The 72,089-nt window shown below is 37.7% G+C and overlaps 2 protein-coding genes, 1 long non-coding RNA gene and 2 pseudogenes across 3 annotated transcripts; 4 read left to right on the forward strand and 1 right to left on the reverse strand.

Moving 5' to 3' along the window:
- The first annotated feature begins 4,767 nt into the window (after window positions 1–4,767).
- Window positions 4,768–9,506, forward strand: LOC131789783 (uncharacterized; annotated as a pseudogene).
- A 1,637-nt stretch (window positions 9,507–11,143) lies between these two features.
- LOC131789782 (uncharacterized) lies at window positions 11,144–27,062 on the forward strand. Its single transcript, XM_066158876.1, has 15 exons — window positions 11,144–11,187; window positions 12,632–13,001; window positions 13,703–13,865; window positions 15,448–15,767; window positions 15,905–15,983; window positions 16,507–16,613; window positions 17,427–17,565; window positions 17,706–17,756; window positions 18,647–18,978; window positions 19,321–19,459; window positions 19,899–20,230; window positions 21,069–21,207; window positions 25,007–25,204; window positions 25,597–25,739; window positions 26,838–27,062. The coding sequence occupies exons 1-15, from the start codon at window positions 11,144–11,146 to the stop codon at window positions 27,060–27,062; spliced, it is 2,781 nt and encodes a 926-aa protein (XP_066014973.1).
- Window positions 27,063–29,008: 1,946 nt separating this feature from the next.
- LOC131789784 (uncharacterized) lies at window positions 29,009–44,423 on the forward strand (annotated as a pseudogene).
- Window positions 44,424–47,639: 3,216 nt separating this feature from the next.
- LOC131789582 (uncharacterized) lies at window positions 47,640–49,777 on the reverse strand. The gene is made up of 4 exons (XM_066158877.1): window positions 49,768–49,777; window positions 49,302–49,376; window positions 48,648–48,905; window positions 47,640–47,771 (listed from the first exon to the last, which is right to left on the reverse strand). The coding sequence occupies exons 1-4, from the start codon at window positions 49,775–49,777 to the stop codon at window positions 47,731–47,733; spliced, it is 384 nt and encodes a 127-aa protein (XP_066014974.1). The 3' UTR covers window positions 47,640–47,730.
- A 3,841-nt stretch (window positions 49,778–53,618) lies between these two features.
- LOC131768729 (uncharacterized) lies at window positions 53,619–56,838 on the forward strand. The gene is made up of 3 exons (XR_010715792.1): window positions 53,619–53,730; window positions 55,536–55,580; window positions 56,776–56,838. It is a non-coding gene; the product is annotated as an uncharacterized lncRNA (long non-coding RNA).
- Window positions 56,839–72,089: the final 15,251 nt, after the last annotated feature.

Below are 72,089 nucleotides of genomic sequence, written 5' to 3' on the forward strand. Positions count from 1 at the left end.
ACAGACAGTGACGTTCAAACTTTGCTAGGAGAGGAAGAAAACCAAAATACGAAAAGAAAAGCCGAAACCTACATATTCAGTGCCTTTGGTAATGAAATTTTTCACGGCTGAGAACGAAAATCGAGCACTAGAAGATTTACCCTAGGCCGATTTTGGCATGTACCTGAAATATTTCTTCCGTCGGTAAGGACCAATTCAATAGCTGAAAATTTTATATATTGAAAATTAGGCCCATTGTTTGCCTTTGCAGTAATTTCATCTTGATTGCGCCAACACACTTTACGATTTTTATTCGGGGATAGTCGATCCTTTTATTGTCATTTATTAATGAAGTCAACTTTTCTTGTCAGTGAAGGACTATTGTCTTTATATGACAAACAAAATAATACATGGTTGCTTGTAGATATGAAATTTTTCTTCTCGTTTTTAAACAGACATCTCATTCGTTCTCTGCGCTTACTCGTGAGCTATCGAGTTAAATACTCGAAGAGAAATTCCATATCTAGCGCGCCCAGATATTATTTCACCATTTATTGTGTAGCTGGAGTTTTTTTAGGTAGTAATGTAAACATGAACTTTCTCACCACAAGGATTCCTTTTTTTTGATATGATTAATTTATGACTTTGTCACCGTTTTGAAGACTGGTAATTTTCCAAGGGGCGAAATGTCAACACTGTCTTGCTGTGTGTGTTTTTAACCGAGAGGTGGTAGTAGAATGGCCTCCTGTGCTCCTACAATCAATTCTAGACTGGGGAATTTCGTTCTAGCCTAAAGTAAAATGCCTAGATTATGATAACGGGGAGTAGGACCCTGTATTTACTTCATCCGTGATAGATAATTTCGTAGTCGACTCATTAATATCGTTTGCTATTCCTTCGGTTCACTGCGCTCGGTGAAAAAATCCATAATAAAGTTAATCAATTTTTTCATTATTTTTTTTAACAGTTTTTTTTTTAACATTTTTTTAACAGTTTTTTTAAATAAAAATTAATTTTTTAAATTATTTTTTTTCTAAATTTCTTCACACAATTTTTTTAAAACCGAACTAGTGAGCAGCACTTTGCGAACAGTAGTTGTAAAACTTCTTTATTCTCTGACGCATTTTTTCTAGTGTCGTAGACTTCGTCAGGGAGTTTTACAAGTTAAAACTAAATGCCTGTATTTATAAGTCACAGCTAGCGGCTATACGGGGGCCAGTGACCATAAAGGCTTTGCCGGACATACGAACAGGAACAGGCGAAGTTGTGAAAAATTTGAAAATTTTGTGGGCCAGGTGAGAAAAATATTTTGGGAGCCACGGTTTTAGCTAAAACCGTGGCCCCCAAAATATTTTTCTCACCTTGCCCAGATAATAAGTGAAATGCTTATGATTATGAGAAAGGGGAGTATGACCCTGTATTTACTTCATCCATGATAGATAACTTCATAGTCGACTTGTCAATATCGTTTGATATTTCTTCGCCTCGCTGAACTCAGTGAAAAAACCAATAATAAAGTTAATCAGGTTGTTCGTTGCAAAAGATTAAAAATTAACGAGACACTCTACCTTCTCTCGAAAAAATATCCTGTCAGGCAAACGGTTGTACTTAGGTATTATTTCTTTATCTCCTGTGGAGAAAGTTAATTAGTGGTAATGACCTGCAATTCATTAAAATGGCAAAACAGACTGAAAAAGGGCTTCTGTGGATACTCCTTTGAGACAGTGAAATACCCAGAGTGCGTTTGATTGTTGTTCGACCGGCTGATTTTGATTTGGACTTATGAATTTTCATTAAGCCATCATCTTTGGGGCCTTTTTTGACGAGGAAGCTGGTGGCTGTTGGAGTAGTTCATCCGGCTACATTTTAAAATAAATTGCAAGCAGAATTTAAAGAGCCAGTGTGAAAAAGGTATCAATATTGTCCATTGTACCTCAATGTTTTGTCTATATGTTTCAATGTATTGATCCAAGTGAAATTTCGATTTTAAAATGGATCACGTAACGACACTTCGTCAAGTTAAAGTGAACCAAAATGTGGATTTAAAAATGGTTTTAGGGAAAAATATTGAAATAGAAAAGGTGAACAAAGAGGGAATAAGATGGCTGAAAATGAAAAGATAGACAAATGTATAAAGTGGCGGTCCTTGAACTGATGAAACGTACATTCCACTAAAATTTACGTTTTTCCTTTTTTTCTTTCTTTCTAAAATGAATCGAAATCAATGTCAAAGGCTTACTGAATTGTAGCGATGGTGGGACGGAAATCACGGCTGCTGGACGATTACGGGATGATACAAGATAGATCTTAATCCGCTTGGATGTTTTTTTTTTTCTTTTTTTTTTTTTTTTTTTTTTTTTTCATTATAAAGCTTTAAATATATTCATTGAAGGTGAACATTTTGTTTCCAACAATTTGTTAATAAGACACACTTTTTAAAGTCGTTTCTAGGATAAATAGTATTCATCGATTGTAATACGGGTCTGTAGTAATTAAGTTTAATTGCTAATTGGATTGAACCTGTAGCATTCCTTTATCACGCCCATTGATGTCACAAATAAATTATATATTCTTTGAAAACGTTTATCCTTCGTTTAGGAAAGGCGTTCATCCGGAGACCTTGCAGTAAAGATATCAAAGCGGGATTCTTACGACTTTGAAATGTAAGTAAGCTACTGGGTGTCTGTCTACAATTCCAGCGGGTAAAATAGCAAATCCCCATGCGTCAGACAGAATCAAATGCTTGATTCTCGAAGGATACTTCAACGTAAACCATTTACCTATTTACATCTATTACATCTCTATTTCCTTCAGTCTATCGCTCTATCGTTAGTAATTCTGAATACTGTAAAAATTAAGTTAGCTTAAGTTTGACTAAACTGCGATATAAGTTAGTACTTGAAAGTGTTGGTTAATTAGAAATTGGTGTCTTTTATGGCAATTATCAACTATTTAGAGAGATTTTCATTCAGCTACATTGAAATCCAGTTTTCGAATCAACAAAATTTACAAAAGTAAAGAGCACTGTTTTGAAGTTGAAAGATAAAATCTTAACTGGAGGCGGAAATCAGACAGGTAGAACGAACGTAAACAACTCACCAAACGCCTTGGTTATCAAATATTAATTATCCCATGCCATACTGACAAACCATATTAATAATGTTGGGAAGGCTTTTTTAAGTAAGCTATGACTTTGGCTAGCTTTGGGTTGGTTTAGCCATAATACTTTTTTTTTTCTCAATTTCTTTGTGTATCGTTTTATCCTAAGTAATTCTAAATACTATAACAATCGAGTTTGACTAACTACGATCTAAATTAGTAAAATTTTGGTTGATTAAGAATTGGTTATTTTAGGCCAACTATCGACTACTAAGAAATATTTTCATTCGGCTACGCTGAAATCCAGTACACGAATTAACAAAATTCTCAAAAGGTAGTTGAGTAACAAAATCTGCACTGGAGGCGGAAATCAGACAGGTAAAACGAATGTAAACATTTCACCAAACACCTTAGGTATCAAACATTAATTATCTCATGCCCTGATAATGAAAAAACCATATGAATAATATTGGGAAAATTTTTCTGATATGGTTTCTGATACGTGTAGATACTGCTATCTTTTTCAAGGATTCCTTACAACTTTTCCACTTAAAAGTGTGTAGACAATTTTATGGCGAGGATATACCGTGATTACTCCGCAGGTGAAAGGTTAATTAAGGGGAGGAAAATTTCCTGTTGTGCTATCCGTTTGAAATGATACTCCTGAGGTGTGACCAACGGCAGAACAAATTAGCTTCGCAGTTTCGTAGCAAATCATGAAAAGAGTCGGCCGATAACTCAGGGTTAAGCAAACGGGCTCGTGCAATTTGTTTTCTTTGAAAAATTTACTCGTGCTTATTTACTCCAAATTGCACTCGAAGCCATGTTATGACCTATAGTTATGGCAGATACGATCAGGTAAATTTGTCGAGACATAATCAAAGTCCTCCAAACTTCTCCCCGGCCATAAATAATGACTGGACCGTGGCAATAAAAAAACAATCTGTTTAACAACAGATTCACGATAGGAGAATGTGTTCTCTGATCAAATTCGTTGTCAACCTACTAAAAGTATTTGTAAACTTGCAGCACACTATTTTTTCAGTAAGACAAGGTATCGACTGATCTAAGTTGTGACAGAGAGTCGTGAACAAAAAAATATGTTGATCAACTAGCTTTCATATAAGACACGCCCAATAGTTTAATAATAGGAGCCCTATTCTCCAGGTCGAGACCAACCGGTTCATTGTGCTTGGGTAAAACACTTTACCTTTAGCAGTGCCTCCCTCCACGTAGGAGTATAAATGGGTCGCGACCAATTGTCAGGGATGCCGAATTAAATGCGGGAAGGTAATCTTGCGATGAATTTGCATCCCGTTCAGGGAAGCGTGGATAGACTCTTAGTCGCTTCATGCTACGTGGAAACCGGGATACGCTCGGGCTGGATAGGCCACTTGGCTTGGGTACAGACTTATTCTTTTACCAACTAGCTTCTGTACTTTGGCTGAACGCTTCTAAACTTAGTATATTCTTTATTTCAAAATTCAGATTACCACCGAATAACGAAATAATTAAAATGTTACACCATAAACTTTACCCATCAACTACAAGCTTATTCGCAAAGTTGAAAGAAAGGAAGAAGCTAAAGTCTTGTCACCAGCGGGGAAAAGAAAATAATATCCTGAGGCTTTTCTCCACAGGTTTCTATTTGTTTTTTTCTCAACTGTTGGAATATCTAAAAACGTCGCCATGGGTTCTTGCAGTATTGGTCAGTGTTCCACTAGCTTTTCCTTTATCATTGGGAAGAACATGGTGGATGGAAATGCCCTGATTGGTTACGTATTTGCAAATGTTTCCGTGGCAGGAGTGATGGATTGTTACAAAGCATGCCGACCAAACTGTCGGTGCATCTCGTTCAACTTCTTGACAAATACCAACCAGGACAACTGTCAACTGAATGAAGAAAACAGACATCTGAAGCCTGATGCGTTGAAACCAATGGATGGTTGGATGTACTACGACATGGTTATTGAATATAGGGTTGGTTAAAAACGATTCAACAATATTTTCCCTTGCTGTGTAAAGAGGTATTTAACGCCATTCATACTTAGACCCCGATATATTTTTAACAAGAAACAAGGATTTTTATGTGTAGAAAACCGATTAAAATAACCTTCAAAATTGCGGAAGAAAAAGAAGCAGAAACATAGTGAGAGCAAAAATGGCAAAGCAAGGGGCGTAGTGGGGGAGGTGGTGGTTGTGAGATGAATTTGGTTTTGTCAAACTGAAATTAACCTCATTTCTCTTGCGTTGTCTGTAGTATTCTAATGACCCAGTCCCCCTCCATAGGTTCTCAATATACCATAGTCCCCCCCTTCAAACTCAGTTTGAGACGGTTCATCCCCCTTCTATGTCCTACCTGAACACAATCTAGTTTCCCCCCCCCCCAAAAATCCTCTGAGCCCCTTCCCCCAGGCGACGAATAATTACAAGTCCCTAGATTTCCATTTCAGAGGGATATTAGAAACTTTTCTGTCATTGTTGTATAGGCTTGTGCCTCGTGTTATAACAAATGCTGCAAAGATCAGCCGTGTCTGAATGGAGGAACGTGTCGGGAAAACTGTCAGGAGACTGGAAAACGATTCATCTGTGATTGTCCTGTCAAATATACTGGCCAGTTGTGTGAAAGTGGTATGAATGCACTTATTTATAGTTTTAGAGATCTTCTAAGGAGTGGCTATTGAACTTCAACTAGGCAGTCCTTGGGGAGCCATAATGATTTATTACTCTCACCTGATTAACAAAGAAATTCTTTTGAGCCAATGAAAACATTTTGTAGTTAGAGGGTGCCAAGTAAGTGTTCTCTCAATTAGGTCAAGTTAAAAGAAAATTTCTGGCTTCTGTAAGAGAGAATTCTTAAAAGTCTCAGTTCTAATGAACCCTTTTCGAATGAGCCTATTTTTTTTATTTATAAGATAATTTTCTAACTGGTTATGGACCCTAAAGACCCTGACCGAAGTATAGGTTTCAGTGTGTGATAAATACTCCCCTTATTGACTTTTATACATTTCTTTGTGCAAATGTTTTATCATAGATAACCTTCTATCGCCAAAAGCCTTTTTGTCATTATTACCCGTTGGCTGGACAGTACATTTATATATATAATTACCGATCCCAGTAAAATCCTATTGTGCGCCCTTATCAGGGGTACTTCTAAACGGGCTAGAAATAATAAAAGCAATAATAATAATAATAATGGTACATCCAATATCCAGCAGTGTAGAAACCAATCCCCCTACTAGCCCCAGTCCGCGCGGCTATCCATATAAGTTTGACTTTCGCGCGAATCATGCAAATATAACGGTGTTAGCTAGAGTAGAAGGTCACCGCAAGTACTTTCTTATGCAGCCGTATTTCAAAATCGTCAAGTAAATTGCTCTATTATCGAGTATCCCGTGTTCCTTATGTTATTAGTATTGCCTATGTTATACGTATTTCTTGTTATTTCCAATCTTGTAATTAGTCGTTCCGTTCTTGATTTACTATGTTCGTAATACTCTATTTAGGAACCACTGGCAATGGCGTGTAACTAGAAAAGTTCGACCATGTCATCAAGAATTAAATTCCTCTCAAATTTATTGCTGGTGCGTTGGTCACAAGCAGTATTTTTAATATTGCAGCCGCGAACGCTTTCGATTTTATTGTTTTATTGCTTTATTTATTACAATTACACATCTTACAGCAGCAAAATTTCTTTCTTATATGAAATAACAATTTTAGTAATATTGGTTCTAACTTCGACTGACTGATTCTAGTGCTCTACATTGTTCTTTTCCTCAAAAGCTTACGCGTTTACTCTCATTTTTTTCTCTTCATTGTGTTTAACATGATTCTCAAACAACTCTTTGTCTTTTCCCTCGACATCCTTTTCAACAATTGACCAGTGACCTGTGGTTTCTACATTAACTTGTTCTGGTACACCGCTTTGGTACAACCGCGTGGCGGAACTTCGCCTGTGAGAATGGTTTGTGAAATTCCCCTCAAATCCTGCCTTCGTCGTGATTTCCTTACTACATTTCCTAACCTTTCTCTTCGCATTGGGTTATTGCCACACTTCTCCTCTCGGTTTGGGCAAAGCAAGCGAATAAAATGCGTAATCATTAATTTCTTTAGGCACGTGAGACAAATATCTCTTATACAGCTCGACTGGGCAATGTTCTGCATAATTTATATTTTTTATATGCATATATATAAATATATAAATATTTCGAGCCAAGTGCCCCCAACCACTCGGCCACATAACCTCCACTAATAGAAAGGGATACACTCTTCATATTATAACCAATTCATCGACCATTTAGATTGCAATCGTGCTCTTGGTATGGAGAATGGTGAAATAACTGACGCACAGATCAGTGCCTCTTCGGAATACGATATTGATCATGCCTCCGTACAAGGCAGATTGAACTTCATGGGAAATCACATCAAGCAAGGGGCTTGGGTCGCTTTCCCTAGCGATGTCTATCCTTGGCTACAGATTGATCTGTTGAAGCACAACACCCGAATAACACGGGTGGCAACTCAAGGAAGACATAACCACAATCAATGGGTAACAAAATATTCGCTGCTGTACGCCAATAATGACACTGGTATCTTCCAATACTACAAAGGACAAGAGCAACAAAATGCAACTAAGGTGGGTTCGTGTTCTCGCGTAAAGATTAGCTGTAACTAAGAACAGGATGGGGCAAACCCGCTGGGTGAATTTGATTTAGACCCAGCTTTTGATCAAGTTCCCGACCTTGAAGCCGAGAGAATACATTAAAAGATTAAAAAAAAAACAAATTCTATCAAACGGCATGGTTGTAGGAGCCAACCATGCGGTGATAACCGAAATAGACATAGGAAAAAGAACATGTTATATTTTGCTTACTTAGGAATTTGCTGGAAACACTGATAGTCACACTGTTGTATCACATGACCTCATTCCATCAATTACGACGCGATATATCCGTTTTCAAATCATCACCTGGTACGCACATGCATCAATGAGAGTGGAAGTGTACGGTTGTCATGGTAATATAATTTTTATTTTATTGTCATTTTTTTTTAAGCAAGAGAGATAGACAGCTTATAATCTCTTGTCTCAAGTCATTTCATATCCGTCAAAATTGGTGTTCAGTTTCATAGTCTGCTTTTAATTCACCAGAGGCTCTATTCCGCTGAGTTGAGAAGTCCTATCAATTAATTCAAATCAGTTAAGAACATATAATGTTGGACAAATAAAAACACTAGATAAACGTAAAGGCTTCACAGTCATACCACTATATCAGTCTAAAGGCTCGACAGTCATACCACTATATCAGTCTAAAGGCTCGACAGTCATACCACTATATCAGTCTAAAGGCTCGACAGTCATACCACTATATCAGTCTAAAGGTTCGTCAGTCATACCGCTAGATCTGTCTAAAGGCTTGACAGTCATACTACTTTATCAGTCTAAAGGCTTGACAGTCATACTACTATATCAGTCTAAAGGCTTGACAGTCATACCACTATATCAGTCTAAAGGCTTGACAGTCATACCACTATATCAGTCTAAAGGCTTGACAGTAATAAAATTGAGGTTGGGCCTTTGAACTTTTCTAAGAACAAATAATAAGAAGTATGTAGCTCGTGAGCAAGTTCTCATTATTAGCGCTGCAAGCGAAGATAAGCGTTTTTCCACCTCCGAGAAGATTGGGGACAAGTCGGGGAGACGTTTGCCGGGGCCCTGGCAGAAATAATCATCACCAGGATTGGACCCCCTGCGAACGTCTAAACGACTAGCGTTGCCTAAGGCTCTTGCCGATCGGTAATAATCAGGCTAAGGAATATCTTGACTGTCTTTCGTTTTAACATGACTTTAAAAAGTCGTAATTTCCTCAGCAGGACACAAAAAGAACTTTAAATCTAGGAGGCAGTACATGGCGAAAAATTCGACGAGAAAACGAATCGTTTGCAAGTCGGCTTGTTGCGACAAAATATAAAATTTCATATGAAAAAATGATAGAAAAGGATTGAAATTGAGTTGCAAATTACCTTTGCCCAGCAACGAATGTAATGGAATTGTTTACTTTATAGGGAATCTTAAGAAGATGCTCCATTTTAGTTCAAAACTAACAAGAAAACTTTGACTGCTCTGAATCTGACGTTCGCACTACGCTTTGCCCGCACAAGTGCACGTGGTTTTGGAAATTCGGGAAAGTACCCAAGTGTCTCTTGTGGCTTACCGTTAGCTGCATAAGAATTAAGAGAGTGATTACCCCTTGAAGCAATTTTAAAGTGGTTGACTTGAGAACTCCTAAATCATGTCTTTTTTTTTTTTTTCTAAACAGAGAACTAAAGATGAGGTGCACTTTAAGAAGATTGAACTGCTCACAGCGTGTGATTTTCTGAAGTTTAGACAAAGGCGAGGTCCTGCAACCTGTAACCCCCTCACCATTTGAGAGATTTTTTTTTCAGTCAACAACAAACCTTGTAATTAAGGTGATAAAACCGAGTAATCTTAAAACAAATAAGAATACCGTTACGGAGATTTGTATGGGTAAGTGTATATGCTACATCACAAGTTATCGAAAACTGAACATTTAAATACACATAAAGTATATCTTGTAATGAATTTGAATAGTGGTACAGAACTTTTTATGGGAAGGGCATGTGCTATATTACAAGTCAATGGAGATATTTAATTATCAACAATTCACATGTAAACTAGGTTATGTTTGGGATCATGTACGCTCTTGTCACCGGGCTATTTTTTCTGTAAGAATAAAACTTATTACTTTTGGTGGCAACTTTTGAGATCAACAATTTCCTGTAAAATTTTCCGACGCTGAAGTTTTCGAAAGGTTAGATTGGGGGCCATGAGACTTATTTTTTCTAATAATGAATTTTTTACGTTTAGGGCCATTTTGGCAATTGTGAATCATCTTCGTAAACGATCTTACACTACCATTTTTATTGCATGATTACTGCGCGGCTGAAGTTTCCTTTAGATAGTAATGTACACATTCACTTTCTCACCACAAGGATTGCTTTTTCTTAAAAATATGATTAATTTATGACTTTGCTCCCGTTTTGAAGATTAGAAATTTTCCTAGTGGCGAAATGGCAACTCTGCCTTGTTCTGTGGTTTTTTACCCAATAGCTAGCAGTGAAATGGTTTCCCTGTGCTTTTAACATGAATTCTAGATTGATAGAAAAGGGGAGAGAGAAATAAGAGTAGGAACCTGTTTTTACTTCATCCGTAATAGATAATTTCTTAGTCGACTCGTCAATATTGTCTGTCATTCCTTAGTCTCGTTGCACTCCGTAAAAACATCCCATAACAAAGTTAATTAGGTTGTTCGTTCCAAAAAGAGTAATAATTTATTAGAAATTCCACCCTATCTCAGGAAATTGTCTTGTTAAACAAACGATTGTATTTTCATTGTTAATATTAATATTTTTGATCTCTTGTGGAGAAAGTTGATCAGTGGTTATAACTTGCAACACACTTAATGGCAAAACAGGTTGAACAAGGGATTCCATGGGAACTAATTTGAGACAATTAAATACCCGGAGTTTGTTAAACTGTTGTTCAACCAGCTGATGACAATTTGGAATTATGAACTGTTATTAAGCTATCCTATTTGGAGGCTTTTTCCACGAGGAAGCTTTTGGCTGTTAGAGTCCTTCGTCCGTCTAAGTTTTTAAGTAAATTACATGCAGAATTTGAAGAGCCCGTGTGAAAAAGGTATGAATAGTATCTATGTTACTTCGATGCTTTGTCTGTATTTTTAAACCATTGTTTCAGTGGTATTGATCTAAGTGAAATTACGATTTTAAAATAGATAAATTGTCAAGTTGAATTGAACCAAAAAACCAAAGTGGGTTTAAAAGAGAGGTTTACAGAAAATATTGAAATAGAAAAGGTGAACAAAGAGGAAAAGATGGAGCAAATAAACAATGTTATTGGTTGCGTCCTTGAACTGAGGAAACGTACATTCCACTAACGTTTACGTTTTCTTTTAAAATGAATCGAAATCAGTGTCAAAGGTTTACTGAATTGAAACAATGGGGGGATGGAAATCACGGGTGCCGGATGATTACGGGATTATGCACCATAGATCTTTATCAGCTTGTATGGTAAGGTTTTTTAAAATGATGAAGCTTTAAATAGATTCAAAGAAGATAAAAAATTTCCTTCTAACAATTTGTAAATAAGACAGATTGTTTTATCTTCGTTACTAGGTTAAATAGAATTTTCGTTGATTGTAATACGAGTCTGTAGTGATGAGGTTTAAGAACAGTGTACGGGTGTGTTTTCCTAACTGTTGGTGCTAATTGGATTGCACCTGTCGCACTCCTTTTATCAAGCACATTAATGTCACAAATAAATTAAATATGCTTTGAAAACATTTATCCTTCGTCTAAGAAAGGTGTTCACCGGAGACCTAGCAATAAAGATATCAAAGCAGGATTCTTACGACTTTGCAATGTAAGTAAACTATGACTTTGGTTAGCTTTGGGCTCGTTAAGCTATTATCCTCTTTTTTGTCTCAATACCTTTGTCTATCGTTTCATCCTGAATAATTCTAAATATTGTAACAATCGAGTTTGACTTAACTGCGATATAAGTTAGTAAAATTTTGGTTGATTAAGAATTGGTGTCTTTTATGCCAACTATCGACAACTTAGAAATAATTTTCATTCAGCTACGCTGAAATCCAGTACACGAATTAACAAAATTCTCAAAAAGTAGTTGAGTAAAAAAATCTGCACTAGATGTGGAAATCAGACAGAAAAAACCAACGTAAACAACTCACCAAACGCCTTAGGCATCAAATATTATTTATCTCGTGCCATTATAATGAAAAACCATATAAATAAAGTTGGGAAGGTTTTTCTGATATGGTTTCTGATACGTGTAGACATGGTTTCTGATACGTGTAGATAGTGCTATCTTTTTAAGGATTCTTTACAACTTTACCACTTGAAAGTGTGTTAAAATTTTAAGGCGAAGATATAACGTGATTACTCCGTAGAGTCAATGGTTAACAAAGGGGAGGAAAATTTCCTGTTGTGCTAAGCGTTTGAAATGATACTCCTGAAAAGAAGAGTAATGCTAATGTGCATTTCAGTTGAATGTGGTGCAACTAAAACCAAAGTCATCAAAAGCAAAAACAAAAAAAAAAAAGGACTTGAAATGTCAAAAGCAATTGGGGAGCTAATGAAAACTAGCTACCTGAAGTGTGGGAAGAGTGAGGGATCAAGTCGTGATGTTAATTTAGTTTTTCAATCTGATTGGTTGAGTGGCGCGACCTGTTTGAACCAATCACACAGCGAAGTAATTTATCACACCCAAACTGTTCCCGGGTTACACCTATTTCTGATTTCGTACACGGATGCTCCATGACTAAACCTAAACTACAGCTCTTTTTCTTCTTTTGATTCCCTAACATTATTTTTCCCTATCCACTCCAAAATTTTTATGCTTTTTCTCGGTAATGGATCAAAAAATCCCAATTTATACGTAAAAATCAGCAAAGTCGTCCTCATATTATTAGCTATTAAATTTCCATCTCAACAGGGAATCCTTTGAAGCCTGTTTTCATAAATCCGTCAGGCCGCTGCTGATAGTGTCTGCGTTTATGATTGTCTTCACCGCTGGTCTGTGTCGTATTGGGGGTTTTATCGGATGTTCCTTCATCATGGAAAGGAACATGGTAGACGACTACTGCCTGGTTGGACACGTCTTCGCTAATTTTTCAGCGGCAGGAGTGACGGAATGCTATAAAACGTGCCAATCAAACTGTCGGTGTATTTCGTTCAACTTCCTAAAAAGTATCAACCAGAGCAATTGCCAACTGAATGAAGAAAACAGACATACAAAGCCCGGTGCATTAAAGCCAATGAATGGATCTCAGTATTACGATCTTGTCACTGACTACAAAATTACGGTGAGACATTGTCTATGATTTTTTAAGCAACCAGTAATTATTTATCATGGGGGGGGGAGGGGTAGGGTAGAGGGAGAGGGTGTGTCACGATAAACTTTACCTGATCCCCGTTTTATACGCTATTTGCAACGACTGATCACACCTCCATTCCTCCTGAAACCATGTGATCTCCACAAAATCTTCCGTCTCCACTTCCCCCCCCCCCCCCCACGCCTTTTCTTTTTTTGCCAGGATTACATGGATCTCTGGATCCCTGGATGATTCATTGATTCATTATTCAGTCCAGGCCTTAGACAGTTTTGTGTACACCATTTCCTGTGATATGATTGGTGTGGACAAAACCAGAACAAACTAATGTCGAAGCCAAGCTTTTTCTGTGCTTTATCAAGTGAACTGGATCCCAAGGGCCATAACTATCAGATACAAAAATACGGAACTAAAACGTGGGCCATTTGGACCGTAACACCAAGTTTTATGACGTCATGGTACAGAAAAAACTGTATATGACCCGGAATGACAGAATTACTGGATGGTTCTTGCTTTTAACACGTGTAGATACTCTTTTAAAAGCTTAGATGTCATGTATTTTGTAAAGTTTTGGACATCAAATCGCAAGTATAATGTTCTTACTTTGTACACGGAATCATGAAGGCATCAAATAAATGCAAGAAAAGCACAATTATATATACCCTCTCCTCTAGACGGCAGGTTCATCGTGTCCTTGTACCCAGTGCTCTAATAATTGTTGCAGAGATCAGCCATGTCTTAATGGGGCAATATGCCTGGAAAACTGTGAGGCGACCGGGAAAAGATTTGTCTGCAACTGTGATCCAGAGTTCACAGGCCAGTTGTGTCAAACCGTTGGTTAGTTATCTCAGATTTTATAAATAGACTGTAAATTATCTCACAGAAGTGAATTTAATCTTATAATTAAGCTTTCACTTTGTAATTTTCACACCTTTATTACTGTGAATGGGTGACTGAGACCTTGGGGTCTATTCACAGAGGGTTTAAACTTTATATAAGAGGATACTACTATAAAGCTTTGAATGGCAGTTTAGACTCCACTCTGCAGTAGTGGCTTGAGATCTCAGCTAAAAATCGACAAAAACGGCCTGGTATCGCTACCAGAGAACAGAAATATCATAAACAACATTTCAAAAAAGGTTAAAGCTTATTTGCAAAACACAAACTAGTGATGCGGCATATGTAACGCTACACCATATCACGGGAAGCCAAGCTAAAAAAGTAAATGCTATTCGATGCCTTATTCCAAACGTAGTTTTTGTCAAAGATTGGTGATCTCTAGACTTGTGAGATCATCAAAATCAGAACCAAAATAAACATTACTTATTGTCCATGCTTTTCCTTATAAACACAGCCAAGTATTGAGAACTCGCTCTCTTAGCTTTATCGTCTCTCGGTAATAAAATTAACAACGCGCTAAATAATTTGGTTGAGTGATTTAAAAATTCCCTTTCTCTCGAAAATGTTCACAATAAGTGTAGTCAGTTTAGAAATATGTTCACCACAGTAGTTATTGGAAAGATATAGAGCATACAAATGATTGTTGTCAAGTGACAATAGCGAAATGATCGTTGTCAAGTGCACGCGTCTCTATAACCATTTATCATTAGCATGACAACAAGAAAACAATGGTGTCAACTCAGTTCAGCTACGCTCAAAACATGTTATAGGCCGGTAACTTAACTTTTGACGATTAATAGACAAAGACGAGAAAATAATTCACAACTTACCACGAAAGCGTTGCAAGTTATGAATACTCTAGTGGAACTAATGCACTGAAAGTGTTTCGTAACTAAATTCCCTAAGAACCCTGATACAATTTCTTAGATTGACTAATTATAATCTGCAACATGTTTGCGAAGAGTTAAAATCGATTAGTTTGAATTGGGGGAGTAACAGTAGTAATAGCGCAACAATTGTGTTTTTAAATAACACGAAAGACGCTTTTGTTTTCTTATACTTTTAAGACATTCAATAATTTTATCATGACAATTTAACCCTACCAACAGTTTACTGATATTTCGAACATAATTGATAGTAGCGGCAGTTCTTCGCTGCAGGTAAGCTACTTTCCCCGCAGCGGTATGTGTATTGACCAGAGTGCTTTATTCATTGTCGCTTTATTATGACAAAAAGAGGACTTCCCCTAGACGAAGTCTTCTTCCATGGGAATGACAAATACACAGAAACAATTTAGCGGTGCCGTTGGATTGTTGTACATGGTTTTTGATAAATGCTATTGAGACCTGCAAGGAAAAAACAATATCAGTCGCAGAAAAAGGGAGAATTGGGTTTAGGAACATGACATTATAAAAAGAAGTTGGTCACCATCCCTTGATTTATACATGTGGGTGACTTAAAGCGATAATAATGGGTTAGTTTGGTTGTGTCTTGAGTAAATGTGTGTATTCTTTTCCAGTTGAACGTTGCCTCGTTGCCCTTGGTATGGAAACTAAACGAATCAGAGAAGGGCAAATCAGTGCCTCTTCAGAATACAGTGCTTCAAATATTGCTTCTTCCGGGAGACTACGGTTGCCAAGAACTTGGATATCTCAGGTCAATGACATCAATCAATGGCTTCAGATCGATCTGATAACTAATCTGTACGTTAGCGTGACACGTGTAGCAACACAGGGAAGATATGACTGGGACGAGTGGGTGATTAAATATCATCTGCTGTACAGCAGCGATACAGTTAACTTTCAGTACTACAGAGACCAAGGACAAAGTGAAGACAAGGTACTAGAACCATATTGATGTTGATCTTTTCCATAACTCGTAATTGAAATTGACGTTCAAATCAGTTGATAGGTTCGTAAGGTGGATAAATCTATATATCCACTAAGTAAATCCCTCTCCGGTGGGTCTCACTGAAGGCTTTGCTAACTCTTATCAGCTGGATAGAGATTTATCCGTTGGATAGCGTTATCCGTCCTTTAAACAACTGGGCTCTGTGTAATTATGTGAAGATTAGGAAAGAATGAACGGAAAACAAAAGGCCTTTCTAAGATTTCCAAAAAGTTCAATTTTTTTCTTTTTGCCGGGGGGCAAAAGCGAATTCGAACCATGTACAAGGGAGAGAAGGTAACTCACCCATATCATAGTAGTCCAACCACACAGTGCGCGTCCAAGAGCTAAAGACCACCTGGTCCATTAGCTGAAAAACAATGTATTCTTAGAATGCGCACGCGCTTACCCGCCTGATTAGGCGATTCTTACGCGCAATAGAAAATGCGCCGTGCAATACTGAGGAATCACTTTAAGCTAAGCATTTTTTTCTCCACACTTGCAAGATTTTTCCTCAATAGCGAATAGTGTCTCTTGTGCTTCTTTCACCCGTGGCGTGCTTACGTGGAAAATGAATAGAACACGTGCCAGCAAAATTTTCTTTTTCTAGATCAAGGTCCTTCTAAGATTACGGCAACGGATTTGAAATAAAAATATCTGAAAACGAAATAACCTTGGAATAACGGTATAGCAACTCAAGGAAGGCATGACGTATCCCATTGGGTGACAAAGTATTCTTTGCTTTACAGTAATGATTCACTTACCTGGCTCTACTACAAAGAACAAGGAGTGAAAAAGGTCGGGCCAGATTCGTCTGCTTATACGAACCTTTTGTAAGAAAGTTAATTGACAGCTATTCGTGGATGGCGAAGTAAATATTGTTAAATTTTCCCTGTGCCGAAGTTGAGGGAATTATTAAGCAATATCTACTGCATGAGCATGAGGCAAAAAGTTGTTTTAAGAGAATCTAAATTCATTTTATTTTTTCGCTTCCACTTGCCATGTATCAAAGAACAGATACATGGAGTCAGCGGTTAGATCACATAATCAATCTATAAATTACACATGACATAAGCGAAAAACTGATTGTGTTAACGTGCTTTTACGAAAAAAGGGAAGGTTAAGCAGGCCAATTGCAGCCAATCAGATACAGAACGTTAAATACCTCTGCTATGATCGTCTCACATCATCTCACATGACCAATCAGAGTGCACCATCTACATTATCACCAAAGCAAATAAATGCAATGCGCGATTCGAGGATGTATGATAACATGTCGTGCGTCATTACATTTGAAACCACACTTCAGGCTATGGAAAGCTATCTACAAAATATTACTAAAAGATGATAAATAATATAAAAGAAGTACTTGTACAACAAGAAGGAAAAACTATTTCTACGGACGAGGAAAGTTATAGTGAAAAGCAAATGCTACACTTTAAAATTTTATGGTGAAACAAAATGCGACAGACATCCTTAAAAGAAAAAATTGAGGACAACTCAGCCAGAATCGAAGGCATTTAGGGAAGAATTAATTTCCGTGATTTTAGAGAGGATTCCATCAGCAATTAAATTCACCATTTTACTTTTTTTTCCATTTTGCTCGCTCAGGATTTTACAGGGAACACTGACCGACTTACTGTGGTACCACATGACTTGAACCCTCCAATCACCACGCGAGTGATTCGTTTTCAAGTTCTAACTTGGTACAGCTGGTATGCGATGAGGGTGGAACTGTATGGTTGCCATGGTAATGAGTTTCTTATTTACATTCATCTTGTACTTCTCCAGAATTCTTAGTTTATATCTTTGTTTCAGCTGAGAGTTACTTTTAAAGTTATGTAATTGACAATAATGCTTTTACCATAACATTTTCTTTTCTTCGACCAGTGACTTGGGCAGGTTGTAAAGCAAAGGTAGAGAACCTGTACGGCTGTCAAAGTAAGTGTAAAACGATGATCATTTTTAAGAAGCCGATAGCCATTTTGTGCTGAAATTTTCCATTAGTGTACCAGCCGATCTATCTATATATACGACCGGGTAGAGATTTGAGTTTCAGCAAAAGAAACGAGGCAGGAAAAAATACTCACAAAAATTACCAAATACTAGTGTCAAGAATTAAATTAAGACTTTATTTAATAATTTCCTTTTCTGAGAAAATATCCATCTAACTTGCTTAAAAATAAGTTTTATTACAAAGGCTTAACGCACCTAGCAATAAAGGGCTGATGTAGATTTACGTGGTTCTCTAAATTTGTTCTGTACAACATAATATAAAATGCAAATAATCGGTTCAACAGTAACTTCAAATGCAATTTAATTCATCGTGTGTGGGATAAGACAGCGAAATAGCTTTGAGAAGATAATGGCAATTTGACACGCCATCTCGCATACTATGGCAATGGTGCAAGTGGGAAAAACTTAGGAAATTGTTACTTTTTTTCCAGAATTTTATTTGAAAACACTCTGTTTTAATGGTCAGTACGCACTGTTTTGGAAGTACTTTTAAAATAAAGGAGGATTTTTTTTCTTATTATTATTACCCCACTTACACCAGCAAAACATACTTAGTTAACTGAATGAAAGTAAAGTCTCAATTAATCACTAATTTGCATTTTCAATGTGTCAAATTTGAAGTCGACAAACATCGATTTAAGAAGCTCCTATGGTGAAAAAAAAGTTATAAACCGCATCTAACAAAACAGCTTTAAAACATGTTTTAAGCTTTGGTGTTAATGAGGTATATGATTGATTTTAATTGCCAGTTTGGAGAAGGGTTATTGAAAGTATGTATGTTCACCGAGAGGTAATAATCATTTCGCATCATATAGATTGCATGGAAGCCCTTGGCATGGAGAGCTATGCAATTACTGATTCGCAAATCGGTGCTTCTTCAGAGTACAATGGCATTTACCCTGCAGTTCGAGGCAGACTTCATCTCAAGACCGTGCCAGGGTGGAGAGGTGACGCTTGGGCGGCTCATCCGGGAGATAGCACCCCATGGCTACAGATCGATCTGATTAAGCAGCGTATTAAAACTGTCAGGGTAGCGACACAAGGAAGACACGACTCACCCCAATGGGTGACAAAGTATTCCTTGTCGTACAGTAACGATACAAGTCATTTTTTGTTCTATAAAGAACAAGGGCAAAGTGCAAACAAGGTGAGTGTCACCTAAATTGACCGTTTTTACGACATAAGCTGCAGTCTCTCGGGGCCTAATTCTCTCAGTTTCTCATACCAATACCGATTTATCCTGGTTTTGTTTGATTAATTTTTACCACATCCTTATGCTTTGATGACCCAAACTTAAAAGAATACTCAAAATAGTTCCCTTTGCAATTTTCTTCCCTCAAAAACTTTAACTCCTCTGTCGAAGTATTGTATAGCATCAGATCAGTTTGCCTAGCTTTATAGCATGACATGATTCCTTTATTTTATGATCGCATGTCAGTTCGAGTCATCGGGAACATAAAAACATATTTGATTATCTATTACTAATTAGGAATTCAGTGGAAACACAGACCAGCGCACTGTTGTTTCACATGACTTGAGCCCAACAATCACTGCACGTTACATCCGATTTCTGGTTCTCACTTGGAATGCCTGGCCATCAATGAGGGTGGAGCTGTACGGTTGCCATGGTAATGGAAACAATTTCATTGCGATATTTTGTTTTAACACTTAATCATTTCAAAATCATTTGCAAAATTATTCTCTGAAACTGATTACCTTGCGTTGAACAAATCGAATTTGAGTCTTCCTCCACAAAACAGAGGATTAGGGCATGTTTTCCCAACCTGACATCTGTTGAGTTTGTTTTCAACAAACATAAGACGTAGGATAGTCAAAAGCATGTAATCTGGGGCTAGTGTTGATGGTTGTTCAAATATGACAGAAATCGGATCATGACCAAGCAAAAATATGGTCGACCAATCAACATCGCCGACGCTTACTTAATAATTATTTCGAGCCCTGTATCAGGAGAAGCTTCACGTTAATCACTTCTAGGAGTTGAAAGGTTTGTAGAATAGCAACAGTAACCCTCTATTTTTGGCTTTGATTAATTATGCACTCGATTAGATTGTCGTCGCGCTCTTGGAATGAAAAGTGGTGAAATTGCTAACGTACAAATTAGTGCCTCTTCGGAACTCAATCGTATTCACGCCTCCATTCTGGGAAGACTAGAGTCCAGGGTAGTTGGAGACAAGAGGGGTTCTTGGGTAGCCCTCCCGGAAGACCGTAACCCTTGGCTACAGATTGATCTGCTAAGGCAGGACACCAGGATAACACTGATAGCTACACAAGGAAGATATGACGCCGCTCAATGGATCACAAAGTACTCGCTGCTGTACAGCAACGACACAAGTGATTTTATATACTACAAGGAACAGGGGCAACAAAATGCAAATAAGGTGGGTTGGTCCGACAGAGAAACAACTGAGAATGTTGTAAAATATATAGTGACGAATGCGTCCGAATACGCTGGGGCGTCTCCTTTACTCAATCTTTTCATGTGACCTGCACTGACAGCCCCGCGCATACTATTTCTGAACAGCATCATTAAACAATCCCCGTATTTGAGCCGTACAGCTGGTGTAAGTAGACCGGAAATAGTTGTTCAGCCCGATAGATACGAGTTAAAGTATAGGTAAAGAAGAGAGACAAGTAAGGCATGTCATATGATGATCAAATGATAATCGCCTGTCGCACAGGGCCGGACGTCGTTAAATCAAACCACACATTTCTATTTCTCTGGCCCTCAGGCTCCCCTACTCAGTCAATGAATACAATGCTCTTCAAAGTGTACCAGTTTTCCGTCCTGGGACCAAAAAATTGTTTCTGTTGCATTTTAGCAAGTACTAAATTAATGAAATAAACGTATTTTGAACGATTTCTTTATCTGTAATGTGTCGATAGTAATTGCACTTTACTAGTTATTTTCTGCAAGAACTAAAATCAGTATGTAACGAAATGTAAGAACGTTTATATATGTTGCAAGTAACGTATTGCTTTGTCAATAATTACGAAGTGAATATAAAATTTTCTTTATCTGATAATACAATTTATTTTCTGCAAGAACTAAAATTAGTATCCAACGAAATGTAAGAATGTTTATATGATGCAAATAACATATTGCGTTGTCAATAATTACGAAATGAATATAAAATTGCCTTTATCTGATGAATATAAGTATCGGTTAGGATCAGGATAAACATGACAACAATCTCTTTTTTTATTTCAACCCTGAAGCAATTTGCAGGAAACACCGACAGTCACACGGTTGTATCACATTTCCTTGACCCACCTATCACGGCGCGTTATGTTCGTTTTCAAGCTCTCGCGTGGTACCAATGGGCAGCGATGAGGGTGGAAGTGTATGGTTGTCATGGTAATCTCATAAATTCCTAGCACGTATATCATATATTCTTGCTTTTTTTCCCGCCAAACTCTACTAAATTTCAATCAAAAGAGAAGAAATAGTCCAACTGCGGACGTAAGTCAATTGGAAATCCATTTAGAAATTAGAATACGAGCTCGACATTTCTACCGCACAATAGAAATCAAGAACAGATAATATACCTTTAATTGTTTATCATAAATCTACTAGTCGTTAAGAACTGAAAAACAGGGGCTCTAGTTTTTTTATTTCAGTATATATATATATATATTTATATATATTTATATATATTTATTTATATATATATAGCTACAGACTCTTAGGGTACTTGCTCTACTCGCTATCAAGAGAAAATAATAGGATATTTTTTTCTCTTGATCATATGGATCACGAGATTTGCAGTCAATCAAATTGTAACATTTGTGGTAGAACTTTATAACTATTCATAGCATCTGCATCTGTTTGAAATACAAAATCAATTCATTTTTATCATTACCTTTAATTTCTTTGCAACATTTATGTGATACAAAGCTGTGTAAGGTTTCTTTTTCACGCGCGTGTCATGTTACAGGAAAGGAAGGAGTAGAATTCGAAGTTCAGCTAGCACAGGGAGTTTCAAATTTAAACAATTTGGTTATTTTGATACGCAGCATCACTAAGTAACTAATTCAATTTATTTAACCAACGGACTCCCTGAAAGACCAATACCACCTCTGATCTAACCCAATGACGCCGTCTTTTTCCTTTTCAGATAATTGACGAAGGAGAGGATTTCAAAAGAATATGTACCTCACTAGACTATTTAAATGATTTTGTGATAGTCTAGTATATCAAGCTTAGTCATTAATGATGTGTAAACCGTGACGAAACCACCTCAACGACTCGCGGCTATTGCGATATATAGTAACCACAGGGTCACCACACCAACATTCAACTCAACTAGTCAAACATAAGTTCTTAGCCACGAAAATTGTACAGCCAGTAGTAATGAATAATTATTGGTATATTAGTCAATGAAAGACATCGTAATTGTACCACGAGACCTGATTTGGTCTAAAGACAGTTGGCCATGTCGAATTTCGATGTTGCGTCGACTTGTCCAGCATTCAGGTCAGTGAATACAAATCAATTCACATGGTGCAATATCGGAGTTTTCTCATTGGCCTTTTTCAAGTTCTTAGTGTGTATTGAATGAGATTTCTAAAGCTGTTTCTAGTGCGTCGCCCTTTCCGACATACTTTTTGAATAATAAGAGTTTCAAAAGACGAAAGAGCTGTCTGCTGACTTTTCAGAATTTGCAGAAGACACAATTAACATCTTTATTGGAATAAAACTATCAGGCAAAAAAAGGACTAAAGGAAAGAAAAATTTCAAACACTCGGAAGCGTAGAAAGAGATTACAAAGAACTGGCTTAAAGGACTTCTGTCAGAAGGAAAAGTTGACTAAATAGGCCAGTATTCTTTCGCATTGATTATCGAAAGGATGAAAAGGTTTCCTCTATACATACATCAACAATTTTTTTTTAATATTCTTATCTTCACATAATATCTCCATGAACAATTCCTGCTTAGCTGCCTATACTTTCTGTACGTTTTGCATTGCTAGTAGTGTAAGTTTGTATTATTAGTTTCACTCTTCCATTACCCTGCTGATAGGTGTTCCATTGTGTGGCTTAAAATTTTGTAAAAGCGACCATTTGTCAAGTGCGTTTTCCTGCTGTGAAATATATTCTACTAAGTTATTCACAGACCTTGAATTTTCTCAAAGATAATCATCCGAAACGCCGCGGAGGACTAAGCAAATGCGAACGCAAGGGGTTAAGGGATGGGAGTGAAAAAGTCGCTCTCACGCGCCCGTCTCATGACTTGTCGATTTCTCAAGATTCCTCGCTTCCGTGACTCGTCAAAAAATCGATCAATAAAAATTTAAATAATGGCTCCTCGCTGATTTTAATATATACTTTGGTGGAAGAGGTTCATTCACCGACCATGGCAACATTGTTTTATTTTGCTATGTTTTTAGCAATACAATCCTTGCAGATGTATTTGAGGGCAAAAAGAACACGTAGATTTATCTTTTAAGAGAAATAAGTTCCTGCCCGTACACATCACCGATTATCAAGTGCATTGTTGTGGTGTGTGATATCGCTGAGTATTTTTACGAGTTGTGCAGTATTTTGTAAACAATCCTACGCTATCAGTTATATTGCATGATTATCATGTAAACTGTGGTGTTATAGAAGGATTTCCAGCCCTAAGAAAAGCCGTAACAACACGCTGGAAAAAATATGAATCTTTTTCACGTGTGTTTGATAATGCTGAAACGTCATTCCTCTTTCGCACCACTTCGTCTGGTTGATGAATAAACAGCAAAGCCTTCACAATTCCCAATCCAAGGTCTTTTGTCGAATTTTTTCGGTTTATGGCTGCTGACGTTCAAACTTTGCAAGGAGGGGAAGAAAACCAAAATACGAAAAAAAAAACCGAAACCTACATATTCAGTGTCGTTGATAATGAAATTTCTTGCGGCTGAGAACGGAAATCGAGCGCTAAAAGATTTGCCATAGGCCGATTTTGGCCGTGAACCTGAGGCAGTGTTCACACTTGGTGCCCGGGCACCGTTCCCGGGTTCTATTCTACGCCGGGCACCAATGTGAACACACCTTTTTTCCTGGTACCCACGCCAGAATCCGGGCACGGTGCCGGTGCCCGAGTACAAGGTCTCGACCTTGTACTCGGGCACTAAACTGGGCACTGAGTCCTTGTGTGAACACATTTTTCGTTGGTGCCCTGGCACTTTACCCACAAACCACTTGTTTTCGTACCCACAATTCCTTGTCCCACTCGAGATTTCAATAGTGAGCGTGTGCTCTGTTTATTGAATGTGAACATATCTTCAGACTGGGTACCGTGTGTCTGAACACAGCACCATTTTGTGCCGGTGCCCGGGTACTGGTGCCCGGGCACCAAGTGTGAACACTGCCTGAAAGATTTCTTCCGTCGGTAAGGACCAATTTAATTACTGACAATTTTCTATATTGAAAGTTAGGCCCATTATTTGTCTTGGTAGTAATTCAACATATGTTTTCATCTTGAGAGCGCAAAAAATTGTCAATCCCTTTATTTCATTCCTTAATGAAGTCGACTTTTCTTGTCAGTGAGGGGCTATTGTGTTTATATGATAAACAAAATGATACATGGCTGCTTGCAGATATGAAATTTCTCTTCTCGTTTTTTTCCTTTGATAGCATGCTGACTTGACTGTCAGAAATCTGATAGTTTGAGAGATATTTTAGGAATGTTTCATTTGCCTCCCTTTCTTTGAGTGAAAGCCTATATTTTAAAATGTGTCTGCGCTCTTTGCGTCTTATGCTTTTTGTTCTGTTCCGCTGTAGTTAAAGCCAGCTTTTTTAGAGTCAGAGAACATGTCATGTTACCGTTTCATTACTCACGCATAATTACATCGCATTCTAAAGTTCCTGTATCAACGTGTGCTCGTGGGTGTGAACAAATTATAGTTCCTCATGGCCGCACGTGTTTATTCTTCGTCAAGAAATAGAAAAGTATACTGCTTAACGTGGTGTCAGGACCGGTTTTTACAGCGAGCTAGTCTCTCGTAGACAGAACTGCATCATTGAATAGCTTCTTCGGCAACATCTCAAACCTTCATCAACATTTCACAATTGCACCATGTACGAAAAGTCTATCCTCGATGTACAAGCCGTGCGAACAAACTGTTACCATAACCGTTACTGGGAGACCAGATTTCATGATTAATGTTTACTCGAAGGCTACAGAAACCCCGCTAAAAGCAGACTCACCGAGACTGGGGACCATTACATCGTCGCTAGGAGACGCTTCGAGTTAGCAATTCCTGCAACTGAATGGGACACCTTACACAGCGAAATAGCTTCCAAGATACCGAACGATGATGCTGGAAAACACTGGATCTGGCTTCAAAAAAACAAAGAAAATTACGCTGGTGCATGTAGTTTGATGCAAGACTGCTACCACTACTGAGCATGTCACAAGCAGACCAAACCTCCATTTCAACGTAAGAAACTGCTGTAAGTACCGCCGTCGGGAGATTATCGTTTGGCATAAACGCGGAAGAATTTATTAGGGGTAAGTTTCTCTTCGGTCTCAACGAATCCTTCGGTCGCTTCCGAGAAGACATATTTCACAGAGATGGCCAACGGAAACCGGAGGATCCCCCTTTTACCCTGGCTTTCGTGGAGAATCAAGTTATATCGTTTGAGGTGGCATAACATACAAATAAGCTTTTGGCTAATCCCACCACAGAAGAACAAGTTCACTCTCCTACACTAAGGACTTGCACTGTGGAATTCATTTCTAAGAACTGGACCTCACTCTTTCAAGGTCTGGGCTTCCACGGCCCACTCATCTGTCTTGACCTGGATCCAGATGTCAAACCCATCCGTGCCCCCAATCACTGCGAGCCCATTTCAAAGCTGGATGCGATCAAAGCGGCCCTGGATGCGTATGAAACCACTGGTCAGCCGGTAAGGGTATCTCAACCGAAAGCGAAAACAAACCCCCACCAAACCGGGAAAATACGGAGCTGCTTAGACCCCTCTCAGCCTCTCAATAAAGCCATTCGATGTCCAAAGTATATCATCTCCACCTTGGAAGAAAACATCCACTAGCTGCATGGAAGGAATACATGTCAAATAGGCAAAACATACCCTTGTCCTTAAGATCATCTCTGATGACTAAAATGGTCACACCATGGGGTCGCTACAGATGGACTAGACAACCATTTAGCATATCCTCTGCATCCAAAGAATGGCAGTGCCAAATTCATATGGTGCTTGATGGCCTCCTTGGCTTTAGTATTACCGAAGGCATCTTAATCCCTGGCTGCGGCGCTAATGACGTCCAATCGACCACGACCGCATCCTTATCGCCGTGCTTGAGGGATTTGAACAACGTCATGTCAAGCTGAATGTCAACAAGATAAAATTCCTTATTCCCAAAGCCACCTCCGTGAGCCATGTTTCAACCATGAATGGCCTCCAGCCCAACCCGGTCACAGTTAAAGCTATCACCGTCATGCCCACTCCAACCGAAAGCCAAGCAGTGCGCCGCTTCCTAGGCTATTAATTAACTGGCAAAATTCTGTTCCCAACTCAGCAGCGTCACCCGACTTCAATGCAACCTCAGAAAAAAGGACATGCTGTACCTATGGTCAATAAGGCACCAGCAAGCCTTTGATTCAGCAAAAGTCCTGGCCACCTCTGCAGCATGCCTGGAATACTTTGACGTAACTGCGCCATTGATCAATCAAGCGGACGCCTCAGACTATGGCCCAAGGAGCTGCCCTCTTACAACCCATCAAACCACTCAGTAGCAGCGCCCTTGACGAGTTTTCTCTGCGAGCTATTGCGTACAGCAAAAGGCCTAACCACTACCGAGAAGAGCTATGCGCAAATCGATAAGGAGTGCCTGGCTATTGTTGAAGCCCTCAACACATTTGAGCAATGGCTTTTGGGAAAATCCAACACACAGTCTACACAGACCACCAACCCCTTTAGTTGATCTTCAAGAGGGACCTCGCCTTAGCGCCTAAATGTCTGCAGAGGATGTTGCTTTTCCTACAGTGTTACAACTTTACTTTTGTGTACAAAAAAGGTTCTCTCTTGCATTTAGCAGACACCGTATCCAGAGCCCCATGTCAAGACGAAGCCGTCAACCCATCCATGTCGGACACCTTCCGTGTGTTTCACGTTCATCTTGCTCGCTTGGACCCCACCTCAACGGCCCTCACCAATACCACTCGCGAGCAACTACGCAATGCCACATCATCATGCCCTGACATGCACTAGCTGCAGCATTACCCCCTCAACGGTTCGCGAAGAACTCAGAATTGTAAATGATATTCTTCTTAAGTCTACTCGCGCCATCGTTCCTACCTCTCTCAGACCAAGTATGCTGAGCAAAAACCACTGCTACCGTAGGGGAGCAGAATATTGCCTTCGTTTCACATATAAGCATGTTTTTAGTTTGCCCTACCTGCTTCCAGTGTGGAAAGCAAGCCGCTACTGACCATACTATCCCATCCTGTCCCTAAACGACCTCGGCTGTTCATCTCGCAGGACATATTTGAGTTCCAACATAAGCAGTACCTAGTCACCGTAGACTATTGCAGTGATTTCTATGAGTTGGACCAGCTGATAAACACTCAATCCACCACCATCGTCGTGCCCACCAAAGCCCACTTTGCCCACCCCGGCATCCCAGTAACTTGTCTAATAGACGATATCCTGAGAGCCAAAGAAGTTTAATGACTACGAACTTTACAAGAAAGTGGGCTAACAGAGTGCAACCAAACAAGAGCACTCCATATCCTCAGTGCCTTGCTTTTGGAACATTTTTCTTCTTTTTCTTGGTATTATCTTATTATTACTGAACAATGGGTCACATTAATTTGTCTTAGACTTCGGAGGCACTATTTGTCTATATTTGCATATGTGTCTATATATATATATTTCTTTTGACGAGGGGGGATGTCATGTCACCGTTGCGTTACTCGCACATGATTGCATCACATTCTAAAGTTCCCGTATCAACGCGTGCTTGGGGGTGAGAATAAATTAATTCATAATGTCTGCCCACGTGTTTATTCATCGTATATCTAGATAGTATACTGCTTAACAAGCACACTTATATTTTCCATCTATTTTATTTGCGAGTGTATAAATAAGCTCTTTAAAGTCATAAATCTCATTCCTTAATTTGGCTATTTTTTCATTGTTTTTTTTATAATGTTCGCCGAGTCCTTTCCTTTGAGCGTTTGCCTATTTACATGTTTTTTCTTGTGAGATATTGTTTTCGTCTTATCCACCAAGACTTTGTATAAGTTATTCCGCTAGAGAGTTGTGAAAGGCGAACATTGGTGCAATTGTTCACAGTGGCTACAACAATATCGACGGTTTCGACACTTCACGAGTCTCTTCAGCTGTAGTTTGAAGATAGTGTTGCAATAGCGAGGTCTTTCAGGGAAAGGTAGAGTGGTGTTCTCAATTCCGTTCCTGAGTGGGAATTGCTTCCGTGACAATTTTTATACGTAGATCGTTAGGCTTGAGGATCGAGTTCCCATTATTCCTATTGATCCTTGATGTTGGTTAGGGAACCAATAAGAAGCAGACCATTTCGATTTTACCTGATCTGAAGGTGAGACTGAGTTTTTAGGAAGGCCTTTTCTGCTGCATAATTCGCTTGAAAAGCTACTGAGACTCATAATTGAAATTTGTTACGGTTTCCCGTTGTGTTTGTTTTCGTTCCCCCTAAAAAAGAGGGCTTAAAATGTTGTTTTTAAACTAAAGTTTGTGTATTGTGCATTTGTACATTAACTGATTATGCACGCCAGAGTATTTGCACATAAGGGACGGGGTCTGTCTGGAAACCATCAACATGGGAATAAAGGTAAAGACAGACCGGCACGGATTCCCCATCGCATTATCGCCTTCAAATTATGTTTTTGCTCTCACAAGCGTGTCTCGATAAGTTTATTGCAAACCCTACGGCATCGCGCCAAATACCAAATTAATGAGTTTACCGTAACCAAATGTTAACATAAACATTCAAAGTAATTATAGAGAAAGGTAGAAATAAAGACTGCACCACTGTCCTACATACTTTATTTTGTTAAATGATCCGAAAATGTCGTCTGTGGTTGTTTATCAAATGTTTCTGTTTACAACATTGTTACGTTAGTGGATGGTGGCTGGAGTGAGTGGAGCTCCTGGAGTATCTGTAGCAAACTAGTTGGTGGTATACAAACAAGACAGAGAGAATGCGCCAATCCAGAACCAGCACATGGTGGGAAACACTACGATGGGACCGGAGCAATGCTAAGAGAATGTAGCAACATGTCCAGTTTCCAAGAAGGTAACATACAAATTGTAGCCTTTCTGATTTCAGTGGATGAAAACTTCTTTGTTGAAACAAAAATGAACTAATTCAGGAATAAAAGCTAGAATAACAACAAATGAATGGAACTGATTTATATTATTTGAAGAATTTCCCCTGCGTTTTGAAACAGAGAAGAACCCATCTGTCGGTACAATGAAGATATTCTCAAACAGCAGCTGGCAAAAGCTTTGTACCAGTCAATGGGATGAAGCAGATGAAAATTCAACCTGCATGGCCATGGGCTACTATAGCAACGCTGTGTATGCTAATGACACAAGGTACGCAGAACGTGGCAATTCCTCAGAGATGTCCACTCACTACAACTGTACCATTCCCACCACATGTCAAAACAACTTGGAAAAGAAATAACAATTTTGCAAAGGTAATAATGAATTGCACTCATGTAATATCCACATGATCTCCAAAGATGGTAACTTGATAGATTTACTCACACTCCAGATAAGAACATTTTTCCGAGATCAATGATTGTTCATCTTCGGGTATCTTTTAGCTTCTAAAAAGGTGTCTTTCGCTAAAAATGTAGCGGGTTTCTACTGTTTACACCCTAAGACGATTATAGTTGAATTACTACCGAAAGAAGAACCTAGCTGCGCAGTTATGCATTTGGGTTTCATGAACTTCATAACCTCCAAACCCTTCACCAAGTTTCCTTAAAACTATTGCATCCTTCTAGTTTCCTTTTTTCTCTCTCTTTCTTGTAACTAGGGAATTTCACAATTTTTCACCCTATTTATACTTAACTAAACGCCTTTTTCTTGATTATTCGGTGAGAAATGCTTTAAAATTCTAGTTTAAAATGTAAATCACCCTTTTGTGTTCTCCGAAGGCAAAGAAAACACGCCTTGAATGTTCCAAAATTGTTGAGAAAACATCTAATTTTACAATTTAAAACGCAGTCACGAAGCAATGAAAAAGAGGTTTGTCGTAAAACATTGCAGCAAGGAAACCACATCGTGACAACGAACGATGCGGCCAACGTTCGAATACTGAATGATTTGCACCCAGAATTTCCCTTAAAAAACACTTAGACAGGCGTGAGCTATTTATCATTTCGTGATTTATAGGCATTCTTGATTCATGATAATTAGTGTTTTCCATCTTAACGGATTGAACTTTTTGTAATTTCATAAGTTCCTGTTCGCTTGAATGGCGCAAATGTGGAGTATGGAGGAAGAGTGGAAGTGTTTTACAAGGGGAAATGGGCAAAGATATGTAGGAATAAATGGGACTTTAATGATGTCAAAGTTATTTGTCGTCAACTTGGCTTTAAAGAGGCTTTGGCGGAATTCATTGGGTCAGACATAAAAGGCTGAGGGAATACCTTTTGCAATGTCCGATGTCTCTTGCACCGGAGAAGAGTTTGAACTTGCATCATGCGATCGCATCGATGGAAAGTTAAATATTCCATCTCAATGTCAGTCGGATGACAAGGGTTCTCAAGCGCTGTGTCAACCAAGTAAGCAACTAAATTTTTTGGTCTGATTAGTTATTCTGGTTTTCGTGGTTGTTTTTCTTCTTGCCATTGACCTTCTAAAGTAGAGGGAAATCAGAGTAAATTGAGATACACAGATGACCAGAAGACCATTTCTAAAAACATTCTGCTAAAGTATGACTCGTGGACAAGCATATACCTGTTCGCAGACTTTACGCTCAAGATAGCGACATGACATCGACTGGGGATGAAATGACTTAGTTTAGTTTAGGGTAAAAATGACTCAGATGATTTTGATTTTATCAACCGAGTTGATAATGTTAATTTGCCCCCATAAAGAGTTTCAAAGCTGAATTTCGAGCGTTAGCCCTTTGTCATGGCGTGTGTTATACTCCCCCACCGACGTAGCACCACAGTTTCTTAAGAGAAGATGTCAGCATCCATCGAACAAATTTGAAATATTGTGGCAAGTCGCCCAAAATTCGTTTTCTCTCCGACTTTCATATTTTGTAGCCCAATATGTCCTAGATAATTGTCCGACATACTTTTACTATGTCGAAAAGTAGCACCAAAACAAAGACAGTGACCGATATAACAGAATCTACTGAGCTTCTAGCTTTTAAAAGACAAAAGGATGGTTACAAAGTTACTATAAAAATTTCCTTGTGTATTTGTGTTGTTCTATCGTGAGACGAACTCAAAGTCCGGCATTAAATTTAGGGTCTGTTTAGATGGAGGTGGGGGACCTCAGGTCGCCGGTCAATATAATTTCTTGTTTTATTTTGATCACGTTTGCATGATAGGTGGGGTGACCCGCCTAGGCGGGTTGCCCGGTCTGCTAGGTAGGGTAACCCTGTCAGCAATTTGCTATGTAAACGTCTCAAGGCGGGGTAACCCGCCTAGCCGGGGTAGCGTTCATGGCAAAAAGCTCAAAAGCGAAATATGTATGTTTTAAAACTTTGTACATACCCTAGCCGTCTCATGGCAGAAATCATCAGAAACTGTAACGGACACACAAGGAGAGTAGAATGTTCACATTTCGAAATATTTAGCGTTGTAAATTAACCATATTTGGTTTCCCAAAATGTTCCGTTTAACGTATTAAGTCAACAGTTCCTCACGAAACCAAACACCGCGTAATACAACGTGTGACGCTTTCATGAACAAATACATTTGTGAGCGAGGATTAATCTTCCATCTTTTTCGAGATGTGAGCTTGGGACACCTCTGCTCAGACTCTTTAATTGCAAGCGTAACAACAACCTCAAGAAACCTCACCCCAGCACCCCGGGGTTTTAAGATTGCATGTAAACGCGTTTGACAAGCGTGACACATAAATTCAAGGATGAGTCAACCTCCGAATTACCAAGAGATAGGTTTTTTCCCCTCTTTGCATATCTGCATATCTATAAAAACCTTCCAAGAATTACTGTATTCAGAAAACTAAAATATCCAGATCCATCAATGGTTCCTTTACCGGCGGAAGTCAAAAAATGTTCACAAAAGTCAATTCGATTGACAAGCTCCATACTGATTTAGCTAATTGTTCTGTTGTGTAAGCGTCTCATCTTACATGCTAACATGGAGATTTGCTGTTCATTTAAATCGTTCGCTGGTGGGACTTTTGGGTATCGTTATCGAGAAGACCGACGTTGCATATCTCAGGTCGTTCCCTTGCGTAGTTGTAAAAAAGACATTTCAAGTCACTTGCGGAGATCCAGAAACTGAAGTTGATCTTATTTTGTCGCGAGCCGGCATCTTCGAGACACCAAAAGATACCGATAATTTCACAATCTGCCCCACTCGTAGATCAAATATCGGTACCGGTGTTGGGTGACTAAAGAAGTGTACGGCCGTGGTAAAGGTAGGGTTGAGTCGATTCCAAAAGCTGATTGGGGAATTGGCAAGCATGTACCACAGATAGTACGCAAGACGTCTGGAAAATTCACTGTACCACCTTGTGCAAAATTACGCGTTCCGTCAGACTGAGGTCTCGATTGGGAATTGGTCAATACACACCCTGTCAGCACCCAGTAACCCGCTTTTAACTGCTACGCCGCTACTGAAGCAACGATTAGTATGATATAAATGGGGTAGGGGAAAACACAACTTAAAACCTGGGCTCCTGGCAAAAAGTAATACCGAAGCGTAATATAGTAACCGAAACAGCTTCTTGGTCTTAAAAAATCATAAGTAAACAAGGTAAGAGTGTTATGTTAGATTTTTTTTACAAATTGTAGTGATATATAGCCAATAAACGGTGGCGACAAGTAAGCAAATTTTGCCGGACGTTGAGTTCGTTTCACGATAGAACAACACAAATACACAAGGAAATTTTTACAGTAACTTTATAACCATCAGTAGATTCTGTTATATCGGTCATTGTTGAAACTGTCTTTGTTTTGATGCTACTTTTCGACATAGAAAAAGTATGTCGGACAGAAATATTTACCAAAAAATAAATATTTCTTTGCTAGCTTCAATACTGAGAGGGGATTAAGTTTCGATGATGAAAAAAAGATTATGTTGACAGAAATATCGGAGGTCAAGTAAATTCGTTACATGAGCTCACGCAACTCGGGTGATATTCACTGTGAAAATTTGCATATTTGAGCGGTCGAACGAAAAAATCATTTCTCGAAAACTAAAATATATTTTCACGAAAAAACTACACCACAATTATAACGACATATTGGGCTACAAAGTAGTAGGAGTGAAAGCAACTTACCCTCCTCATTGATGATTCAGCTTGGCATATCTTTCATGAATGTAATCTGACTGCTCATAAGATCACTTGACTTCTGTTAAGGGTTACCTAATTTCTTTTAACGGGTGACATAACCTTTTTTGGATGCGATATAATTCTATTCAAAGGTTACATTACTTTGATAATGGCTGACATGACTTTCTTTGGAGTAATATAACTTAGTTTTAAGTACAACAAAGTTCCAAAAATTTCTCAAGTTAAGCTTTATTAAAGGTAAATATATTCAACTTTTCTCTTCTTCTAGTGTTAATTACACAGAATCTGACTTATTTTGACATCTTCCACACCGAACCATTTTTTTTTTTTGCAGAGAACAAGAATGTGTTGAAAAGAAATGAACTCTATTTTGATATTGGTAGCAGAGAAAAGCTTCATTGCTCTATAAACAATAAAACCAATTATGCTAGATGGGTCATCAATGGGCGAAAGCTTGAAATAACAAACTCTACTTCTGAAAGGATCAAGACTAAAGACAATGGTGATCTGTTCATTGATGATGTGCAGCTGTCTGATGGAGGAATATATGAATGCCAGAGATTGGAATATGTTCAATATTACATTGTCTACATAAATGGTATGAAAACACATCTATTTATCTTGTAGAAATAGGCTTAACATGCAGGACAATGTCATGTAAGACAAGTGCACTTCTGACCTTTCAACAGTATAGCTACGATATTAGTGCTTTTCGTTACTGCTTTCAACAGCAAGATTTACACAGAAGACGTTGGACCAACAAACCTTTATTGCGTACACGTCTGGCATTATAAGCTGTAGTGCTGATGGAACACCAAGTCCACAGATTTCTTGGAGTAAGAAAGGAGGAAAGTCCTTAGACCCGAGACGATTCACTCAAATATCTAACGGCAGCCTGCGTATTGGTTTTGTAAAGCCTGAAGACGATGGAACATTCATCTGTACCATGACACAAACTAAAGGACCACAGAGGGTCTCAAGCAGAGATAAAAACATACTAGTGACAGTTATAAGCGAGTGGCTAATGAGATAATATATAGAAAGTCACAAAGTCAGTTCTTCAAATGTAATTAATTTAATTTACTCATTTTCAAAACCTTTTCGCTGCTCATACTCACAGGTATGTGAGGTTACATTTTATCGTGAATATGTTCGTTTTAGTTGTTTGAAAGTAGGGTTGTCATGTTAAAAAAATTATACTTAGGTTATTTGTGAACGGTGTAGTTTCCTCGTCATGACTCAAAGTAAGTGCCATGTGACGAAGTTCATAGTTTCTTTTCAAACTGGTAATGAGCCTAAATCGACTTCGGTTGGTCGTGGTGACAAATTCACTTTCTGAATGCAGTATAATCGTTTGTCTCGCCATGAAGATACTTTGGATATGGATCGCGACTTTTTGACTGCATATTGTGTCTTCTTCCTGTTATAAGGTCGGTAGATATGCATGACCTTATGAAACTCTCTGTTTGGCTGTGATTGACTGGAATCCCACACAGGCTTCGATTGGCACACTTTGACCAAATGTTCTTCCGGAGTCCACTGTCGCAAAGTTATCCTGTTTCTTGTGGTCAGCATTCATATTTTTGGGATGTCTATCCCAATGTCCAATTTATGCTGTAACAGTCTCATGTGGATGAGTTCTTTTACCCTGCGTTTAATAATAATAGGATCACTATCAATATACTCTACTTCAGTCCAGAGCAGGTGGTTTCCACGTGTCTCCTGAAACTGCAGAGGCCTTTGTGCATTTCGTTTCTCGATCTGCCATATTGCTCGTTGAACCTTACTTCCATAGGTCTGCCTGCTCCGCCGATCTAAACTTTGCCGCACTCACATGGAATCTTGTAAACCACGGGCTCTTGTTTTAAAGATGCAGTGCCATGAATGGCGGGTGTGTTGTTACTATTTGTAACATCAGTGAAGTGAATGAGATGCTCTCGGTTCTTCAAATGCTGTAGGAAGCTATCAGCGTTTTCGCGAACCAAGATTGTGAATGTGTCATATGCATAACGTTTCCAGATCCTTCGCTGGTAAGATGATAAGGTTATCGATTGCTCCTATAACTCTATATGTGGAGATTAGCAATAACGGCGGAGACCATAATCCCTATGGCTGCGCCTTCTGTCTTACGTAAACTGGTGGTCCGAGATAATAGGAGTATGTAGACCTCAATACGAAGTTCGAAAGATTCGCGATCTGACAAACGATTATACTTCATATTAAGCGCTACTGTCATCATCAAATGTTCATTTAGTTACTGCGTCTAATGTGTTCAATGTAAATGATATAGGAACACCTCCGATTTTCCAGTAATATGTTATTTATTTACCTTTAAGTTCGACCAAAAGTTTATATTTCTGGAGCAAGCAATCTCATCATAGAAGGAAGCAATGTAAACTTGACGTGTAAAGTTGTCACAGGTCGGCCTGCACCACGGATCACCTGGCTCAAGAACAATACATTGCAAAGAGAGAGTTTGTCTCTCTTCTTTTCTAAGATAACAAAGGAGGACGAAGGGTGGTACACGTGTAAGGCAGAGAATGAAGCAGGAATTTTTACCAAAGACATTGAAATTTCTGTAAAGGGTGTATTTGTAAAGCTCACAACTGTATTATAAATCAATCATGCCTTTGATATGCCTACGGAGTGCGAATCAATAGCCAGTGGGCCTGACTCCAGATCAAGGTTTCTGGGTCTGAGCTAAGGGTAAGGTAATTGTAGAAAACTATCAGAAAAATTAAAAAAAATGCAAGGGCTTTCAGCTATTATCTGCGACTGATTCACCAGTGAGGACCAGGTCCTGGATGAATAATTTTTTCAGAACGCTTCATTAGTTATTTATTGCGAAGAATTGGAAGGTCTTTACAATTGTTCCTTTGTTCCCGCTATAACAATTTGATGATATCATGGCTAAGTTAGTAATATAGCCTGACTGACATGGTTTTTGGAAGGATTTGTTTGATATGGTAAAAAAGTGGCTCGTTGTCTTCTCCTTCTTTTTTAATGTTATTTATTATTGTAATTTTTTTTCTTTTTGTGGGTGGGGGAGGGGGGGGGGAAGGTTGGGTGGCTTCTTATTTTGTAATTTGTGTTTACATGCTTACTTTGCAGTTCCACCCCATGTTCGTGATGAGTCTAGAAATCTCACCATTGAATTTGACTACCCTTTTATTAGAGAGTGTTATTTCAGAGGTGACCCACAAGTATCTGTCTACTGGACCAAGGATGGAGTGCTAATTAGTAAAAGCAACACCTTGGTTATAAGACAAGCGACGTTTAAAGATAAAGGCTATTATGAATGTACTGCTAAAAATGATTATGGCGAAGCAAACTCTTCCTTCTGGATCGATGTCACAGGTAAACCCAAATTGAAGTTTATGTCATTTATCAAACTTGTAACTTAACAGAGCGTTTGTTTTAAAGTATAAGCCAAATTTAAATAGACCTATTTTTTTCTCTTTTCATCCATTTCCTGGTGACTTAGAGTTGATTCTGACTTACAGACACACAGATTGTAAATGAAGATAAATCCGTAACCAAAGAAATCATTAAAAACACCTCCCGCTATTAAGGAATTCCAAATCCTGTGGTCCACTCTAACATTTTTATCCTTGGACGCATGTCAAAATACTCAATTTGGAGACGTCAAATGACAGATTTCCTTTTTTTTTTAATCACAGAATGCAAATGTTTCACATTGTTTTGATCATCATTGCTTAATAACTTTTCAAATTCAATATATACTGCTAAAAAAATAAAACTGATAGTCATTAAACATATAGGTTTTTAACAGCACACTCAACAACCAGAAAGATCAAAATGCTCTGTGAGCAAACTCGGGAATTGACACATGATTTTTCGGATTATGTTATCTGGTTTAGGGAATTTTGTGGTTGATTTTCATACCTAGAGTACGAGCAGTCGTTCAGTGTTCGCTAATGTAGCAAAGAAACAAAGTAACGTTGGGATAAGAAGGCATTACAGTTGAAATGATCATGCTATTACATTTGACAAGGGTGGATGATGTCATGTGTTTTAAACGTATATCATTTTTTTCTGGTTCAAAAGAAAAGGTTGGAAGTAAATGTGGGTGAAAAGTGAAATTTACTGTCTATCATTATAAATATTAGAAAATCAAGGCAATACTGTCTTAATGAAAACATTAACGATTCCCTATTTATCAAATAAGACAAACGGGAACGAGTTTTGAGTGATATAACTAAGCCAAGACTGTCACCGTCATTTTGGATCTCCGCCTGGGTAGATTTCAGTCACGTACTAGGCAACGTATAATCAATAACAAGATAGAATTTCATTTCAGGCCTGTTTATCAATTTTGTGGTGTATAACTTTCGCATTTTAGTACATAAAATGTATTTTGAATCTTCAAATTGTCTTGAAACTTAAAAGAAAATTGTTCTTTAAAAATTCACTGAGCTAAAATTGTTTGTTTAGGTGTTATTTGATTTTCGTGTTAACTTGTAATTTCGTCAGTCGCCGGCACCTTCTGTTGCTTCACACAGGAAAAACACACGCGACGAAACGTAATGATCAATTTTGTCCTCAACTCACGCCATAACAGAAAAAGCTTTTGAACATCTGTAAACTCTGAGCGCTTCGCAGTAAGTGATATTTTCAATGAATCTTCGGATTGTTTTCAAGTTCAAGGATTATAAATTACAATTTTATGAAAAACAAAGGTTGTCTGTTATTTCAGTGTGAATCTTTGCTTGCCTGCCAGTCGCTGGCGCCGCTTGTTGAAACTAAAACGAAAAAAAAACTCCTTTAAGATTATCATTGGCTTCTTTTTCACCCCACCACTATTCTTAGCAACAAAGGTCGCTATTCCGTTTTTTTATTGCTCGCCAAAAACTATCAAATGCACTCAAAAGCCTAAAATCGAAAAAAAGTTTACAGGAATCGACCAATCGAGCGAGCGAGCGAGCGAGCGAGTGCCATTCTTCACATCGTACCTACAACTCGCTCTTGCGCATGCGCGCAATTCACGAGTTAAAAAAAATGAAGGTTATTGGCACAACTGGGACAACTTAAGGCAAAACAACATCTTTTTATTCTGAACGCGAAGAAAACCTTTGGAAAAAAATTGACCTTGGTTAAAAATAGACTTGAACATCGCGTTTCTTGTTTTGATTTTGTTGTTGTTGTTGTTTCGTCGTTTTATCAAAGGTTAGATAAATGGGGTTAAAGTGGACTATACAAACCTTATTAATTTTTTTTTTTTATTGAAGTATTTCCACAGATTATAGAGCCTCCGATAAACCAGTCTGTTACTGAGGGAAACTCTGTGAACTTTAGTTGCCGAGCCACAGGTGTGCCAACACCAACATTAGTCTGGGTTTTTAATAATGGTGACCTGCCATCTGGTATCAATCAATTCAATAACAAAAGAGAATCATTCCTGGAATTTTTAAGCGTCACAAAAGGGATGGAAGGGACTTACAAGTGTGAAGCGAAAAATAAAGCAAATACAACAGTTCCTCTGCAACACTGCGTGTATACGGTAAGTTTAATGATAATGACGATAATGATGACGATAACGATAACGATGACGCTGACTTTGACGATGACGCCGACGCTGAACTGATGCTGACGATGAGGGTGACAAATGTGGACCAGGATTTTAATCAGTTGCATTTTTCTTAACGCAGGAAAAGCCTCTGTTCAAGTTTTTCCAGATCAGTATCCAGCAATCACAGCAGGAGACAACCTCACGTTGACCTGCAACGTCAACGAAGAAACAATAAATGTAACTTGGAAAAAAGATGGAGACTCACCACCTGAAAGAGCAAAGATTGATACACGATTCGATGACAAAAAGAGTACATTTGCTGTAACTGAAGTTGTGAAGGAGGACAGTGGTGTGTATTCTTGCGAGGGACGTAACAAGCTCGGTTTTGTTGACCGTTCCTTTGTAAAAATAAACATCAAAGGTAAGCTGGTGTTACTGTTGTGTCCTTAAAAGGCATAAAACTTTACTAATTGAAAAATATATTTCCAAACAGATTAAAACTATTTTCAGTTAAAGACGAAACAAATGTGGGTCACCTGGCCCATTTCCATGAAATTATCTTGCATCGCTCTGTGAATTTCAGTTATTTTGCTTTTAAGAGCAGGTGTCAGGTGCTTTTAAGAGCAGGTGTGAATGCTCGCTGTTTCAACGTGTCGCTATATCCGAAGTTTCTAACTGTTGAATAGTCTCAGTAGAATAGTGATAAGCGCCATTGCTGAGCAAATACGTCTTTTCTCCAGTTTGGACCAATCATATTCACCATCAAGAGCTCACAGGCCAAAAAGGGTTTTTTCTTTCGAAGCAGCGGCATTTTTCGAAGTCGTTCTTATCAAATGGCAGTCAAATGTTTCCTGATGTTCTTTCTGTTTTGGTTTCATCCGTCTTTTACTTGTCTTGACACCTTGTTTAATATATATATATGTATTTTTTTTTAACCAGCATTTCTGGGGCGATGCGTCAACAAACGGGTTCAGCAGATTAGTATCCAAATTTCACCTATCTCAGTAATTTTTTCATTGGCAAGTAATAGTTTTCTGACGTACTCTGAAAAAAAAATTATCTTTAAATGAAAAAAAAGAGAAAAAAACTCTTAAAGTGAAGATATAGAGAATATATTTACCACGTTACGTTTAAACAGATTCACAGAAAGAAAAGATAGATAGGTAACAAAGATAGTTAAAGTCTTGTTTTCATCTGCAATTATTCAGTGAAGGGGAAGATGAAGTTGAGATGGATCAGCTGAACGTAAACACAGATGGATGGGAGATTGCAGTTGACCGCCTGAACTTTCGCGAGCCCATTGGCAAAGGGGCATTTGGTTCAGTGTGGCGAGCGCTACTGGGTCGTTCCCGTGGCAGACCTGGAAATCGTACAGTTGCTGCCAAGTGCTACCTACGTAAGTACTTTTTTTTTGTCTTTCTTTCATACAAAGCTTGATCAAACTATCCTTTATTGATTTTTTGTGTTTCATCTTAATAGAGAGCATTTTTCTTAAAACACGCTTTATTAACCTATTTGATACATAACAATTATAGCTTAAAGCTATGCGCTGTTAAAATGAATTATCAGCTGGCATGTCAAATAGTTAGCGGATGGTTCTCCGAGGGACCAGTCGTTAAGTCTTTTGTCATACAGCGCCACAAACATTCAACAGAACACGAATATCATTTGGAGTACTAGAAGCTGTGGAGGCAAACGAAAATTTATTGATCAAATGAACGCACTGAACGGTCAATAAAGCGGAAGTACTCAAATAAAATTAAGAATAATTTTTCAAGTAAAATTTAATCGATCTCCCGAAACCAATGTTAGAAGTATTTTGGAGCGAGGTCATGTATGTTAAGTGGTCCGTGATGGCATAGAATGGCGATTTGTAATTTTTATCAATAATACTCCTATTCCGTGGAACCTTTATTAAACGGTCGACCCGTGCATGACCGCTAAATACAGGTTGTACCGTATCAAGCTTACAGAGTCAAATGAATTTACAATAACTCTGGAAATGCTTATGAGTTTATGTAACATTTAATATGATAAAAGCAAGGATTATGTACAATATGAACAGTAGGGAACAAGAAGGCGCAAATAGAGGATATTCTAAAAAAAACCAATGGTCTCAAATGTCTATTCGACCGATTAGGTATTATAACAGGTGCGATTTCTAGGCTTAATTGCGTCTCTACTTTTGTGAGTTGTCTGTAAAATAATTGCGCGGTTCTATGAGCTTGGCAGATGATAACTATTGCTCGGGATTTTCGGTAAGTATGGATTTTATGGGGTTTAGAAAACGAAATTTAATTTGTCTTATGCAGACCAAATGCATTGTAATTTGCGCCGATAGTTTAACACCAAGTATACAATACTTGCAAAAGTGGATGTTCACCACATAAACAATTGTGTCTCTCATGACATGCAAATTTTTTTTTGTATATTTTATTTTCCGTGGTTTCCTAGCAATCTCCGGAGAGAAAGGAAGGAAGGCCCTGCTGAGAGAGATCTAGTTATTAAAACTCTTTGGAAGGGAGGGCCATGAAAATGTTGTAATGTTGACATTAGCATGATGTTAAACTTTCTACCTATATTCAATTTTTTTATTTTATATAGTTTATCAAAGTCCCTTTTATCAGATCATATCATTTTTTTTTCGATTCATATCAAACTTTGCCTATTGTTATGGTTGGGATTTTTTAATACAATTGGCCTTTTGTTATCCATCCTTAGGGACTTTTCTATTTAGTATCACGAGCTTTTACTCTGCTTGATTCGGATTCATTCGGCAAATTGTCGGCGATGACATTTTTCCCCATTGTACCCAGGGAGTGAACACAGGAAATAAGAAAGCCGGAAGAGATATCGTTCTCTGAATAGCAAAGATACAAACTCGAAGGGCAAAGAAACACAGGAGATTTAAAGAAAAAGGAGTATGTGAATTGTTTTCATAGAATTTATACAAAGGTGTCTACTGCTCTTGACTTTATCGTGAATCCTCACATCGCGGTTTTAATCTTATATGCAAAATATTTTAGAAGTTGTATACAAGGCGCCCAGGGATGTATCCCAATCAAATGGACTGCACCCGAGATTCTCTTTGGACATGTGGAATAACTGTCAACCAAAAGCGATGTGTACGTACTGTATTGGTTATTATCTATATATATTCCAAGAGTGAACATTTTTACGATTCTTCCCTAACTTAGCGAGAAAAACTAGAATATTCAGTGGTCTATTGATTAGAGGGTCATTAGGAAACGTCAAGCTGGGGAACAGCTGAGGTTACAGCTGTAGTATAAGACTTTACATGAATATTAAGTTTAACGAGCAATTTCCAAAATCTGATTAGGATAAGAAAATACGGATGAAAGGATGAGTGAATAATCAAACAAATAAATATGGTGTTTCCTCTTAAGCTTGCTAATATCTTGATGGCATGTTTTTAAACATCCCAAGTATCTGAGTGATTATAATCTTTCTACCCCAGTTGAGATATATCGTCATCCTTCTTTTTCTTTGACAATTGAAATTGGTATCCTACCAAGTCGATTGCGAATTTCTTTTCACGTCAATGTGATGTCAAAATGCATTAACTACCCAGCCGCTAACAATTTGTGAATTCAGTTTCATCATGAACCAATGTTACTTTTAAACATACGCAAGTGTGGTTACGTCATGTCAGTCTGGATCATCCTTATTTTCCCTCTGTTGTTTACACACAAGAAAGATCGGAACAGATCTTAAAATTATACTTTTGGAAAACTTTGACAGAAAGGAAGACCATACCTGACTTTTATTCTTATCAATTCATGCAAGTACTAATGGTTCTTGTCTTTGTGATCGACATCTGATCTGCCCTTTTTTTTCTTTTTAGTGACTTGTTTTTGGAATTTCTTTGTTGAATTTTTGAAATTCATTCGTTCAAGATTTTTTAACTCATGCAGTTCCTGATTACCTTCTAATCTTTTTCATAGACATATGTAGATATCTTTGACGATGACAAGTATGATCAAGATAAGTACAACTTTGTCGATGACCGTGGAGCTGTTGCAAACCCAGAAGATGCAGGACCGGACGAGCTAGGAGCAGCTGCAGCAATTCCCATCGGTGAAGTGGGTGAACACGGTGCTACGGCACATCCCTTTCTGGTTGCAGTGGACGATGATGCTACAGCTTTCCCTCTTGGAATTAACGTAGGAGACGAAGGAGCACCTGAAACAGATCCCTGAAGTGGGTGAACACGCTGCTACGGCACATCCCTTTGTGATTGCAATAGACGATGGTGCTCAAGCTATCCTTTTCGCTATAAACGTACCAGAGAAAGGGGCAGCTGCAGCAAATCTCGCCCATGATGTGGGTAACCACGGTGCTGCTGCACATCCCTTTGTGGTTGCAATTGACGATGGTGCTACAGCTTTCCCCTTCGGTATTAACTTACAAGACCAAGGGGTAGCTGCAGGAAATCTCGCCCGTGAAATGGTAAGCACGGTGCTACGGCACATCCCTCTGTGGTTGGAATTGACGATGGTGCTACAGCTTTCCCCTTCGCTATTAACTTACAAGTCAAAGGGGCAGCTGCAGGAAATCTCGCCCGTGAAATGGGTAAGCACAGTGCTACGGCACATCCCTCTATGGCGGTTGGAATTGACGATGGTGCTACAGCTTTCCCTCTCGGAATCAAAGTAGAAGAAGAAGGTTGCGCAGCATACCCTTTTGAGAGTGATAAGAAAGATATGGATGCCCAAGCGTACCCTTTGGAGAGTGATACTTTACCATACCCTAGCGAGAACGAGGAAGAAGATGTTGATGACTCCGAGTGCCCTCTTGCGATTGAGGAAGAAGAAATTGATGACTCCGAGTGCCCTCTTGCGATTGAGGAAGAAGAAATTGATCCTTTACCATCCTCCCTGGTGATGGACGAAGACGGTCTAGCTGCTTCAGCATGTCCCCTTGTGACTGACGAAGAAAATTCTGATTCTTTAGCATGCCCCCTTGTGGTTGAGGAATAAGATTCCAATAACTCAGCATGCTCCCTTGTACCTGAGGAAGAAGATTTGGAAGCCACAGAATGCCTTTCTGTTTCTGAAAAAGATCCTACCTCTTTCGCACGCTCCGCAAATGATGTGAACAAACCCGATGCCTCACTATTCCCTTGTGTGATCGAAGAAGATCTTGATTCTTTAGAATACAATCCTCTGATCGAAAAAGAAGGCCTCAGTGATTCCGTCTTCCCTCCAGAAATTCAAACTGGTGACGAAGAAAGTGTAACAAGTGGACCTGAAAATACCGTTGGTTATGAAGGTGCTGTAGCAGTTCAATCTGAAAAGGAGGCAGTAGAAGAAGAACCTAAGACTTGCCAACTAGAGTACACGAAGGATGAACAAGACGATCTTGGAAACTATATGGACGACCAAAGTGATGCTGTGGACCTTTTTGACGGAGACGCTGGCATACAAGAGTATGATGGTAATCAAGTTACTGCTGCGGATATAGACGAAACTAGAAGTGACGAAGACGAAGAGTCATCTGAAGCAACTCCTCTTCTGCAGGACTGAGGCTTAATGGCAGAATTGCTGAACCTTTAAGGTTGTAGTCTTATAACACTCTGTGGTAATTTGTAGTTTAGATTTCGAGAATTTCAGTCTCAATATTTCATAGTTTTTGATTTTAAGACGTAAGATTTATCGTACTTTTACTTTAGTAATGCTTCGGTAGTGATGATAACCATTTTCATAGTTTATAAATGGAGGTTAAGTGGAATTTCCTTCAAAGAAAAACTTGTTTATTTACCTCACTTTTGCATTTCGTAGTTTACCGTTTATTCACTTGGTGCACTTGTGAGTGCTTTGTTGATGTTATTGACTGTAGGCTGATAGAGACAAAAAAAAACACAAAAAAAGAAATTGCTTTTAAGATAATTTTTATAACTGATCAAGTCAGAAATGCTGCGTAAGTTTGTGAGTGTTGTTCCAAGTATAAGTAATATTTACTAATCTAATTAAGAATAATTTACCTGTTGTAAAGCACTCCCTAAATGCTTCAATAAACGTATATAAGCTAAACTCATTTCGTTTACTCCATTCATTGCAGCAAAATTGCTGGTCTGGATCTAACTGTAGATTTGAAGGACACCATAAACTAAAATGACATCTGGCCTCCTTCAAAGAGTAAGACTGACGAAAACCCAGTAGCGCTACGTTATTTCTGATTAGTGTATATATTTTTCTATTTCCAGCTTACGCTCGCTTAGCAACCAGAAGTAGCATATTTTCAAAACATTATTAACCCAATACGTTTTATCCTTTTTGTACACAGCTACTGACTCACCGGCCTTTTCAATCGAGTTCTCTATTCCAATTTGTTGATTACATAGGCGGTATTAAGCTGATTAGTCTTGAATGTTGTTATTTCACATCACTGCTTCTAATCATTGTCTGGAAAAGTGTTTTAGAAGTTTGAAACATAAATGACCCCATTGTGATGATTCTTATTGCAGAAGTTGGCCTAAGGCAGATATTCCAAGTGCCAAGGAAGCATTATTTTTTACTTTTTACCTCCACAGTTTCAGGCATTTTGGTGTCACGGGATATTGTGTTTGAATATTGTTGATACTAATCGTGCCTTCCTGGTGCACTACGTCAGCAAATATGTCGAGTTCAATCAAGCAAAAGATGGCGTTTTCGAGAAACACATTGCCTAATCCATTGCTTCAACTTTCATCGTGAGAAGTACTGTGCTATGATTTTTAGAGAAATAGGCAACGGTAGTTATTTTCTTACTGTCCGTTATTGTGTTTCTTGACATGAGCAAGGCCTTTGACAAAATAAACGAGGGCATTTCGGCGTGGCTTAGTTCATAATTAATCCATCTGATAAAAAACAAGTAGCACTCTTAAATTCTGAGTCCCTGACTCTCTGGTCTTTGAATCCAGACTGCCACATGACTTGTTTTGTTCAGAATTTATGTAAATGACTTTTCATATGCCCCTCAATCTTGTTTTACTGAATATTATTGGATGATACTAAACTTCAGATTTCTCTCCCAGTTCAAGGCTGGGCTAAGACAACAATTTTTTTTGAGACAGGGAGTGTCCTTTAAATGAAAGTGAAACAAAACCACGATCGTCGATCAAAAGATCGGTGGGGACTCCGATGTCGATATCAAAAATTTTGGTTTTTGCCTTTTTTTCAGTATTTATCTATTTGACTGTTCAATATGCTTATAAGGAAGTATTTATCGTTTAGATAAGGTTTTGAAATTTCTGCACACGAAATTAAATCAAAAAACTTTTTTTTTCGGAATCTCCCGAAAGTCTGACATATTTCGATCCATATATAGATATAAGGAACCCAAAAGTAGTCACTAAAACGTTACTCCGCACATCCTTCTCCATTCACCTCCAGGGGATTTGCGTCCAAAAATATTGTGATTATTACAGGAATAGATTATTCAAAATCATCTTTTTGTATTATTTTATCTCACAGTGTTAAATTATATACAAAAATATTCATCTAAGTGCCGGTGGCTAGGTAGATATTTACATCTCCGCTTGGCAGCTTGGTAATTATCCACCACTAGTTAACTCTACCTTGGTGAAGAGTTAAGAAATAATCATTTGATAAACTTTCAATAGGGCAATTGGCATCGCAACTTATCGTAATAATGCAAACATTTCCGAGAAGACAATATTGGAAAATGGATGTCAATGAAGGAAATATAAATAAACTTGACAGGTCTTGGCTGGCCACCAACACCAGCACCTGTACAACAACAACTGAAGTGTGTCAATGATCATGTATTGTTACCCTTGGTGTTATCAAAACAAGCAGGCTGACATATCTGTCAACCAAAAACGGTTTATTTATGCGACTAAGAATAAAGTATTTGAAAGCCTAATGACCCAATTTGCCAGTCTCTAGCTAAATACTACAACAGGTACCGATAAGTAAGCACGTAATACTTCTTAAAAACCGTCAGGAGGAGACTAAGCTATTGAGTCATTCATCACGCCCTTAAAGCCAAGGCTATTCCCAAAATCATGGCCTGCAGTATATTCTAAAGCTCGTGAGAATGATTTATTCGTATTACATCATAACATATTTTACGCTTTGTTTTTGGAAGCAGATGTGAACTGTTTGTGGAAAAAAAATTTTGTTGAACATTGATAAGGGCTGAGACGAGCGCCGGTGTTTTCATCATAAAGTTAATGTTCAAGAGAACTTAAAGTTTAGCTAAATCTCGTTTTTTATTATTCTCGAATTCTAATAATACCAAAATATAAGCCATTTAATTACCAATCAGCCATTTTTGTGGCGTCCTCAATTTGTGAGATGTTTAATGTGGTCTTATTTGATATTCAAGTATGACGCATTTTAAAATAAAGGTTAGACATATTCATCTTGAGGTTTTTCCTCCTGATTGTGGGGAAAAGTCAGCTGAAAGAGGCCAAAAATGCAAAAGAAAGCAGTAGTTCACTGTGAATGAATGTATAGAGAAGTCAGCAATAACTGAGGCGGCGAAAAAGGAAAAGAAAATAACAACCTTACTTGTTTAAAAGCGCCGCCGGCAATAGGACCAAAGGGGCGGCACAAATCTACGAGGTAGACTCTTTTAAGGTTTTATTCGACAAAGTTGCTTCGCACTTCGCTGAAAACGGTTTGTTTAGTCAATATGCGAGTTATTAGATTTACGCATGAGAGAACAGGGCATATCGAGCTAAGACAAGTCCACAATTAACGTATATTTATTAATTTTGTTTATGCATGGGCGATCTTTAAATAAATATTAGAAACCCGTCCAAAATAGATAAAGAATCAATTCTCGGTCAATATCTCATTGTATTTCATGGCAAAAAAAAAGAGACTAATTGATGTTATGTCTTCCTCTTCTTCTTATTCTCCTTCCTGTAAAGAGAACATGGAAAAGAAAAAGAAATTTGTATTCCTCCTCATATTGCAATAGAGTTTTCGACTCTGTAAGTGCAATTGCTTGTCAGCATTCGATGATTCCTTATTGATTAATATAAAAATTCGCAAAAAATTATTTCTTTAAGGACACGGAAGTTTTTCCACATAAATGCAGGCGACCTCGAATCACGAACAACAACAAAACGCCCTGGCTGTATCCTTTACTGCCTTTCTCACTTCTGTGATTTTCCAAAAGTAGAGAAAGGGATTCAGAGATGAGCTCAGATAAACTAAAGTTTTCGTAAAGAGCCACAGAGCATGAATTGCTGATCCACTAAGTACTGATCAAAATTTTCCATTCCCAGACATGCAAGCCTGCTCGCTGAGTTTCACACAAAAAGTCCTCTAAAAGGATATAAATGTTTACCAAAATTTGAGTCAGACTGCTGTTGGAAACTCAAAATATCTTTTTTTTTGCTGGAAATGTATGAAATGTATGCTAGAATATATGATAAGAAAATACCAATCATTTTATCAAAACTCATTTATAAAGATAAAAGTTGACTAAAAGAACTCTGGAAGATCTCGAGGTGTTTTAGGTCTCACATCGTGAGTTTGCATGAAAGCTCCCAGAGTATAACTGGCAATTCGCCACAGACTACACGCTGGAGCTCCTACTGGTGCTGGGTCTTACTGAAAGTACTGCCTTGGCCGTCAAAGTGAAAACCCAAAGGAGAATAATTGAGCCTACAAGTTGCAAACCAGTCATACCACTCAGTTTGAAAAGACACTTAAATCAACTTAAAGTTGTTAGAAGATTCAATCACTGACAGAGGGGCAATCTGAGTTACAATACTCAAAAAGTGAACTAACCCTTTCCATTGTCTATTTGCTTCTTCCACTTCTCTATTACACAAACCAGATGTTTCACCATTCGGTGGCACTGTGCATGATGGCCTGGCTCAGCAAGATTCACTTTCTTTACTTTGTTACTCACAATGTTACTGTTTTCCCTCTTGTTCCTGTTTGTCTTTGCTTTCAGGATAATCCTGTTTAACAGTTCTGTCACAAGGGACTGTGTAAGGTCTGAAAGTCCTTTAAAATGTGCAGCTGCCACAGCATACAGGGAACCTAAACATGTGAAATTCAACATTTAATCCTCGGCACATAGTTTAAAAAAGGTGTTCCAAACAAAAAATTCCATGAGTGACAAAAGACAATTCCTGAGAAGTATAAACCCAACTAAACACTCTGACTTTTGGAAAACAAATGCTGTTAAACACAAAGCTAAGGTGTAATATTTTAAAAACCCCTTGTCACCCTAACATCAGTATGCATATTCTCCATACTGTTCTATATACATTTCTTTAGTTGCTGACTTGGAGAATTTATTTAACAAGATGTCAAAAGCTTCTTTATTTGGTGATCATTTCTTTTGTTCTCAGAGCCTTTATGTTTGACTCAGGGGAGATATTGTAAGGCAAAATTAGATGCTGGTTACTCTTAAAAATTGCTATAATGACTTACCAAGGTAGAGTTTTGTTCTCTGAATACTGCAGCAATATCCTGACGCTCCATTATCAAAGTTTCTATTACTTGATACTTGAAATTAAAAACAAAATATTTAATACAACCAAGACCTCTTAATGCACTGTTAAAATTACAGACCAAGTTTTTTTTTTTCCCAGGGACATAAATCTGAGTCCAAAAAAAACAAACAAACAAGGTTCTGTCACTTAAGAGTATGGACTGAGAAAATAAGGCTTATAAGATTTTTAATGTCAAGGTCTAATAAAAGGAGAAGATTTTTAATTGATGCAAAATTTGAAATTTTTCAGGCTGTTCAGTGAAATACAACCCACTAAATTGACCAATCATTGTGCATGTACTAACTGAGAAAAAAATTATAATAAAGTAATTAATTTCATTCACAGCCAGGCTATATCAGTTTGACCACATGAGGCCATCACTGTGACATGGACACTTCTCACACCAAGCCTCATCTAAGTTCTAGTGTTTTCTTGTGACTCAAGTAAGTAGATAAGTATAGTGCCTCTTTAACACAGTGAGTCTTGTGAAGATTCCACTGGGAACAAAAAGTAGAACTGACATTGAATAAGAAGCAAGAACAACACTTCTCATTCATGAAAGTTTGAATTGTTGTTGTTTGTCATGTTTCATTCTTTTTCATGCAGAGCGTGTCTTGGATCTGTTTCATTATTGGCAGGCCTTGGTTCTCTTCAACATGCATATTGTTTCTTATCAGCTTGCTGTTAATGGTAGAGGTTTACACAACAAACACTCTGACAAAGGGCTAATGCTTGAAATGTTTTGAAACTCTTAAGGTGGCCAATTAACATTATCAACTCAGTTAATAAAACCAAATTATCTTGTTAAACTCCACCACTGATGCAGCATCACAGATTTTCAGAGAAACTTACCCCCTTTAGGTCTGTAGCTATCCTTCCTACTATCTGAGAATACCTTACACTACATTACCTAGTGTATTTGTAATAGATGTTATAAAGTATAAAACACAAATAGTGTGTAATGTGAAAAGGTAGCTTTGCACTTTTACCTGGATGCCAATCATCACAAGTATCTGGATCTAGTTTATGATATGCCTCATTCTCACATTCCACAAGCTCTGCTATCCTGCATGAGTGATTTTAAAATGTAAAATACTTTTGAATCTACTTTTTGCCAAATTGTTTGTTCACTTTTTGTAGAGCCCAACATGAACAATGTCACTGATCTTACAGTTCCAGTAAGTAGTCATACACACTGAGTGTGTATCACACAATTATCACGGCCAAGGCTTGAAACTAAAAACTCCCCTCCAGAATCTAGCACACAAATCATTCTTCCATTGTCTTTCCCATTTATTTTCTACCTTTCCATGCTATGTTTTATACGTTCTGAGAGAGGAAAAGGAATTTTTTTCGGTGTGTAATGACAGCGACATGCTAACCCAACAACAGTTTTATCATTGGCAGACCACCATGAGCCTCGCTAGGTGGAAGGTATCTGTTGACATGTAAGATGAACTGGAGAAACCAGTCAATCATTGCGTAATTCATAGTAATAATTTCAAAGCATATTAACGAATGAAACCAATTGCATTGAGGCAGCTACTTGAAAGCTTTCAGGGGTTATTATCATCGTCTTTTTTTTTTGTTTGATTTTTTTGCAAATTTAAAAAGAGATACTACTTCTAATACACTTCACCAACGTTTGTGGAGTTTTAACGGGCGATAGATTATTCTGATCTTCCTTTCGCCAAGTATCCAAAAGGGTACTGAGTTCAGAGGTGCTTCAAATAGACAATTTACCTCAACGTGCAGAGTTTCGAAGATCGAAAAGCCCGCCATTTTGATCCGAAAGATATGATACAAGATTACATGGTCTTCCTCTTCGAAAGTGATATCACTTTTCTCGGCATAATTACTCTGATATTACTGCGAGTGATTTTGTTGACTGTGTCAAGATCAGATGTAGTTCCTGTGTGTAAACTATATTTACGACGAAGTTTAGTCACATGGCGAGTTCCAACACAACACGCGCTAAGTCCCAGGCTATTATCAAATTTCGCGTGGAATGCCTAGTTGTTATTGACCTCTAACCAGTCTTTTTTATCTTGCAACTCGGTCGGCTGTGATCTTATTTGGAATGGTTCACCTTTAACGACCAAAAATAATCATGACAAATGAATGACCTCCATTGTATTTTGCCCCACTTCACTTTTGATTATAGTTTGATAAATTTTTTAAGTGCTTAAGAGGAAATTAGAGTACCACAACTGAAGTTCAGAAAGGTACACACAAGTTACTTAAACAGTTTATGTTATGAGTTTACGTTTTCTTCTTTGAAGGCTCATCACCAGATGATTACTTTGACAAGTTGAGGCAGTTTTTCTGTGTAGGGTATGGAGTAGCATGGGGATCTGGTTTTCATACCATGTTTACCCCAATTGTCGTTTCTGAATTTTACAGTAAATGTCTTACTTTTTTGGTCCATCACTTTCTGTCATTTGTCCTGACTTTCTCTGATACTTGTCTTCCGAATTTTTCAAACGGTTCATTAACAGAACAAACCTGCAAAAATTTTCTCCGGCATCTGAACCTTGGAATATATTGACCGATCAGTTTGACAGGTATGAAACCATCGTTTGGATTCTGCTATATTTACTCCCCTGGTCTGGGAACCAAACGATCTTTACGTAAGGATATTAAAACGGTTTTCAAATGAGGTCCGCCAAAACAAAGCAAAGTACTCATTACCAGCCACAAAATCAACAAATGGCTAATCACGCAAGTAAACAGACAATCAGGCAATCGAGCAATCAGAATTATGGACAATTCCATACCGTTAAACGTGGAAGTCGTTATTGGTATTTTACTTGGTTCTCGGGGCAAGTTTTGTTTGCCAATCGCACTGCAAAGCAATGCAAAACCAAACAAATATTTCCAATTTTTTTTGGTTTCTCCACTGTTTTCCTTTCTGCTGGTAATAGGTTGGATCAACAGCTAAAGAACCTTGAGGGCGGTCGGCCAACCCCGATGGTCTCCTGACAGCAGAATGTATATTGCCTTCCTCTGCGATTTGCAAAAGAAGCGTCGAGAAGACTTGCAATTATCCATGCATGTCAAGTGCTAAGAACGGTCGTTTCTCTTACAACTAATGAAGAAATATGCAGGTAATTCATTGATATGTTTGAGTACTAACAGTCAACGATAAGACGCCCGATTAGACCTAACCAACATATCGTAATGAAATGATTGTAGTGTAGGCTTTCTACGGTATCATTTTGACTCATGTCGTGTCAATCATTCTTTAGATGGACAAGCCATTGCAAAACAGTTTTGTGCGCAAATCACGAAGGCAACGGGAGCCATTAAACGGCTGTTCAAGGAGTACACAGGACAAAACGTTGACATGGTGGGTTGTTAATACCCCTCCATAATTGTTTATGAAATTGCAACTCTTCGTAAGTGCTTATATGAATGCATTATGAATTCACTCGAAAAATTGTTGTAAATTAATCACACATACATATGCATGCATAGGGAGCCCTGAACGAAAAAAATCTACATATATATGTATATAATTTATTCGCCCGTCGGGAGGTCCGTATTGGGTAAAACTGTGCCCTCTGTCTTGAGTACTCAAGAAAGAGGGCACAGTTTTTCCCAATACGGACCGACCCCAGGCTGCTGAATAACATTTTACATTTTACTACATAAACGAGTCCTCACATACATTCATAAAGTAGTCTGGAACATACCAGAAGCTTACAAAAGAACTATTTTAGTAGTATTACTTAATGACTGTGTCATCAACTGCGTCACTTGATGTCAGCATGAATAAGCAGTCTGGGGATTATTAGAAGCTTATATTTACAACAACAATTACTCATAACAATAGATTCTGCCGAACAAAGTCGAAATTCGCTAAATATAAGTATTCCTTTCGCGATGACAAAAACCGAAAAAAGGAAGAAGGTGCCGTTAACTTTGCATAAAGATGCATTTCTTTCTTTTTTCAGTTTTTGTCATCACGGAAGGAATATTTATATTTAGAGATTTTCGACTTTGTTCGGCAGAATCTATTGTTATGGGTAATTGTTGTTGTAAATACAAGCTTCTAGAAATCTCCAGACTGCTTATTCATGCTGACACCAAGTGACGCAGTTGATAAGTTGATGACGCAGTTATTACGTAATACTACTAAAATAGCTCTTTGTAAGCTTCTGGTATGTTCCAGAACACTTTGTGAATGTATATAAGAACTCATTTATGTAGAAGTAGTTGTTGTTATTGTCGGGAGTGACCGACTGCGAAGAAAGCTATACCTTGAGAGAGAGCTCTGGTGGAAGATTGCTAATTTCATGAAACGTTAGCGGAAAATGTGAGTTTGGCTCAGTGGTGAACTGAGATATAGACTGTAGTGGGCTTAGGTAAGTTTATCGAGGATAATTATTGAAGTGCCTTCAGGAGTCGCCCCTTATTTAGTTTATTAGTCGTTGTTTAATGAAGTAGTTAAATAGGATTGCAGTATTTTTCTGTCGGTTAGATTATACCGTAACACTATTCGTTCTCAGAGAGACTCCTTAGAGAAAGGTATTTTTTACCTGCTGATGATGTGCCGTCCATAATTAATCATCGCCGATGATCATTATGTCCATTGTTTCGATTCCGTTGTTAAATAATTATTTTAAACCTTATGCTTACCATTATCTCGGTATATTAAGCGTTTTTGGGCTAATACTTTGCTTCTGTATGCTTTATCTATGATAAAATGTTTGTGAAATAAGCTTTGCTTATATGGTTCTAAATCTAGGTGGTCGTTATAGCTGAATTATATTTGCATATTTACCCGTTTTCCTCTTTACGAAAAAAGGAAAAACTGCTTAAGTATTTTGTTTTAAAATCGTATATTAAATGGGAAGAAAACAAACAAACAAACAAAAAATGAAGTGAAGAATAACCCGTGGGGGAGATCATACAATTCTGAGGTAGTAAATCTTATTGTTATCAATGGATGGGAAACACACCGTGAGCTAGAATATGAAAAAAAAAAAAAAAAAAAAGATCATGTTGGACATTTTTCTTTGCAGCACCTGTCGGTTAAATGAACTGTTTTGTATTTTGGTTAATTTGCATTATTTGCTCTTGGTCTCTCGTTCTTGAGAAAACGCTTACTGCTGATAACTTAAAAAAATAAAAGATAAAATGATGGTGATGATTGAAAATAATTATTACAAATGAAAAGAAGACGAAACAAACCAAACGAAACAACAAAATTGAAAAGCAAAAACGTGACAAATGATAATAATAAAATAATAATAATAATTTAAAAAAAACGTTAAGAGAAAAATTGTGGAAGAGCTTAAATTTCAAAATTTCGCCAAAGGACTGTACCAAAACAGCTATTGGTTATTTATTAAAGAAAGACATTTTTCTTGAGTTACCACAAGGAGTCGAAACTCGAACCTCCGGGTTCCGCGGAATTCGAGAGCTATTGGCTAAAATAGTCTGATGACGCAATTAAACTTTATGTTATTTGTCCCCAGATGGCTGCATGCTTCAAGAGTCTGTCACTTGATTGGCTGATTTAAAAGAATGATGTTGTCATGGCTTTAATTTGTGTTCATCTGAAAGAATAATATGCTAATTTGCCGATCAGATCTTCGTTTTAGAAAACATTGAGGCTATGTGAACATTTATCCATCCAGAGATTATCGTTATTCATATTTATATCATGACTGGTATTTATTTTTTTTTTTACTATTACAAGTATCACCGTCATTATTATCGTATATACTATTATCATTTTCTTTTCTATTCCAAGAGACCGGTCTTTTTCCCGCGAGTAACTATCTTTTTTCTCAGAGGGTTTCTCTCTAAAACACCTTGCATCGAAAGTAATTGCTCATTTGAAACGCGTTGAACTTTTGATGCTGAACTGTGCTCTATCAAATTTCATATCAACAAGTCTCGGTTTTTGTCGAATTCAGTCTCTTTTACCGTGTTGGAATGAGTATCTGTAAGGAGCAGATTGGTGATAAAATTCTCGTTAAGCTTGCCTATTCAGAAGTCACTTCAAGTGGCTTCGGGAATGCTCTGACGAACAAGTAACATAGTTAATCAAAATGCATTTAGGAATAATTCAATTTCTATTCTATAGTTTTCTCAGTTTGATACGAACTCCAATGCCAAAATTGATTAAAAATTCCAAATTGATTATTTTTTACTTTTTCAGATTGTACAAGCGTTTTGAGTCAGATCACTGCCAAGTGCAAGAAAGGTAAAGTGTTCCTTTTTTTTATCTCCCTTACAAGTTTATTAGAAATGCCACAATATTATTATACAGGTGTAAGTGACCAGTAATTACAATACAGCAAAATAAAATACCAAAAAAAAAAGAAAAAGAACAGTCATATTTTTATCATAAGACAGACATATTCAACACGATAACTCTCATGGACGTTTTCAAAATTACTTTGCCCATTTCATGCTGGCAGCCGGCGCTTTTACAGTACCATCTCTTTTTTTCTACAACTCAATGCCACTCAAAGCACAGGTAGAGCAATGGATAACAAAGGCCCATACGAGAAGGACATACGCGTATTTATGCGAGTATGTCGACGTATGTCGCTTGATACGTGCGCATGGTACTTCTTTACAATATCCCCTTATCTTTGAGCTGCACTGTGTATATCAGAACATTTTATTGTTGCTTATGTCAACATAAAATCTTCATTCTAAGTTCTAATGGTGAAATATCAAATTGCACAACAAGTTTTCAAACGCAATTTCGATCGTTTCTCAATAGCTTGTGACCATAGTAGCATCATCATCATCATTATCGTTATTGTAATTACTACTTTGGTATTTTTTTGGTATTTATTTTTTCCTCCATTTCAACAGATTAGAGTCTAATGAATAATTACAAGTAAGATAACAGGATGGAGAAGGGCATAATATAGCAAGCTAATTAGATGCCCTTCACCTTAAATTACATTTTTTCATACAGTAAAAAGACGCGATACAATAATATAAGATATAAGATACAAAGATAAAATACAAATATAATTATTACAACAACAACAACAACAACAAGTCTTCATTTCTCACAAAAAAGGAATTACAATGAAACAAGAAAAATGATTAAAATGAACAGGCAAAATAAACAAAGTTGCATCATTTTGGAGACTGGAGTTAGGTTTTCGAGCTACTATTGCTATCATTGTTATTATTTATATGATTATTTGTTACCTTTGAATTATTGGTTGAAAGTCAATCGGTCACTGTGCTGTATCAGTAGCTTTATCAGTAGCCAAATGCAGTCTCAGACTGCCTATCGTTCCTTTATCGGTGGGAGAACTTAACTAGGCAGCACAACAATCAGCGGATTGCTCACTTTCCTACCAAAAGAGGAACAATTTGACTCATTACATTCGATTTTGATTACTTTTTACCTTTTTTTTGTTTCCACAAAGATTGTCATGAATCCCCAGATTGTTCTACTGCTCATGCTGGTAGCCGTCCCCTGCACATCTGCATGTATGTTGCTATTGCCATTTTGTAATGTTTAACTTCTAGTCAACCGAGTGATTCCCTATGAAACCTTACAACCAAAAAAAGTTTAGCATGATAGACGCAATACAAATTCCAACCCTATTCTGAACAGGCTTTTCTATATCTGAAGGAGACCTTGAAGGAGTTAACCCGTTACTCCAAATTTTGACAGAAATGATACTCTAAGTACTTGTAACAACCGGTCTAAACCATTCAACATCTCATGCTGGCGTTAGTCGAGTCAGTTAACTTCTGAATTGTGTATGATGCAGGAAATTTAATTTGTACTCCAATCGTTTTGTGAGAGTTTCAGTAAATTGGAAGGCTTTATCTCTCATCGAGAACAAAGGGAAACTAACCTTTGCTACTGCTATCATTGTTATTATTTATATGATTATTTGTTACCTTTGAATTATTGGTTGAAAGTCAATTGGTCACTGTACTGTATCAGTAGCTTTCTCTGTAGCCACATGCAGTCTCAGACTGCCTATCGTTCCTTTATCGGTGGGAGAACTTAACTAGGCAGCACAACAATCGTGTTTGTAGCTATCAAGAAATTGTATCCGGCTACATTCGGGACGGAGTCAGACCTTCTTAGGCGCCCTTCGGATAAAAAAATTCGCACGGGCTGTTTTTAAGTAAACTTTCAGAAACTATGAATCAACGAATGGGTTATTAAATACAGAACTCGATAAAATCACAACCATAAACTAAAAAAATTTAAAGTGGAAGTTGATGGTTATCAAACTTTGTCTTTGACAAAAAAATATAGGAAAAAAAACTATATTTTCCAAGAACCCCTCATTTGCAAGAACACCTCCAACACAGCGAAATTAAGCTGTGACGTAAATCACATGCAGAGGTAGTTTTACAAAACTGAACTGGCTATTGGTTGGTCTTTAGCGGCGATTTCATATACGAGATGAACTCCTTTTGTATCTTATCGTTGGAAAAAATCAAACGCATAAGTTGGGAGACCAGAAATGATGATTTGTACTTTGCGACGTAAAATGCTCTACATGATAAATTTTTAAAGCAACCATTATTACGCATGCATGTAGTGAATAAACATTTCGAGATTTCTCGAGTATATTGAGTTCCCCAAGCGTTAGCATATTAATTTGAAAAAAGCTTTTCTAGAAATATAGTCATGCGCCCATCGGCATTGCCTAAATTGACTGTATTAATTGACCGCGAAAAGGCGAAAACGCGAACGGTCGCAAATTTCCTTTGTTTTGATGTGTAAAGTGTCGAACAAAAAGCAGATTTACCCTCGTCAAATGGCGTTTTAAAACAGCTGTATCTTCCTCCGTTTGATATTTTCCTCTTTTGTAAGCGTGAAAGCAGTAGGAGAGGGATCGGGAAACTCAGAAAGCGCACAAGTAAGATTTGGGAAGGTCGTGGAGGTATGAAGTCTAAATAAATGCCTTTTTTAAGCTTGTTTTCTGGATTTTTCGTAAACTTCCCTGATTAATTTTTCGTTTCAGCTTACTTATCTATTCTATTTCAAAGCAATGTAAAGACGAGGACGGAAAACAATGTTCGGTCCTTTCAACAATCGTAAACAAAGTGTTTGAGCAATCAGGTATATGAGGTGTAATAATCAATAGCCGCATATCAGAAGTCTTCAGAAAGAAAGTATTCTGTCTTCAGAAAGCTGTCAAGAAAGCTAGTAATCTTGGCGGAAGGCAATTAAACGCACTTCTTGATATGTTGAAGTATTAAAAGATGATTTCAAGAAGTGGATTGAAACAACAAAAACGGAACAAAAACGGAACAAAAACCAAAGTCAGCTGGTCACCTCCTGCTTGATAGTGAGGCTGTATAAGATATGGAGGAAAGGAACTGATCAAACATGTTCACCGATTTCAGTTTATCTTTTTTTTCATATATATTTAAAAAGCCTTTCTGTCAAGACAGCTAAAATTCACGGATATTCATAATATCAAAAATAGTATAATGCCGAGTCCTTGTCTTCCTTTTTTCAAAATCAGTCTAAAAGTAAAAGAAGAAAAAAATGACACAGAGAGACCAAGGGTCAGCGGCATCTCTCTCCTTTCACGTTGACGACAGAGATTAAAATTTAGAAAGGGTATCTGTGTTAGCAAGAGCTTGCGAGTTGCTTGTTTGTCTGCTTATCGGTTTAAACATATTTAGCGCAGGAGAATTTTTAGTTGTTTGTTTTTGCTATTGTTTCTGTTTTTTCCAATTGCAAACGCAATAAACAAATCCTGGTTAATATGAGATTGTTTTCTTTTCTCTCAATGTACGAAACATTCTCATGGAAATAATAGCTCAACGTAAGTAATCTTTTGGATATTTTATTAATTTGTTAACTTTTAAGTGAAAAACAATATGTTCGCTTATTTAATCACATATTTATTCTATGTCATTTATATTTTTCTGTAATTATTTCAGTGCATTGGTAATCACACTTTTGTCACAGAAAAGAGTATCAGCCACCTGATTGAGGCATTCATGCTTGTGGGCGTGGAATTTTTTTAGAAAGTTTTTTTATATTTTTTTTAACAAAACTAACTGTTGAAAGTCTCTAATATACAAAAGCAGTTAACTAAAAAAACTCAATGTGTTTTATGTTTTCCCATTAAGTTTTGAAATGAGGATAGTTTGACGTCCTTAATTTCACGTTTCCAGGGCGAGGACCCTTGTTTCTGTATATAACGGCTTTGTTTTATTTGCCCTGGCGAACGTGCTCACAGGTCACCAAGTTTTTGCAACACGACTTACAATAGCTCTTCCTTTTCAGGAGGAGAATGAAAAATAAAACAGTGCGTACCTTCGCTGTCAGGGCGTTGATATAGATCTTTTGGGAATTTTTAAAAAGTACAGGGGAGGATTAAGTCGGCTGCATCATTCACTATGATAATACAACCTGCATGTCCAAAAGAAAAGCATTTAAATATTTTGATTAAATTTCTGGCACTGTATGGGAAATATGTCATTACTCTTCCCACTTTGCTATGCTTTGTTAACACGGGGATGTGATAGCCGGTGATTTTTTTTTTCTTTCCTTTCTCTATGTTTTTCATGGACTGCACTTCGGAAACATCAGGAAGTAAGTGCTACTTCAATTTCTTAATGTAGATGTTACTCCTAACATGTCACATGACCAAAAAGCTGCCAACCACTCCCATTCTATACCCTTTCTACGGGCTGAAAACTAATAACGACAAAAGAAAAGATAAGGAGGCGTTGTACTTAATTCAGAAATCAAGATTTGCGTTTCGGCCTGGACAATAACCCATGTTTCAAGGTCACACACTGAATCCTAAAACTTAATGAATAATTTACTTTAGCCTCCCTTCAGGACTCACTTAATTTTGCTTTTGCATTGTTTTGAACAACAGATGCTTGTTAAAATTAGAAAAATAACTTTATCTTGTGGCATCATATTTAACTTTGAATGTAAGTTAGCGTGGATTTGAGTCCATTCAATGTTAAGGGTTATTTTTTTTCCTTCTTATTCTCTGCAAAGGAGATATCAAAGTGTTATATATAAATAAATAAGAAGAGGGGCTACATTTCTACATATTTTCAAATACTGAATGCATCAGTGTACAGAATCATTTTCCTTTTCGCTGTTATGCTGGTTTTGAATTCAACCAAAAAAATTAAAAAATGGGATCAGATAGTCATTAGCAATTGCACGTCCTGAGGTACTGTTTACTTGGAAATCATTGATATAGACTGTATGGATTGGCACTTGGAATGAACAGTATATAAAGGAAATCAAAGGAATCCATACGGAGCAGCTTATTCTTACAAAGCCATGAAAATTTCATGACTTTACTTTAAAAAGCTTCTCTCTAGATAATTGACATCTCAAAGTCTTTGGCTAAAAACGTGTGAGCCATGAAAGGGAGATGGGGTCGAAAATACGAGACAATTGTTGGTTTCCTAACGCCTGAGGCCTTGAAATGAGTCTTGCTTATTGTGTGTCGTGGACGTTTTGCGAATTGCATCTCGTTGCGTTTAAACACTTAAGAGAACAAATAATCGCCCCTGCCCTTTTGAGCACAAAGTAAGAAAAATAATGAAGAGAAAAAAAAATGGATAAAAGATCAAACAAAGATTGACTTTTGATTGATTACTAGAACGCTTAAGATAAGTCCATCTTGTTAATTCCTATTTCTCGAATTGCATCATATGGAAGAAAACATATTTCCATGAAAAGTGATGGCCAGCTTACTGACACCCGTACTTATGCAGGAACCCACGATTTAGAAAGAACATGTTTTCCGAATTTATTTGCAAGGAAAAACGCTAACATGTCTTCTAGACAGTCTAACAAAAGTAAAACACGATGATTTCTCTTTTAAATCCTGAGTACAATATTTCTTTCACTGGAAACCTTTTAGTAATCAAATCTGTTGGTGAAAGATTGGCGAACACTGGCTTCGTTCTGTTTCAAATGTTTGAGGTAGGACGCAAGAATAGCCTCGGTCCATAAAATGTAATAACCGGACAAAATTGAGTTTATTCGGCGACACACACTTTATGCAGGGTAAATAACAATTTGCAGTAATGGCTACATAAACTTAAAATATATCTTAAACAGGTAATTTTGAACTGCAGAATAAAAGAGAAATGATTCAGCACATTATTCTTAGCTGATGTGAAGTGATTTATTGGAATCTGATCACTATAGGTAATAGTCTAGCAGTAAAAAAAAATTATAATAACTTGAGGAAGCTTGGCTGACAGCAAAAATTTGAAATGAGTTTTTCAGTTGTTTGTAACTGTTTCAGAAAGCATTTTTGTTTATGGTGGAAATAAAAGATATCTTTGTCATATATCGATAACTTTGAAGTGTGCAATACGCAAAGATGGAAACCTATAATGAGGCTAGAGAGCTTGAGGATAAGTATCCTAAAATCAAAACCCTAGAAATAGAATACCCTGGTCGCTTTTAAAAACAAATGAACAAATGACGAGGCTTAGTACCACCGGTCATCTGTAATACTGAATTTTGCGTAGAAACTCTAAAAAGTTTTCTCAAATTTAACAGACAATTAAATTGATGACAGAACAGAAATAATTACTCAGGTTATTGTTACAAAGAGATATATTTGATTTAAGTTACTAAGGAGACTGTCTAACTATGATCATAGCACAATTCCTAATTTATTGAGAAAAAATGTTTCTTTTTCGTTTCCTTTTCTCGAATCTACTAAACTTACTGTTCACACCAGGAAATAATTAGGAAATCTTTATGAGAGATACAATTTTAAAAACAACACAAGAAAAATGACTTTCCTGCGTTCTTGTGTTCTGCCATCATACTTGTCCGATTCTTACACGAAAATCTTATCAATCATTCCTTTTTCTCTGTGATAGATTCAAGATTGTGGCGTTGGTGGAGGTAAGGACAACAGAAGCTGAAGAAAGTCATTAACATGTTTCAACCTAAGGTTGACAGATATCTTGATTCTCCAGCCTCACGGAGATACAAAAAACGTGAGTATTTTGTAAAATACGAGCAGAATCTAGGAAACGAGATTCTAGAATATCTTTATCACGTGCTCTAGCGGGAGAATACGGAGAATATCCATTAAATAATCAGAGAGAAGCTTCTTTTTTTCTTTTTTTTTTTGTTTTAAGAGAGAGATTTTTGTTGGGAAGGTTTAAATTTTATCATCTTAAGATCATTGCTTTCTTTTTCTTAACATAATTTTTACTTCTTGATTTATTGTCGGTTGTCTTCCTTTGACTGGCCTGATATTACAAACCCAATTCAGTTCTCAAGAAAGAAAACTGGCTTTTGAAACTGCTACAGCAACAAAGAATCCCATACGCAGACAAAAGTTAGGATAATGATGTTTTTTTTTTTGTTTTAAGTGAAATCTAGTCAAAAGTTGGGCGGTTAATAATCACTGGATTAAGAATTAGGAAGGCATTGAAAATGTTGCTGAGCTAAAAACAGCATCTTCTAATGCATGGTTCAGCTCAGCTGATTACAGTTTCTCATGGTAATAGTGATTTCAGGCATAGAGTCAGGATAAATCCTTTATTTCATTGATAATAATTTGTCCTCCTAAGAGGTATGTAAATGAACAATTAGATCTTAAGTGTTCTCTGTTTTGCTAGGTTGTAATTACCCTGTTTACATTTATTGGCTTGAAATTAATCAAACTCTAATGTAGGCGCAAGAATTTGTATTATCATTTTTTGTTAGTGTTGGTGTTTCATAGTTTCGTGTTAGGTGTTTATTTTCTCGTCTTCCATTAGTGTCCTTTGTCAGTTACCAGTTTTGTACTTGTTATATTTATTTGCATATGGTATATATATTGGTTGCGCGTAATTTATTTGGTTAGTTGTCTAGTTTGTGAAAATTGTCGTTACATATCTAGCTCTGGGTTTCATGTTTTCGTCTTTGGTTTGGTCACATTCGTCTTGTAAGTATCCTTGTTTATTTCGCTTTGTCGTTTTCCAGTACTTTCACTCATACGATGTAAGTTACTTTATGCTCATTCGCGTGATTGTAATTTTGTCATTTTCGATAGATAGATAGTTTAATCTCAAATGCATTTGCAGCCCGAGGGCTGAATTACACATTTTTACAATCCAAAAAATTTAAAATTTAAAATTCAAAAACCTAATTACACGTCTTATTATACCAGCAATTTACAATATAATAACATAATAGTAAATTAAATAAAATACATTAGCTATAAATGTAAACTAATTAAAATAAATTTAAATTAATTAAAAGTATCTACATTATCATTATCATTATTATTACTATAATTATCACGCGTGCCGTAACAAAAATAAAGGATATCGTATCGATAAAAATCTAGCCATTAAACCTCCTTGCCATAGCAAATATAAAAGTGTTCATCGTTCTCGAAGTGCGAAGGCGTGGCATATTAAATTGGCGCTTATTTTTGAAGTTATAGCTGGGTTTATGTATGGGTGGAAGAAGCGCCTTTAACTTGTGGCTAGGGTTGTCTAAGATACCTTTAAAAAGCTTCTGACATAGAAATTCGTAATGTTCTAAGATGGGTCGTATTCCTAAATCTTGAGCAACCGCGCAATCACCCGCAGTTATAATGGAAATTGACCGTTTCTCAATACGTAAAAGCTCATTCTTCAGATATTGCGGAAGCGCATTATAGAAGACAGGTATCGCGTACTCTGTTACAGATCTTACACATGATGTGTAGAAAAGTACTAGGTCTTGTAAGGGAACCCTAGCTCTCTTTAGTTGCACTAAAAAATACAACCTCTTACTGGCCTTTTTGATTACTTCTGATATATGACTGTTCCAGGTCAAGTCGCTAGCTATATTAAGGCCCAGGAGCTTTACGCTACCAACTACCTCCAACTCTTTGCCTTCAATTACTATGGGATCAAAGAACCCGGGCCTTTTAGAAAATGAGATCCGAAGCTCTTTGCACTTATCAGAATTCAAGTGAACTCTATTTTCTCGTGACCACTCAATAACACAATCTGCTATATTTTGGGCGTGACTTTCACTCTCTTTTGGTATCATCTCCGAGGCTGTTGTATCATCAACGTATTTCCATAGTGGATACGCGATTTCAAGGTCATTTATCATAAGCACAAATAACCATGGGCCCAATTTTGTGCCCTGTGGTACTCCGGAGGGCACAGATCCCCACTCCGAAAAGCACTCCGCAGCCAGCTTAATTCTTTGTGATCTATCAGAAAGAAAGTCAACTATCCAATTGGTAATACTAACTGGCAATTTACACTTAGTACGCAGTTTTCTAATCAGAATTTCATGGTCGATAAAATCAAAGGCCTTTCGATAATCAAATACGATTGTTCTTACAGTAGCGCCATTTCCATCAGTGTTAATTGACCAATTATGTAACATGCTAATTAAGGCCATAGTCGTGGAAGAGTTTGGTATTGCCCCGTATTGGCTGTCGTCAATGATACTCATAACTGCTGGTTTGACGTAGTCGTCCACAATAAACCCTTCTGCGACCTTAGAAATGCATGGAGTAAGCGAGATAGGTCTTAGGTCCTTTTTCAGTTCCTTTACTGATTTCTTTTTGGGCAGGGGTGTCACGTCAGCCAACTTCCACATTTTTGGTAAATGCTGCTCGGAGTAGGAGGCATTAAGGATTTCTGTCACTGGGAAAGCCACTGCATCTGAATATTCCTTCAGTAGCCAATTGGGAATTCTATCAGGCCCACACGCTTTCCCAGGGTTAAGGTGAGACAGAACCTTCTGAACACGTTGTTCACCCACGTGCAGGATCTCTGGTGTTGTATTCGCCTCCATGGGGAGAAACTCTAGTGGAGTTGGCAGTCTGTACTCCTCCAGCGGTTCTAAAAACGCGGCATTGATGGTGTTGGCCTTTTCTATTAATGACAATTCTGAAAAACCTTCCACGTCAATCTGGCTCAGAAGGTCGCCATTTTTCCTTTTTGAGCCGCTCAGACGCTTTACTTCGTCCCACCATTTCTTTGGGGCTTCTTGTCTTAAATTCTGAATTCTCACTTCATAATATTTAGCTCTGCATGCCTTTCTTTCCCGGTTAACCAGATTTCGGAAGAACTTGAATTGGGCAGAGTCGCCGCCATATGATTTGAACGCTTTTTGTCTTTTCAGAATCATTGACTTCAGCTTATGGTCAATCCAAGGAGCGTCCGCACTACAGGTGCGAATTTCTTTCTCAGGCATCAGAATATCAAGCCCTGTATGTACAGCAGTGTGGAAAATCTCCCACTTTTCCTGGCAACTATCCGTAGGAGCGAACAATAAAGGCCAATCAATAGAGGTTAGATATCTCCCCAAGGCAGCCTTGTTACTCTCACGTAAGTCACGCCTTTTAACAACGTGCTTTCTGTTTACATCACGTTTACCATCTTTTGGCGACACAACAACAGCGTTGTGATCCGACAACCCGAGTAGTGCGAGATTGTAATAATGTTCTGAAGGTTGTGACATTTTCTTAAATGGCATTTTCTTGTTCAGTGACGACTAGAGAATTTGTGATAAAAATGTCATGTATATAATAGTAAACTACTCTCTTTCAGACATGCTGCAAGATTTGCTAAGAGTCCTTTGAAGAACTAAGACTCTCCCTGAGCGTTCCTTAGGAAGAAATTGGCCTTTTAAAGAGAATAAATAGAAATTTAGAGGGAATAAATAGAAATTTAGAGGGAAGTGAATCCTAAGAACTTGAAAAAGAGGGCAGGCTAACTCGTTAAAAATTCAACTTTCCTCTTTAACACAGTAAATCTTCGGTGATGCAAATTACTTACTGAAGATGAAATTATTTCATACTCCCTCTCTGGTAAGGCTGCAAATTCTACACTTGCAGCCACGCCAAAGTTCGATAGCGTCCGCTTGGAACTTCTGAAAAGTCTTTGTCATGACTTACATGGCAGTGAACACCTAACTATTTCAGCTGTCACTGCGAAAATTCAAGGAGTTCAAAAAGCTGTTTAAAGGGAAGGCACCCCAGCAACTCATTGAACATTGTTCATATTTATTTATTTATTTATTTATTTAAGACTGACAGATTTCAGTCGCAGAAGTTTTATAATATTCAAGACATATTACAAAACTGTGAATGAAGGAACCATGTATAGAATATGAAGTTTTATAATAAGGTTTGGATTTAACGTGCGCTGTCTTTGGTTAAAAGAGCGTGCTCTATGAGAGTATAGAGCCCAGAACTGAGCTAAAGCTGTCACGCCATCTGCCAAATTGGACTATGTTCGATCTTTTCCGGGACTTCTTTCTAGCTTTTGTGTCGTTAACTAAAAGTGAAATTTCGGAACAAACGAGAAAAGGTTTGCGAAAATGCCAGGCGCAGTAATTTACGTTACTGTAACGTGAGCAGAGACAAAAATCCTCAAAGATAAAACAAAATGGACAGTTAGATTTCACGCTTTGTTAGATTGTCAGTTTACGTAAATCAAACACAGCTAACACTTGTATAATATATAAAGTTTCGTGTTCAAAAACAAAACAAAAAAACAGGAATGATGAAAATTTTACCTGGCATAACTGTCAAAATTCATACTAATCATGACAGTGTCAGAGCGACTACGATCATGCTGAGGTCTATCGCGGCTAGCTCATCATGGCAATCTTCGGTCATCGCAGTGGAGCAAGCCTCAGGAACTAAATCGACTACCCTTCGAGTGGAAAAATAAAAGCTTGCTCTGATAACCTTTCCGATGCGTTGAGTGGAAGGCCACATCAGTCACTGCAGCCGAGTTTTACGGCGCTGTCATTCCGAGCGATCTTCATGTCCTCGGAATTCGGCTGTCATTCAGTCATAAAACACTGGCCTTGAACAGTTTGTTTCTTCTTTTCATGTGAAATAACTTGCGTATTTTTGTGAGCCACGATTGGGCCGAATTTCACTGAACATTTCACTTTCAGATTCTGTATTAGGAACTAAAAAACACTTCAGGCAAAATGTTAAATTCGACATGCCGAACTATTTTAGTTTGTACATCGCCCAGAATGCCGCGACACATCCGGGACCTTTTGCGTAGCCAATAGCGCTAAATTTGAATTCTCGTAATTGAAAACAGGCGAAACAATAAAGAAAATGGCCGAAAATGGCCTAATGCCTAGTGTGTTTTACCAATTTTTACACAACTTAGCCCACTTAGCGATAAGGTACCCTCTGGCTTTTGTGGAAGAGGTGTTCAGCTTTTATTTAAGACGCTCATCCAAGTCGTTGGTCTTCGATAAGTTTTATCAAAATGCGGCCGTTTCGCTCAGCATTCGTATGGAATATGAACTGATTAGTATTCAGATTGATTTTTTCCTCCACAAAAGTACTTCGTGACTTAGGTACCCTCTGGTAAAGTAAGTTTGATATCTCAACCAAGATTTGGTGGAATTTCGCGTTAATACGATGGCCACAAGTGTTATCAAAAAGATCATCTCCAAAAGCTACACCGAAATGTCCTAAAAGCCCTCGAAAGTTGTTCCCTTTGGACTCCCAAGAGAGTTCCAAGAGAGTTTTTACCCCGCCTCTGTAGACAATATGACTCACTTTCGCCTAATGAAGCATTGTTAGGAAGCAGTGTCATGTCACATATGTGCGCCAAATTTAAATTGAAGAGTTATAAACATCTCTGTTAACACACCGTATCATCAGATCACAATTGTGCCTCTTACCGTCCAGATATTGAAATGTTTTCCGTGCAAGAAATGCAGCGCGTTGATCGAGAGCTCTCCTTAGAGCTCACAGAATCCCCGATCAACCCTGCCTTCATTCACATGTCTGCACCTTTAGTAAATGGCTACGATCCACTATACGGGGGCTCGCCAAAACCACATTTAAGACAAAGATTGAATGAAACTAACATTACACTTGACCAAAGATTAACTTGCTTTCTGAACATCGCTTTTACAACCTTCAATCAGGCGTTTTTTTGTTGTCAGTCCGCAACCTCAAGCCTTTCACACTCGAAAACCGTCTGATTACAAGTTACGCTTTTCAAACCGCCCATTCTTCATGACACTATTTTCTAAATTTTTCTATTTCCTATTTTCATGATACTAATTTTTATAATCCCGATAACATTTTGACCAACGGGTGTCTGTCAGTCCATATAAGAATTCGCTGCAAACGAATTTGCCGAACGCTTGGTTAAGAGCGTGGCTATTGTTAATTATTGCTATTGTTCTCTTTATGTCACCTTGGGATTTATTTTACGCATCCAACCGTTTGATTGACAGCAGCTGAAATCTGTCAAGAGACTCATGTATTCTCAAAGCTTTACCTGCTGACCAATCACGACGGACTAGTTCAGGATATGCAAATTATTATGCTTTCCGCTGATTAAATGGGCACTGCAAGTACATTTCGCGAAAGACAATAGCATTCTGGGCGATGATAATAATGCAGAATATGAACTTTGATGGTTTGACATTTCTGACAGCTTTAGTCTTGTACAGCCAATCAGATTATCTGAACCATTCTAACAGAGATTCTGATTGGCTTATTGTAGCGTACTTTATGAGAGTATAGAGCATGCTGACGACACTGTTGTTCGCTTTGGAAATAAAGTTTGTTTTGAAAATTGAAAGTAATTCTTGGGGAATTAAACGGATTCTTTATTATGAAACAAATAGAGAAGCCTTGACTGTCCTCTGTTCTGTTGTAAAGTACTTAGGAAGCGGCTAGAGCACTTCAGAAGTAGGGAGTGTAACTTATTTAATGCAATAACATGTATACAGAATCATCAGGTTTATCAAGCTGATTTCATAGAAGAGTCAAAACTAAATTGTCATCAAAAATGTTGATGGAACGGTTTAAATTTTATTGTTTTAATCCTGAACGTATCCTGAACTATATTGAGTTTTAGTCAAAATCATGGTCGACCATGGACTAATCTGGTTTGAGGTACAATCAGACTATTATTGACCATGATTTACCATGATCTTTCATGGTCCAGTGTGTTTCACTGCCATGGCCGAGCAAGGTCAAACACGTTTTCCAGTCGTGGTCGTATATAGTAAAACAGGTGCAGGCAAGCCATATTGGCCACTATCTATGACCATGGTTGACCATGGTCAAAATTGCCTCATTTAACTTTCATGGTTGACCATGGTCAAACAATGGTTTGATCATTGCCAAACTATGGTTGACCATGGCTGTTAACCATAAAAAACCGTGGTAAAACCATGGATAACCATGGTCTATCCATTGTCCTGACACCGCGGTTAAGTCTGGTTAATGCAGTCATCTATAGGATTTTGAATCCACAGTTTAAAAAGGCCTTCGAAAAGCTATTCAGGTATTGTTGTTACTATGCAAGAATTGTAACAGTAATGAAATATCCGAGAAACAATGAAAATGTGATAACACCGACTCTGTGACTTTCCAAAATGACTGATACATATCTTGTCTCACAACATAAACGCATTCCTTCGCCCTCGAAAAAGGTTGATGAAGCCGTAAACACATATCAAAACTCTAAACTGTGCGTGTGAGTCAAAGAGGCATCTATACACTGCATTTTGAAATGTTTTAAAGTTCTCCTCTAAAAATCATAATTCACAACCATATCAGCAATTATTGTACTACACAAGAGTATATAGTTTATTTGTTCATTCATCGTTTTTAGGCAGGTTTCAATTATACCTTTCACTTTCCTCGCTTTCAAATTAAATCACCGACAACATGTTTGAGACTCTCCTTCCTTTTCTACTTGAATAAACTACCACCTGTGTGTGTCTCGACATTGTAAGACTTGTATTGGGGAGGGGAGGAAGAATTTAAGAAAGCAGGAACTGTTCTACTGAAAACTAAGGTGCAAGGTGCCATTTGAAGACGAGTGTGACTAACAGTGTTATCAAAGATTGTAGAAATTTTTCCTCGATTTAGTGAAATAGTAAATATTACGTTGGTTATAAGTTAAGTTCTGAAAAGGTACTTTGCTTTGTTATGAGAGCTAGAGTAACATACGGCTGGGAAGTTTTAATAAGAGCAGTTCACCAAGAGTGAGACCAATTCGACTTTACCTAGTTATTTACCTTAACTTAGGCATATCAAGGTGTTTCCAGTTACTCTGAACGCAGCGAAAGACCTTCATTCGAAAGTATACAGGGTAAAAATTGGTCGCTTTCCACGGCACACGAGCGGGTGCACGATTCAAGTAGCATGGCCTCTTACTGCAGTGATTTTCTGGATAATGAGTCCAATTCTCCTGCATAGATTACAATTACACTAATGTCTCAGTCAATTTTTGAGAAATATTCCATTTGGAGCTTTTCATTTCCTTGAGGTACATTACACGAATTAAAGAAGACTTTTCCCTTATTTTGAAAAGGTAAGATACGATTTCCTGAGGAAAGTTTGGGGCAGGACCGCCTTCAGATTCCAAAATAGATGATGACCCCTCGCTTCCTCTACGCACTTCACAACAGTAGTCAACAATCTTTGCCCGTTCCACGCTCTTTATCACCCACATGGACATACACGGTATGATCTTATCCATCCCGTATTTGAAGGTCAATATATAAAATCAGCGTTCCACTTTTCCTTTGCATAACTTGTGTTAGATGTTCCGGTGTTTCTGCGAAATATCAATTTATATTTACGATGCAAGTGTTTTAAGTTAGTTTACATTGTGGCAAGCTTTACTTCTTACGTCACTAGGAGAGGGGTCATGAACTAGAACAACTTAAGATATGTTTCATTACCTTTTAGCATTTTTGTCATTTAAGCATGAAGACGTAAAATTACTCCTGCCAAGTCCGCGAAATATGCATGACTAATTTTTGTCGCGCATGCAGCGCCTAGTTATTGTATAATTAGTCAAAGCGACTTGTTCTGAAAGCCAGCGAGAATCAAAGATGCTTCCGCTAGCGTAGGAAGTTTTTTGAACGCATGCATTTTTTTCTCTGTTCTGTTTTGTTTTGTTTTGTTTTGTTTTTTTTGTGGTGACTGAAACTGAATAATGCTGCGCAATAACGTGAGCCGAAAATGATAATGCCTAAACCGCTTATAAGCAAAGCAAGGTTTACCTTTAGTTCTGTACCTTTGAAAGAAAAGGAGTTATTTCTGTGGTATTTGGATGGTAGAGGCTTAAAATTACATGGTGTATTAATTATCCAACTGTTTGAACTAACATGAGCGAGACAAACTAATTAATTATAGAATGAATTCTGACATCACAGATCAAATATTCTTTCCCCGTAAAAATGCCTAACTAAGATACGTAAGAAGTAAACCTAGAAATGGATAACTGCTAGTCAGCTAACAAGCGACGTTAGCAAAATTGCACTGTATATTTCGCGAGGGGCTAGACGAGAAAATGGTTGACTCCACGCAAGGGAAGCCGACGTTTTAGTTCAGCGTCGATCCTTTTTTTATCCTCTATAAGAAAGATTCCGATCATTGATGTAAACTTTAAAATTTATTTGACAAATATTGCACGCTTTAAAGTAAACACGAGTTGTCAGTTCCACGCAAGGGTTTAACCTTGAAAAATGCATGCATGCGCGTGACGCTGACATGCACGCGTGTCCCTATCTGGGCAACATTTGTGTTATGACGAGAAGGTCAGCTTAAAGGTTTTGGATTACTCTCGACATGCAATTCGAGGTCGAAAAGCGCCAGAGAGGTAATTACTAAAAACTAAAAACTCATCTGCAACACCTCGATCGTACTGTACTGGGCACGAATTTGGTTCTTCTCTTACAGTTAATTCTCAGATCCGTCTTATTGGCATGATTTGTTTTGGTGGGCAAAGTTCG

This window comes from Pocillopora verrucosa, chromosome 12 (genome assembly GCF_036669915.1).
Source record: "Pocillopora verrucosa isolate sample1 chromosome 12, ASM3666991v2, whole genome shotgun sequence".
In the NCBI taxonomy this organism is placed as follows: Eukaryota; Metazoa; Cnidaria; class Anthozoa; order Scleractinia; family Pocilloporidae; genus Pocillopora; species Pocillopora verrucosa.

Bases quoted from the DNA above. Each gene is read 5' to 3' on its own strand.
- LOC131789582 (XM_066158877.1), bottom strand. The intron at 48,906-49,301 runs GTAAGTCATTAT...TCACATGTTTAG, and splicing joins GAGAACAAAACTCTACCTTG to GTTCCCTGTATGCTGTGGCA. The intron at 47,772-48,647 runs GTTAGTTCACTT...TTCTCTTTACAG, and splicing joins GCAAATAGACAATGGAAAGG to GAAGGAGAATAAGAAGAAGA.
- LOC131789782 (XM_066158876.1), top strand. From the start codon at position 11,144: ATGATTACGGGATTATGCACCATAGATCTTTATCAGCTTGTATG. The intron at 13,002-13,702 runs GTGAGACATTGT...CCTCTCCTCTAG, and splicing joins TCACTGACTACAAAATTACG to ACGGCAGGTTCATCGTGTCC. The intron at 20,231-21,068 runs GTGGGTTGGTCC...TCAACCCTGAAG, and splicing joins GGCAACAAAATGCAAATAAG to CAATTTGCAGGAAACACCGA.